The 72,089-nt window shown below is 38.3% G+C and overlaps 1 long non-coding RNA gene across 1 annotated transcript; it reads right to left on the reverse strand.

Annotated features, from left to right (window-relative positions):
• Positions 1-28,161: 28,161 nt before the first annotated feature.
• LOC134159639 (uncharacterized) lies at positions 28,162-31,219 on the reverse strand. Its single transcript, XR_009963227.1, has 2 exons — positions 30,796-31,219; positions 28,162-28,735 (listed from the first exon to the last, which is right to left on the reverse strand). It is a non-coding gene; the product is annotated as an uncharacterized LOC134159639 (long non-coding RNA).
• Positions 31,220-72,089: the final 40,870 nt, after the last annotated feature.

The raw sequence follows: 72,089 nt of genomic DNA on the forward strand, positions 1-72,089 counted from the left end.
CTTGAAGGCAACAGCTTTGGGGCTATAACAAACTTTCTCTAGGTGAAAGGGGAACACTTTCCCTGTGTTCCATAGGATTCTTTGCTTCTACAGTCTGTTAGTGCAAAACCTGAGGTTAGTATATAAGACTTGAAAACAGCAGTTAAGTCTCCAGTAAACCCACCTCACAGGAGTTGATAAACTTCCCACAGAGCAAACTGAATTGAAGTAAAAAATGGCTCTAGATTCAACCAGTGGCACATACGTAAAAGCTTCTGTAGTTCAGTAACAACACCTCAAGGTATCATCTAGCAATTGTCCAGTAAGTGCTGATTTATTAGCAGAATATATCTCTAATAAAAGTACACAACAGCATGTTGAAGAATGTCAAAATTGCAAATGAACTTTAACTCAGCAGAATCTACAGTAAGGCTGTTTTTTTTAGTTTCAGTATTCTCTTTCTCCCAAGATTTAAGAGGTGGATGTAGAAGTAAAATGTTGACAGCAGTATTTGAATCCAAGATGTTCCTTGACAATGCGGTTGTTTAAGCTAAAGAAAAATGTTGAAATGAAGATTCCCCTCATGCTGCAGTCAGCTTATGATAAGAATTGAGTGAATTTCTCAAGAGAAGGTAACATTTTTTTTTTCTCAAAATATAAGTATGAACGTTGCACATGTGCAGCCAAAACAGACAAGACTGGAATTGTCAATCTGAGAAGAATACAGTCAATGGTCAATCTTAAAAGAATACAGTCCTTCCTAAAAGTTTGTTTGGGAAGAAATTTCAAATAGAAACTGCAAACATATAATGTTGACCATCAGCTGATAAACACAGTCCATGGAACTTGCTGATACTAGTGTTTGCATGTGTCAGCATGCATGAGTAGTCACATTCCTCAAAAGAGAGCATATTTCTTAACTGAGGGAACAGTTACTGCTGGGTAGAGGGAAAATAAAAGAGCTTTTTCCAAATGAATACAGTTTGAAGCCATTTGATGTCCTCCAACCTGACTTCCTACTCTGACAGTCATCCAGATTTATGTATCACTGTTTTTGTCCTTCCCTTAATGCAAGTAAAGCAGAAAACATACCTGCTTCTCTTTCCTCCAATTCCTCCTTAACTTATCTTTGCATCAGCTGCAGCTTAAAACAAACTCTAACAAATGGGCTCTCTACCCCTCTATGGGGCATAAGCATGGATCCAAAGTGTGTGTCATCACCTACCTACATCTACATCTCCATCTACTTGATACACTTTTGTTTCAAGTGCCTCCATGCTTATGTCCTCAGTGACAAAATGTCTCTCCAAGAAAACAGTCCTTCCAGAAACTGAGTCATATAACTGGAAATATAATTTAATGTACTCTGAGGAACTTTCTCAGAATAGCACAATCTAAAACATAGTTTTACCTATGCCAAGATGGTGCAGTGGTTTATTTAGCAAGCTTTATGTATGCACCTGTAGAGGAAAATCAACAGTGCATATTTTAACATCTGTAAAGGTTTAGTCTAAACCAATTTAATTAGGAATCATTTTTCTTCATAGAATCATTTTTAACAAGAGGTTTGAGACTTTAAGAGTGTTTATTTTTGAAATGCCATGAACTGTAAAAAGGTTAAGAGAAACCATTTCCACAGTCATTTGTATTTAGGGTCAAATTTGAAGTGGCAAATGAAGTGTCGCAAAATAAACCTCCTCAAAGGCACAGAGATAAATCAGTTACCTATATAACTACTTTCCTAGTTAAAGTGCTAAAAGAGAAGATGAAAGCAGGAATAGCTTTGAGTGAGTAGGAACTAGAAGTTAATTTCTTCCCCTCTTCTCTCTTCAGGCCCTTCAGCACTGGAATTCTACCAAGTAAAAGAGGATGAGCTGGGCCATACAACTTACATGTTGACAAAAAAACCTCTGTATAAATACTGTGTTCAAAACAATCTGCAGAAATTTAACTAAGTGTAGATGATATACTGGGACAGCAGAGGAAGCTATAAGTTGCACCAATCTAGAATCCCTCTGGTCTGCCAGACTGCATTACTTATCTTTGAATATGTCTCAAAGTCTCTGCAGAGTAGCAACATGACGCAGATGACTTCCAGAAGTTCCTACAAAAGAACTAAAGTTAAGACTGCAAATCAAAGAGAGGTAGAAAGGTGAGAAGAAACAACAAACCAAACCAAGTCACACCACTGTACATGTTTGTCCTAAGGGAAATGAAAAAGAAGTGCATGACAGATTAGTCATGTTGCTTAACACAACACTAAGAGATGCTCAAGGAAAAAAAAAATATAGTCACAAGATGGTTATGAAAACCTGAAAAAAAGAGCAAGATATCAGAAGTGTACTGTAAGCTAATACTGCCATCTAACTCTCAGCAAATTAGTATTTGATTTCATCACCATAACCTTGACTTTAAATTGTTGTCCTTATCTACACAGAAAAGGAAAATACACTCTGTATGGCTTGCTTATTGTCTTCAAAATCATAATTTGTCTTGAATGCAGGTTGAAACCTCCATCTCTGCTCAGCTACTGAGATTAGTGAGGTGTAGTTAGTGACAGTAGGAAACAGCTCTGAACAGGTAAATACCTCCAAATTAATGATAAACACCAAGTTATTCTTATACAGATACTTCAGTCAGGTACTTGGATGCGTCTGCATATACACAAAATCAGTGTCACTCACATTCTCAGTTGACGCATATAGTTTGAAATATCCTAGGCTCAAAGTACCTTCAGAAATCACCTTCTCCGTCTGTGCTTTCTCAGATTTATACATACTTGTCCTGGGTTCAGCAGTAGCAGTCATGTTTCTCCTTGTTGGTAACTGGTGCAGTGCTGTGTTTTGACTTCCAGCTTGAGAACAGTGTTGGTGAAGCCGATGTTTTCGGTTGTTGCTAAGTGATGTTTACCCTGACCAAGGACTCTGTGAGGCTCATGCTCTGCCAGGGAGGAGGGGAAGCTGTGAGGAAGCAGAGACAGGGCGCCTGACCCGGGCTAGCCGGGCAGGTATTCCATACCACAGCACGTCATGCCCGGGGTGAGGGGTAACTGGGAGTTACCCGGAAGGACAGGGCCTTCCGGGTGGAACTCGCTTTCTTGGCCGGTGGTATCGTATTCTCTTCCCTTGTTATTTTCCCTTATCATTGTTTTAGCTGATAGTAGCGGTGGTGATTTGTTGCTGGACTGTTCTTGTCTCAACCCATGGGAGTTGCACTCTCTCGATCCTCCTCCCCATTCCTCCGGGAGCGGGGAAGGGGAGAGCCCCGGTGCGGGGAGGCGGGGGGGGGGGGGAGACGGACACGGACCTCGATTGTTGTCAGCTCGGCACCACTCACGGGGAGTGAGTGAACAAGTTACCTGACTGGGTTTAAACCACGACAATACTCTTCCCAAATCCCTGCACAATTGAACATGATAATCCAAGAAATGCAATGGCTGCTTCACCTCTTGGCAGCAGTCCTATCCTTTTTCCAGATGGTGTTTGTCCAGTCAGAGTCTTTATAGAATGTTATAGGAGTCATCAACAGTACTACCCTTTCCCAGGATACCAGAATTCACAGCTGAATCTTCCTACTGCACCAATTGATTGAGAAATTCAACCTTACTGGGACATTTGCTCACTTTAGTTACCTGCTACATGCTACCTGGCAGTAGAAAGTAACTGGGCATAAGGCAACATTTCCACTAGTGCTCAGAAAACTCCTACTAATATTGAATCTGGCTGAAAAATATTTGAGGCTGTATCTCTTTTCAGTTTTGTCTGGCTTGTCCACAGAGACATTAAAGTCTTTGGAGAGGGGAACAGTCTCTCACTTGTATTCCCACAACTGAATTTGTGAGCCTAGACAGACACACCAATAATAAGGGAGGTGATCCTGCCCCTCTGCTCTGCTCTCTGAGATCCCACTGCAAATACTGTGTGCAGTTCTGGTGTCCTTGACATAAGAAGCACATGGAGCTGTTGAAGCAAGTCCAGAGAAGGGCCACAAGGATGATCAGGGGACTGGAGCACCTCCTGTATGAAGATAGGCTGAGAAAGCTGGGGCTGTTCAGCCTGGAGAAGAGAAGGCTGTGTGGAGACCTCATAGCAGCCTTCCAGTATCTGAAGGGGGCCTATAGGGATGCCAGAGAAGGACCCTTCACCAGTCACTGTAGTGATAGTACAAGGGGTAACGAGTTCAGACTTAAACAGAGGAGATTTAGGTTAGATAAAGAAGAAGTTCGTTACTGTGAGGGTGGTGAGACACTGGAACATGCTGCCCAAGGAAGTTTTGAATGCTCCATCCCTGGCAGTGTTGAAGGCCAGTTTAGACAGGGCCTTTAGCAACCTGGTCTAGTGGGAAGTGACCTTGCCCATGGCATGTTTTTGAGAATCATTTTCTTTCTCAAATGTAATATACATTAGCAGTCAAATTGCATTCAGTCCTGTAACCACAAGTCAAAACACACTAACCTACATATTTGTGCATCTACACATCTGCCTTTGCAAATAAAGAAGTTAGGAGCATAAGCTTTCTGATTTGCAGAACTATTTGTTCATACAATAATGAATCAAGGTTCTGCTCAAAATACAAAACACTGTTCATGGCAATCTTAGTTGAATTTCAAAATCCATCTGTATGTAAAATATAGTCGAGTGCACAACTTTTTTCCAGATTCAAATGTCTGTATTTGAAAGCTTAGACTGAACACTTAGATAATTACAGCAGTGATTGCAGAATAGTGTAGAAGTAACACTAAAAACACAGTAGAACTTGCTGGAGATGCTTATGGTATTCCCCATGGACCTATTTTGCAGAAGTCTTCATAAGCACAGGAATACAGATAGTTGTCTAGTAATTCTCAGAAATACAAAAAATCCTTTTTAAAAAAAAGAAGTTAAGCATATAAGTTTAAAAGCTGCTTACATGTGCCTTAATACTTTTGGAAATATCACTGTATTAAAACTGAATAGACTATTTTAGTTGGAAGGGACCTACAATGATCATCTAGTCCAATGTCCCGACCAATGCAGGGATGACCAGAAGTTAAGGCATGTTGTTATGAGCATTGTCCAAATGCCTCTTCAACGCTGAGGCATGGGGCATTGACCAAGCCTTACTGAAGTCCAGAAAAGCTACATCCACCACCTTTCTTTCCTCCATTAGCCATGTGACTTTATCATAGAAGAATATCAAATTAAACAGGACTTTCCTTTTGTGAACCAAGGTTGACTGTGTCATATGACTACCTTATTCTTTAAATGCCTTTCAATAGTACCCAGTATAATCTTTTCTAAAACTTTTCCAGTAACAGAGGTTAGACTAACAGGTCTGTCATTCCCTGGATCTTCCCTCATGTTCTTTTTGCAGGTTGGAATAACGTTGGCTAGCTTCTAGTCACCAGATATCTCCCCAGACTTCTGGTAGGTGACTGAGGGATCCTGCCGTAACATCTTCTAGCACCCTCACTACTCTAGGATGAATCCCATCATACTCTGTGGACTTGTGAACATTCAGATGATACAGCTAGTCCCTTACACTTTTGGTGTTCACACATGGAAAGCTGCTTTTCCCACACTCATGGTCCTTCGACCCAGGGGACTGGACAGACCAGGGTCTGTAAGTATTAGAAGATTGAGGCATAAAAATACATTGAATGCCTGTGCTTTTTCTTCATCCTATATCTGAACCCAACACAATATTAATATTTATCTCAGAAATCTAACGTGCGACTGGTTATTTTTAACTTAATCTAAACCAGATTCAGACTGGCTTCACAGACACATTGCTGAACTTCTTGAAGTAAATAAAAACTTATACAGATGCATCATCCAAGTAAGCAAGATTTTTTTAAACAGCTATGTCTCCCTGAAGAGATAAATAAGGATGTTAATGATCTACTTTTACCAGAGACACTCTTTTCAAGCTGCACCTGTCAATATTCACCTGCCAGCTCTTCAAAGTATAACTCCCTCTCTTATTATAGAGGAAAATAACACCAGTAAGTTAAACCAACCAAATGCATATTTTTTTCCATCCTTAGGTGGAAATAAAACATGTTTGAAGTTTTCCCTTTTATTAGAAAGAACTGGAAATGCTTCAGATTTAGGGAGAGATTCCTGTTTAATATTACCTGCACTGGGACTTCTACTGTGAAAACAGAATACAGATATGCTTCTTGTCTCTCTCAGACTGCTTGCACATTTCGTGAGAGTATGAAACATTTGAGGGTAGGGAAACATTAAGGTTTTCAGTGGCTTCTGTCAGAAGAATGTGTAAGAAGACAAAGATATATTCATATCCTCCATAACTTCAGGTTTACCTCAGTAGATTAAATTGATACACAGATGTCTGTACTTAATTTAGCTTGATATTTACACCTTCTTATTAATTAATCCCTTTTTATCACTATTAGTTTGTAGATTATAAAAATCTGTTTCCTGAATTCCATCAGGACACACAATAAAGGTGTGTTATGCTGTCCATTCTCCTAGAGAGAAAATTAGACCTGCCATCATAATAGCAAAGGCTGAATGCCCATCTTCTAAACTGATGAATAGGAAACAAATGGAACATTTACTTTGGAAAGGCCAATTAATAAATACTGATAGCCTTGGTATTTACAAGGTGAAAGGTAAATCTGCTCATATGAGGTAAGCTGGTGTTGAAATAACATTTAAAGTTCACATATCTAACATCATCCCCCTCCTGGACACTACTACCACCTCACCTTTAGAAGCTGCACACTTTAGAAGACTGGCTTGGTCTTTGTATGGTTCATGACATATCCTACATATGTGGACAGCAGAAAAATCTAATTGGCTCTCAAAAGGCAAAAAACAATAAAAGTAATAAAAGTATAAAGTAATATAAAGAAGTATAAAGTTTAGTACACAGGCAACAGTTTGACAATAAGATCTGGAGTTCAGACAGAAGAGGAGCTATTATGAACATAGATTCAACGTGTCCTTGGCATTGAAAGTCTTTGTCTAAGATGATTCATTCCTGAAACTACTAGTAAGAAGAGATAATGTTAGAGAAATCTGAATGCTGCTGGCTTTTTGAACAATAATTAAGACACTGCGAGCCAAGCATTATAAATTATCATCTCTATCTAACGGCTAATTGCTAGAGTCCACTTAGACACAGACAAACTGCAAGTTAAAAGCCTTCCAGAACACTTCTACTCAAACTTTTATAACCATCTGCAAAATATCTTGTCTGTGAGTGTTCATAACATCCATCTTTTATTTATTAACCTTTTATATTAATAAAAGAAAACACACTTTGTAACTCAAAATTTCACTCCAATGGAAATACCTAATGAACTTTAAGCAGGCCCTCCCTTCAAACCTTTCCTTTGAAAGAGACCAAAAAGGGAAATGCAGTTAGGTTATTCCAGTAATGGCAATAGCAAGCATTTTCTTTATTGCTACTTGTAACAGTAATTGCAATATTCTGCAACATTCATTAGTACTTGCCATATATAAAGCACAACAAATGAAATATTCTCCTGGACAGTTAGCTTCTGTTGCTTAACTATCATCTAAAAAATGTATAGCTAGCAATTATACTAGTCATCATTTTTTTCTCTTCTATTTATTTTACCCTAATATCCTACAGTTGTATGCAGGAAAAAAATATACTTTTATCTATCCATTTTTTGGTTACCTAAACCACACATATACATATAAAATATGACACATATTGCCAACCTAGTTTACAGCATCCAAGCAGGAAAGAAACACCCAGAAGATTTCAGGAAACCCATGTCACCATGTTATATTGAAATATACAAATCAGCTCAGATGCTAGAGTATTAATCAGAAACTGCAAAGGCAGCTGGTGCACTGCTGGAAGAAAAAAAAGCAATTGATGGAAAAGTTGCCAGGTTTCATAAAAAAGGAGAGAAGACTATTGATCCTTCAAATTATTACCCAAAGAAGCTATTGTGACAGCACAGTTGACAAACAGCTCGGAAAGTGAAGCAGTCGATGGTAGAAATTATCATTCCCAACTTGTTTAGGATATGAAATAGTTTTATTTTACTACCAGAAGCCAAAATAAGAACCACGATAGCAAATTACCTTTGTATTTTGGGGCTGGGATAAAATGGTTCTGAAACTTCATGATTCTATCAAGAAAAAAAATAAGACTTCCATATTTTTTCACTATACAAATCAAGTGCCTGGTTTGTCCACTTAGGAGGTATATTTAAAAACTGTTCCCTGAAATATCCAGAATTCATCCTTTTGGCCTGAACCTTGGCAATTCTGTTGATTGATAGTTTATTAATTGATTTGCTTTATATTTTCCTGTCTAGAGTAAATTCTGAGCTAACAGTTTACCAATCCATTTATCAGTTAATCAACCAACATCTGAAAATATCAAGGCAGACCCTGCCCTCCACTGCAATGGCAGGTACTGTCATGCTCAATGCCCAGGGTAAACCATGAGCATCAAGAAGATAAGGCTTGATGAGAATCAATGGCAGTATTATTCATAATTTAAGGTTGTGGCAATGACTAATTCCAATTACCTGAACACCTACTCAAAGAAAAGTATGCCAGAAAAATAAAGAAAATGATTCACCTTACTGAATTTTAGCCACAACACAACCTAAGAAGTTATTCTTCAAAATCCATATGTACAGAGAATGCAACAACAAAGCTTCTTTCAGAGAATGTTTAATTTCTTATCTTAAGGTTAGCATCATTGTCTGCAGAGGTCTTTTAGTCTTCATTAATTACAGAAGAATCATAGGAGACTAACTTTGGCTACAGAATTAACCTGGCAGGTGAGATGTCCACTATGCTCTTGAAGTGCTGTGTAAATGTTTCTTACTCTAGAAGTCAGAAGTGGCTTTTACATATGATTCTGAACAACAAAATGCCTGACAAAAATGTCATGGTAAACAGTAATTTCGATGAAATCTACAAGTAAAGAGAAGAGTTAAACCTCAGAAAACAAAGGAGAAACAACAGCATAAACATTTCTGTTTTCAGGTAGGTATTTCAAGCAAATCATCCTTTTATGCAAGTAAGTTCAGAAACATATTAAAAAATTAATATGGCTACTAAGGAGTTCTGCATGACCCCAAATGTAAGAAGAAAACATACAGGAAACAGAAAAAGTCAGATCCATAAAGATACATACGTAAACAGAGCATAACCATGTAGACACATTTTAGGAAAAGGCAAAGCAAGGAGCTGAGCCATCAGAATAACATTAAAAGTCATTGTAAAAATGTCTTCTTGTCAGCTCATGAATTCTGAGTATCAAAGGCTGACCTTGAGGAAACAGAAACATCTAACTGGGTTTCTTGCATCAATGGAAGGACCTGTTCTGATAAATTGTCTATTCCAATTAAGAGAATAGGAATGGTGTAGGAAAAAAATATTACAACTGAATAATTTCCTCCATTAGCTTTGCTTGTGAGATCACTCAAATACATCTGAGTCATTTCACTTGCTGATGAAAATTATGGGGAAAGGAGCATAAGACCAAGAAGAGTCTCATACACAGCTGGAATCTCTGATCCAGCTTGAGGTGCTGAACTGTGATAACAATGTGCACTAACTGGAGAATTCAAAAAGAGGAGCAAATGAATAACCAGTTCTACAAAAGTTTAACTAGCTGAAAATATTGAATGAATCGTTTACCTTAAAGCAAGAAGGGACAGTGCAAACATGGTTTAAATAAATGACTTCTGCAAAGGAGGGAGTAATCTGTTTTTCTTACCTGAAATGGATAGGACAAGTAATGGGCTTACATTACCACATAAAAGATTAAAGATAAAAATAAAGAAAAACTTCTAGGTAAAGAAAGTCAAGCAGTAGAATAGACTGCCTGGAGAGGTCATGCAATCTGTCTATTTAAAGGTCTTTAATGAAAGGCTAGATAAATATTGATCAGGATGACATAGGGAAAGATTCATGCTTGGAGGCAGAGGTATAGGTTAGATAAATTTAAGTTGCTCTGGTTTAAAACTTTTCAATTCTATGTCAAACAGAACTAGTAAAATAAGCATAAGGCACTGGAAATTTTCATTACTGAGAAGGAATTCATTATAATAAGCATTCAAGTATCCTAAAACCAGAACTGACTGAGGACACCTTGCTGATGTTTTGTTTGTTTGGTTGGTTGGGGGTTTTTTTGATAAATCTAGTAACTCTGGGACATTTCTAAAGCAAAAGGTTCAGAGAGCTTAACAAGCCAAACATGTTTCCATCAAAGAATTTGGCTTAATTCATTGGAAGTATAAAAAATATGAGCCAACTTGAAAATTTACCAAGTAGAAAACTATTTTGTATTATAAGTCTTCATTAAATAAGTCTGTATTGATATGCCTTAGATAAGGCTCATACCTAGCCAACCAAATACAGCTTTCTCATCAAAACATATACATAGGCTTAATATATGATGACTTATTGCAATAAAATAATCTGAATTTTTAAAAATGCACCATACAATATCAAAGCACGCTAACTGATGAAAAGTTCAGAGGGTGGTCTCAAAACCCAGTAAAATAAAACCATAAAATCAAGAAGCCTGCTTTTATTCTTTATTTTCATTGTTCATGAATATTACTGTGTAATTATAAATTAATTATGTTATATAAGCGTGTATAAATTGAACAGAATTCAGAAAATCAGACACAAAAATCGGACAGAAGGTATACATAACAACAAAAAGATCACTCTGAGAGGGTCCTATTGAATACATTTTTTCTATAAAGCAGGCAATTTTAACTATGTACATATAGAACCAAATTAAGCAAAGCTGTGAGAAAGAGGAGTGGGTCTGTCCTTTGAAAAGCAGTCACTGAGGAAGAAACCTCTGGGTCACAGTGAAAGCAGCCTCATTTGTGCTGCATGTGAGAAAACAAAACCAGACAAAAAGCAAGGGACAAAAAGTGTTTCACAAAATAGAAATTAAGTCCAAAGAGATTAGGGCAGTAGATTCTACATGACCAATATCCTCTGTCAGTCAGCTTTTTGCTGATACAATACTGAGATTTTGTCCGTCTGTTTTTAAAACAGTATTTTAAATCTTGTTTCATAAATGAAGCCAGAGAGCTTGTAAAATGGTATGCGATACCAACCCAATAGCAGTTCAGGAGGAGTTTGTTTCTCTAGACTGAGCTGCTGTCTGGGAACAAGCAGAAGGGGAAAAAATGCTAGTTCTTATGTTCAAGGTCATATATCTTCTTTGACAGCTTTTGCAGCAGCTTTTGAAGTTCTAATGAAATGTTGCACTGGGACTCAGATGGTGGGTGTCAGATAAGAGACTTGATATCAGTGATTATGCACATTTTCAGTATGAAATATTTTGAGACTTTCACACAATGATGATTCTGTTAAGGTTCTGAGGCATAAAGAGGAACCGTCCAAAATTAAGATAACTAATACAGTAAATGAAAAATATGAAGAGAAGGAAACTGTGGTCATCCAAGACAGTGTGGAAACAAATCAATGGATACAGCATATTCGTTTCTGTAATCAGCTTGCTGTCTTGAAAACTGCATTTTCAGAATTAACTAGGTCGCAAGAAGAACCAGAATGATTACTTAATTTGAGATAGCATTTGCACAGATGAATAAGCATACGCTGAATAGAGAACTTTCACGGGCAGTGACATTTTCTGTTGTGGGCATCAAGACTAAACATAAGCCAAAAGTAAAGCTGTCATAACACTTATCACCAAGAATGACCTCAGATAAATACCTTCATAACACGTAATAATTCTAATATTTCACAATGAAGCACTTAATCTTATTCATGTGAATGCCTGAAGGCTCTCTTAAGATTTTCATAATATGTACCTTCTTCAGTTTCTTCCCTTCAGACATTTAAAAAATACCTGTATGTTAACCATGAGAATAGCAGCAACATACACTCTTTCTTTGGCATCCAAACACTTATATATAGGAATATGTAAGCAAGCACTAGTCAATTCTAAAAAGGAGCACCCCTGTCACTTCTAAAACAATTTATATGTCTTGACCCATTCTTCTATTTAAAATGCTAGTTTCAGGCTCTAGACATGTACCCACCAAATACATTCTGGTACAAGCTTCTGTTTTTGTCTATGCCTTGTTTCCGTTGTTCAGTGGTTTTATCTGTGCAAGAGCACTCAAACTGCGACACTCTGCTCATAATTGCTTTTGCACTTTACTTAATCCAGTCATCTTGCTTCCAAGCTACATCATGAACGAAATAGTAAGTGCTGACAAGGAATAGAGTGTGCTGCAGCAGAACTGAAGAACATTAGAAATTACAATAAATTAAGTTTTCATTAGTAATATATTTTAAAAAAACATTGTATTCAATGTACACTGAAAGACCATGAAACTAGTGCTAAGAAAATACTATAAAACCTGTTTTTTTTGTCTTTTTTGTTTGTTTGCTTGGTTGGTTTGTTTTCTTTAGGCAGCTGTTAGAAACTTTTTAGACACTTCCTGTTTTTAATGCAGTGTTGGACTACTACTACAGGGATTTTTATTTATAAATATTTGACACTTTGCATACCCTAGCAATGATCTCACCATTTTGCCTCCAGAACCAAGGATAGTTCCCATTCTTTTAATGGCTGCAAACCAGAGACTGTCTCCAGCTTTCAGAGGTTGACCTTACTTGGTCTCAGTGACCTCTCACTGTGCTGCATCTTCATTTTAATGGATCAGCAGCCAGGGTAGGGCATCCAAGGTGCATGCTACAAAGCCAAAAAAGACAGAAGGATTTTTCTTTAAGACAAGAGGAAAGCAAGAAAAGTTAGATTATTAAAGACAAATCCATCCTGGAAGGAGAAGTATGAGTTGAGAAGTAGGAGAAACGGGAAAAGAGGAATACTGCCTTTAATTGGAAGCAGAAAGAAAGAGGAACAGGACTCAGAACTCCTTTATCTATGGGTTTGAAAGATGGAGGGTTTTGTTTCAAATGCATTACTCAGACTTTAAATGGAATATGGTTTCAGAAAGAAAATGCCATTAAGACAATGGAAAACATTAGGCAAATGAAGCTACATGTTGCCAGGAAAAACTGGACTATGTAAAGTTAAAAGAGAAGACTAAAACAATTATTCATTTAATTTCATGCACCAAGAATAGCATTATGGAAATATGTAACATTTAAGACAATATTAGATTTTTTCTTTTTTTCTTTTTTAATATTTCAACTTCTAAATCTTAAACAATTACTTTCAAAGTTGCTCCTTCAGACCACATACAGACCTTGATTGAAGTATTTCTGATGTTAGTGTTATATCCTGCCTGTGTTTTCCTTGGTTGTTGCTTTTGCAATGTCTATGTGGAATCCTTTCTACACTGCTCTTTGCACCACCTAAAGTATTCCTACTCCACAGATTTTAACGTGTTCTCCTTTGAAATACTAGAGAAAACATACTTAAACCTCACAACTTGCACAAGAATATACTTTTTTTATTTTTAAGACAACCTGTGGACACTACAATATCCATCCTGCTGCTAAAGGGCCATTTTTTAAGGTCATTTTTCATATGAAAAAGTTTATCTGCTGGAAAGTGCTCTCATTTCTGCCTCATTGACTTGTCTTGACCCTTATACATGCTGTACATATAACAAAAGCTGTGCCCTTTGAGTTTTACAGGTCATTACCACTGCAAGTTTTCTAATTGCAACTATTGCTTGAACTAAGAAACATCATTAGCCTAGACATCTGAGGCTTTAAATCTTCATTTTTATGGCTGAAATATATATATATAATGAAAATAAATTTATAAATACATATATAAATAAATTAAAATAAAACCATTAATTCAACTTCCTTTAATTTCCGTACCCAAAGAATTGTACTCCTTTTCCCCCTCTGCTTTGCTTTATAACAGTCAGAATCTGAGATTCTTTCAACCTGACACTTTTGATGATATAACTGGACAATTCATTAGTCTGTTTTCATCAAACTTTGCTCTTATTTTACATGTAATTTTTAAATTTACCTTTCTCTTCAGCATGTTGTATTAGTGTACCTGAGAGCATGCCACTAGTGATGATGGGGTTTATTTTAACATACATAAACTAAATAGTTCTTGACTGCAGGAGCCTCCCTTGAATTCTGAACTAAGGATTGTCTTGATTCACTTCCCTATATTTGGATTGTCTTTACATGACTCCTTACAGAAATCCCAGATATAAACCTGTATTGAGTAAGTTCTTACAGAGTGAGTTCTTCTGTAAAGAAGCCTTCAGAAAGTTTTTTCTTAGCATAATACTGGGAAAGTTAAACAGTCATTTACAGGTGTAACTTGATTTTACTTTGTTTTTCAGTTGCTAACTGGCAGTGAGGTGGTTGCTTCGGTATCCTTTATGGAATATTTAATGCTAGTGCCTCTGCGGTTGCTCCTTTCCAGCAGGTGCAGCCCAGCCCAGTGCCCCTGACCCAAGGATCTTTTTTTTGCCCCAAGCCAATGGGTACAGCTGCTGCTTCCCCATTTGCAAGTTCAGCCAGCACTGATGTTCAGGATACAACCAACTGCAGACTGGGCACTGTAACACTACCAGGACTCACATAAACACAGCACAGATAGATAGCCAAATTCCCTTCCTCCTTTCCAGCTGGTCAGCATTGAAGTTCAACTAGTGAAAGTACACACCCCCACACTCTCTAAATCCACAAGCACATTCTTAGATCCCCGAACATCAGCAGGAGCACTCTTCCCATTCAATACCCCTGCCTACATACTGACTTCCATGGGTCTCCACTCACTAGCTCAGCTTGATGCTTGCTACAGACACAAGACACTTCACAGGCACAGGTCACTCAAGTTACAATACAGATCCTCTGCCCACTTGATAGGCCTACTACAACCTAGGGCCTCCTACTCATCAGCTAGTCCGACCTGGTTTTTACTACCAAATGACAAACACAAATGCACACAGCTGGTTATCACTCTTCAGCTTCTTCCTTCCTCCATCAGAAGTCAGTTGTCCACTTTACGCTAAAGACGACGGCATTCCCTAAATGACACAAGCCCCAGAACTTACTTAGCTGCATCAGACATGCGGTACCTACAGACAACTGAAACTCAAGAATTCTGAGGATTTCCATAAACACTTAGTCCAGAAAGTGGTTTTGGTTTATTTTTAAAGAAGACTGTTAATAGAATCTGATTTCTCAGGCTTTCATTGGGTTAGTATTCATAACCAAGTACAATAAACATTATTTTGTGGAAGAACTCATGGTGTTACAGGCAGTGACATAAAAAGTTGATTCTATGGAAAGTCTAGTTATGAAACGGCATCTGTATTCTAACATTTACACTTCAGGAAAGTAAGGTAAGTGGAACAAATGGCAGAATACAGTTGACTGGATTTATGGGGGTTCCCCGCCCTCCCCCTCAGTTAAGGAATTTAGTTTTCTTATATAGCACTTTTTTGGGTTAAAATTCACAGATATTATACACTTTAGCTTATTTATTATTAAAAAAACCTACGCATTCAAAACTAAGTCTGCATTACTCACCAATGCTGGTTTATTAAGAGTTCACTATCCTAATTTCACAGTGAAAAATCACCTTTCCTAAAAAAATAACTGTTATGACATTTCAGACTTTCTTGAAAGTCGCAGGTGAAGATGGGCAAATAAATCTAAGCCTTTGTAAATGTTAGTCAGTAGCCCAAATGTTATGCTTCTGTTCTACCTATTTTAGAAAAAGATTTTTCAGAGAACGTTGAGCCTTGTCAAGTATCAGAGATGATCACAGTGATGATCACTTAACAATACAATTTTACTGCACTCTAACTTTATTAATTTTAGTGAAATTTAATTTTGCAAAGATGTAAAAACAGTATCACATCTGTGGTATTCCAGCAGAAGGGAACCTACCATGATCTTTTCATACTGGCTACACATGAATCATGAGAAGCCACAACTATGAGGAAAACAAGTACTCATCTTCCATCAGGGAAAAAGAACCAAAGTAAGTTCTTTCAGCTTTGATACAGTTTTTCATGCATCAGCACATGGTATGGTTAGTGTTAGAAGGTCCACAGTGCAAACACTCGTGTTCCATAAGGGAAGAAAGTATTGAAGTACACTGGCTGAAAACAAACAAACAAAAAAACAATCATGGTAATTGGACTTTTAATAGAATCATAGAATCATAGAATAGTTAGGATTAGAAAGGACCTTAAGATCATAAAGTTCCAACCCCTCTGCCATGGGCAGGGACACCTCACACTAAACCATATCACCCAAAGCTTCATCCAACCTTGCCTTGAACACCGCCAGGGATGGAGCATTCACAGCCTCCCTGGGCAACCCATTCTAGTGCCTCACCACCCTAACAGGAAAGAATTTCTTCCTTATATCCAATATAAACTTCCCCTGTTTAAGTCTGAACCCGTTACCCCTTGTCCTGTTGCTCCGGTCCCTAAAGAAGAGTCCCTTCCCAGCATCCCCATAGGCCCCCTTCAGACATTGGAAGGCTGCTATGAGGTCTCCATGCAGCCTTCTCTTCTCCAGGCTGAACAGCCTCAAATTCCTCAGCCTGTCTTCGTACGGGAGGTGCTCCAGTCCCCTGATCATCCCTGTGGCCCTCCTCTGGACTTGTTCCAGCAGTTCCATGTTCTTTTTACGTTGAGGACACCAGAACTGCACACAATGCTCCAAGTGAGGTCTTATGAGAACAGAGTAGAGGGGCAGGATCACTGCCTTCGACCTGCTGGTCACGCTCCTTTGGATGCATCCCAGGATGCGGTTGGCTTTCTGGGATGTGAGTGCACACTGAAGCCGGCTCATGTTCGTTTTCTCATCGACCAGCACCCTCCAGTCATTCTCCTCAGGGTAACTCTGAATCTCTTCTCTGCCCAACCTGTAGCTGTGTCTGGGATTGCTCCCACCCAGGTGTAGGACCTTGCACTTGGCATGGTTAAACTTCATGAGGTTGGCATCAGCCCACTCACAAGCGTGTCGAGGTCCCTCTGGATGGCATTCCTCCCCTCCAGCGTATCAACCAAACCACACAGCTTGGTGTCATATGCAAACTTGCTGAGGGTGCACTCAATCCCACTGTCCCTGTCAGCAACAAAGATGTTGAACAAGACTGGTCCCAACACCGATCCCTGAGGGACACACTTGTTGCTGGTCTCCAGCTGAACATTGAGCCATTGACCACAACTCTTTGTGTGTGGCCATCCAGACAGTTCTTTATCCACCGAGTGCTCCATCCATCAAATTGATGTCTCTCCAATTTAGAGACAAGGATGTTGTGTGGGACAGTGTCGAATGCTTTGCACAAGTCCAGGTAGATGACATCAACTGCTCTACCCCTGTCCATCAGTTCTGTATCCTCATCATAGAAGGCCACCAAATTGGTCAGGCAGGATTTGCCCTTAGTGAAGCCATGCTGGCTGTCACCAAGCACTTTGTTGTTTTTCATGTGCCTTAGCATGCCTTCCAGGAGAATCTGCTCCAAGATTCTGCCAGGCACAGAGTTGAGGCTGACTGGTCTGTAATTCCCTGGGTCATCCATTTTCCCCTTCTTGAAAATGGGGGTTATATTTCCCTTTTTCCAGTCATTGGGAACTTCACCTGACTGCCATGATTTTTCAAATATGATGGCCAGTGACTTCACAACTTCATTCGCTAGCTCCTTCAGGACCCGTGGATGGATTTCATTAGGACCCATGGAAGTGTACATGTTCAGGTTTTTAAGATGGCCTTGAACCAAATCCTCTCCTACAGTGGGCGCAAGTTCTTCATTCTCACAGTCCCTGTGTCTGCCTTCCAAGACTTGGGTGGTTTGGTCAGAGCCTTTGCCAGTGAAGACCGAGGCAAAGAAGTCATTCAGAGTCTCAGCCTTCTCCAGATCCTGTGTAGCCAGTTCTCCCGAGAGCTTCCAGAGGGGGCCTACGTTGTCCCTAGTCTGTTTTTTATTTGCTATGTACCTGTAGAATCCCTTTGTGTTATCCTTAACATCCTTAGCCACATTTAATTCTAACTGGGCCTCAGCTTTCCTAAAAATTTGATTGATGCTGATTTGAGGAGTAGGTGCCATATTTAAATTATATTCAATTTGTCATCAAGAGAGTTTAAAGAGTATCAATTTTCACATAATTCAAGAAGTTAAAAAGGAAAGATGCACAGGGTTTTTTTGGTGGTTTTTTTGTTTGTTTGTTTATTTTTCCTTAATTTCAAGAGTGGCATGAAATATTTAGATGGACAGGATGGATGTTAACAGTTAAAAGCTGTAATCAGCCAAGGTTTTTCCCCAGATGACAACATAAAGTTTTCATTGAGTACAATGCGAGTTGTTTCCTTTGAAACAATTTTCAAAAAGGGGATAAGAGGAGACAATATGAGGAGTTTAAGATGTGAAATACTAAACTTGATACTTTGTTGTTTCCTTTTCTACTTATTCTCATTATGTGCCTATGTTTTGGTTCATCTCCCTATGGGCATACGCCCATAGTTCATACAGGGTTCCTTACAAGATCAAGACGGTGTGTTGCAAGAAAGACTCCCTTAGTACTAAATATTTTTTTTACGTAAGAAAAACACATTCAAACCTTCAATAGACAGTTTCAGGATCTTTATATTGAAAATTAAATTTCCAGACTTAGTAATAAAAAAGCTATATTGTAGTAAAAAATTATTAAAACTTGGCCATGTTAGAGGTAAAGCAGAGCATAAGACCAGTATCTAAGCATTCACAGTAAAGGAGTAGAAGCATCAGAGCTTGGATTTTAGACTAAAATAAATTTTAGATTACATAAATCACATTCAAACAATGCCTTATTACTGAACACTATACATAGCTAGGTAATTATATTGCTAGTCTCATCTTTTTGTCATTTTTCCTTACATTTTCTTACCTATTCTACTAGAGAACAGAATAAAGTAGTTTTATATTCCTTAGGTTTCTGGTATTCAGCTTTTTGTCACTCCCCTTAGTATCAACTGTTGAAAATAAAAGAATTAAATTTAGCAAATTCAAAATGAATGGTTTCTATTACAGGCAACAATCTGAGTAATAGAATACAGGAAATCACTAGAAATTTATTACTTGTCTTTTACCATCTAGAAGAATCAGAACAAGAAACTGATCTTGTCTCCAGCACAGCTTGCGTTCAACCACGGAATGCTTAGAAAGAATGTCCACAAATGGAGCAAAGAACAAGGATGTTAGCTTTTGATATCACATAGGCAGGACCATTCTGACCTCCTTGTTTGAGGCTGATAAACTTCTACAAGACTGTGAAACACGCTTACTGGACTTGTTATATAACTTGAGCCAACTGAGTATGCGTAAAATATAGGGTCAAATAGTGGACACCACAAAATGAGGGACAACAACCACCCAGAGAACCCTTGTGGGACCCCAACTTTGGGACTGTGCCTGTGTTCACTAAACAATGCGTACATTATCATAGTAATTCCTCTTTATGTTCTGTATGCAAATTATGGATAACATCCCAAAGGACATGAACAAAAAGAACAGGGCAGCCAGGTCAGAGCTAAGCTCCTACAACTGGCAATACCCGTGGTGAAAAGGACCAACGAGATATCACTGGATTCATAGGTGGTGACTACCTGCTTACAATTCCTCTTCTCTCTCTTACCTCTGCTTTTTGACACTGGACAAGTTGCACTTAGATCAATTAAATATTTCCTAGTAGTTTAGTCTGAAGATATCCATGCAATAAAACTGCAACTGTAGAGCACTTTTTCCTCAAAGATATAAGCGCAGCTAGATGGATTTGCCCTGATATCTCTATCTGGAAGACAGCAGCACAATAGTGGATCAACACATCATAGCTGCTCCTCCACCAATGATTCTGACTTCTGGTAACATGTGCATGTGGTCAGAATTTCTTTCCGAGCCTAGAAGCATCACATCCCCATTTCAGTCCTTTTAAGATCTACATCTGTGAACACAGTTGACCAAGGGATCTGTGCCACTTGTATGACTTGGAAAGAACAGAACCCACGTGAGTGGGGAAGGAGAAATTAGATAAGTAAGCATCACCTCAAGACCTTATTAGTGAATTAGTATGGAATTTACCTCAAGACAAGAAAAGTAGAAGATATTGAGTGAGGTATTGAGTACTGTAATCCTGTTTATGCAGAACATAAACCCAGCCCTGTTTCCCTGAACAAAAGGGGCAGTTCATGTTTGTTCAGTTTCCAAAATTACCTTTTCAGCTAATATCTAACTCCAATGGAACTTCTTCCTTTACTTTCTCCTAGTAATTGCATGCCTTTAGCGATTGATTCTGCCACATTTGCAGCAGTCAAGAGCACAGCCCTTGCATTTGCAGTATGTCTTAAAGGAAATTTCTCCTCTAATGAGCAAAACTCTAGCAGTGTAACTTATCTGTGCTTTAAGCAATAACTTTTATTCTTTTAACAATTACTAAGAAGCAAGGCCTTTAATTGCTGCCTCATTTAAATATTAATGGAGACAATTAGTATTATTCAGTAAGACCTGTAATAGCCCATGGATTTAAAAAGCACTCACTAGCAGACCCCAATGCTTAGCAACACACAAAAAAAGTAAAAAACACACAAGCTAACTCTCATTTCAACTACAATTTTTTTTGTAATTGTAATTGTATTAAGAGAAAGGAGATCGGTAACAAAAGATTTATAAACATCTATTGTTGAATTAAAAGATTCTTTTACATGAGTTTGAGAGTTTTCATGAACAAAGATTTCTTAGATAAATCAACATTGCAGGTCTAAGCTGTATTCAGCTGTAGAATATCAATAAAATAATAGAAGCTGAAATGGCAACACATCACCACCACACAACAGAAGACATCTAGCTAGCAACGCCCTATATAAACCCCTCTTTCATGTAGTTTTAATTCAATTTCTTAGAGGAGAGATTACATTTCTTCTGAAGTTATCCCCAGACCTTCTCACTGAATATTATGCATTGTATTTGTTCATTCACTGCTCTGATACCACGCTTCAAAAGTAAAATAGCACCCATATAAAACAACAGTTCTTCTAATCCATTATTTTGCCTGCTTTAAAGAAAATGTCAGGGGAAAAAAAAAACTTAAAAAAAATAAAAAATCAAGTACCTCATAAGGGAAAATTACAAGCATAGCACCAAAATTTTGAAAACTTGCACTAGTACCCAATTATTTCAAAGTCAAAGAAGTTTCTGCAGACAACAATCCTGACATATGGTTCATAAAAGTCTTTAAGATTGCAAACAAGAGTGTCGGGTCTGTTTCCAACTTAACTATAAGTTGCAAAGTGTCTAAGGCTACTGAATTTCTACAGACCTTGGATAAACCAAGAGTACTCATCATATCAATTCTGAAACAGGCAGTTCTAAGACCTAAGATCAGCTGGTTTACTTTCCCCCTGTATTGGGTTTGTGTGGCAAGGTTTTGGTACTAGCAGGGCTACAGGAGTGGCTTCTGTGAAAAGATACTAGAAGCTTCTCTTGTTTCTGATAGAGCCAATGCCACCTGGCTCCAAGATGGACCCATCACTGGTCAAGACTGAGCCCATCAGCGATGATGGTAGCACCTATGGGATAACATAGTCAAGAAAGGGAAAAAGTTACTGTGCAACAGCAATTTCTGACAGAGAGAAATGAGAATATGTGAAAGAAACGCTCTGCAGACACCAAGGTTAGTGCAGAAGGAGGGGAGAAGGTGCTCCAGGTGCCAAAGCAGAGATTCCCCAGCAGCCCATGGTGAGGCAGGCTGTGCTCCTGCAGCCCATGGTAGTCCATGGTGGAGCAGATATCCACCTGCAGCCCATGGAGGACCCCATGTTGGAGCAGGGGGATGCCTGAAGGAGGCTGTGACCCCATGGGAAGCCCTCACTGGAGCAGGATCCTGGCAGGACCTGTGGCTCCATAAAGAGAGGAGCCCACACTGGAATAGTCTTTTCCAGAAGGGCTGCACCCCATGGAAGGGACCCACGCTGGAACAGTCTGTTCCTGAAGAGCTGCACCCATAGAAGGGACCCACGCTGGAGCATTCTGTTCTTGAAGGACTGCACCCATGGAAGGGACCCACGCTAGAGCAGTCTGTTCTCAAAGGACTGCACCCATGGAAGAGACCCACGCTAGAGCAGTTTGTGAAGAGCTGCAGCCCATGGGAAGGACTCAGAACAGAAAAGCTGTTGGAAGACTGTATCCTGTGGGAGGGAGCCCTGGCTAGAGCAGAGGAAGAGTGTGAGGAGTCCGCAGACTGAGGAGAAAGGAGCAGCAGAGACAATGCAGAATGAACTGACCACAACATCCATTTCCTGACCCTCAGTGCCACTGAGCAGGGTGAGAAAAGGGAGACAGGTAGAGAATCTGAGAGTCAGTTAAGCCTAGGAAGAAGAAAGGGGTTAAGTAAAGGGTTTTAAAGGTTTAGTTTTATTTCTCATTACCCTACTCTGATTTGAGTGGTAATAAATTAATTTCCCAAAATCGAGTCTGTTTTGCCTGTGATGGTAATTGGTGAGTGATGTCTCCTTGTCCTTCTTTCGACCCATAAGCCTTTTGTTATATTTTCTCTTCCCTCTTCAGCTGAGGAGGGGAGTACTAGAATGGCTTTGGTGGGCACCTGACATCCAGCCACAGTCAACCCACTATAGTCCTTTTTGGTGTCCAACATGGGGCTCGAGGAATTTGAGATAAGGATAGTAAGTGCGATCCCTTGAAAGGCTAAAATTCAACTACCACAGTTAGTAACCTCTTCCTTCTTCCCTCATACAACTGTTTTCACAGAATTTTAATGTACTCATCCAGTCTTACATGCATATAAGCACATATTTCTGTATTGAACTTGCAGTTCTAAAAACATGTTTTCATATTCTCATACATGTTCTATATGTATTCCTATAGAAATTACCTTAAAGACCTACCATTTTCATCTGTAGTCAAATCAATACAGCTTGGCTATAAAACCTGGTTTTCTTCTTTTCCATTTTGGATATCACCTTAAAAATAAAAAAATATCTAGTATTCACATACAAGAAGTCTAAAAAATGACTGAAAGATATCTGATTTCTGCTGCATCTTACTGAAAATCAAATTTTTCAGCCTAGAAAGAAGAATGACAAGTATTTTGCAGTATGTAATGCTTATCAAAATTGCATAATACCCAGGGTTTTAAAGAGGGCAAGATTATCTTATTACATGACCAGCTTTCAGCAGGAATTTCATTTTAGTTAAATATTACCATCTAGCTCATTCTCATCTCAGTATGAGCAGAACCGCTGTAAATTAATTATTTTACCATCAATAATAAGAAACCATATACAGTGCACAAAAAAGGACCCTTTACAGGTGTCATGGTTTAAACCCTAGCCAGATAGCTTGTTCACTCACTCCCAGTGAGTGGTGCCGGGCTGACAACAATAGAGCCCCCCCCCCCCCCCCCCGTGCTCTCCCCTTCCCTGCTCCCAGAGGAAAGGGGAGGAGGATCGAAAGAGTGCAACTCCCATGGGTTGAGACAAGAACAGTCCAGCAACCAATGTACAACACAAATCACCACCGCTACCACCAATGACAATAATGATAAGAGAAAATAACAAGGGAAGAGAATACGATACCACTGGCCAAGAAATGAGTCCCATCCGAAAGCCCCTGTCCTTCTGGGTAACTCCCAGCTACCCCCACCCCGGCCATGACATGCTGTGGTATGGAATACCTCCTTGGCTAGCCTGGGTCAGGCGCCCCATCTCTGCCTCCTCACGGCATCCCCTCCTCCCTGGCAGACCATGAGCCTCACAAAGTCCTTGGTCAGGGTAAACATCACTTAGCAACAACCGAAAACATCGGCTTCACCAGCACTGTTCCCAGGCTGGAAGTTAAAACACAGCACTGCACCAGCTACCACGAAGGAGAAAAATGACTGCTACTGCTGAACCCAGGACAACAGGTAAAGAAAGGAACACTTCCAGCCAAATCTTCCTTGTGCTAAATTCACAAAACATATTTAAAAGGCGCTTACCCTGTGTTGAGTAAACTTCATCCTCCAAAGCATAACAATTTCAACCCTAGCAGCGCAAGCTGCTATTGAAAACCACAGCACAGCCATAGCTTTCAATGCCCTATTCCAAAGCTCCAGAAAAACACACTCAACTGTACAGCTGAGCTGATAATGGAGGAGACTAGCAAAGTGAACACATGTTCAAACTTGAAGGCAATCTGCATCCAACACATTCTTACTGCATTCATTAGAATATGAGGAACCATCAGAATCTGGTCCTTCAGTCTAATAGCTTAAAGGAGAGACAAGTGCTGAGTTCATTAAAAACACAACCATGAAGAAGAAAGCGTAGCCACCTGCACTGCAATATATATGATCCTATACTAACTAGCTACATGACTATTGAAATCCATATTCTTTTCTTGTTTCTTTGTAATCTTTTGTTTGGTGGACTTTCATTTTTTTTAATTACAATTTTTTCATTACAAGCCACCAGTAAAACTAAGTAAAAACATACATACTAAAAATGGCTCTCAAAAATTAGCAGCTATACTCCAAGGTTTGGGGAAGAACGGGTTGAATCAGAGACCTGTCTGCTGAAGTCCATCCCATATCTATGAAGCCTAAATAGACTAGTGCTATTTCCTTAAATGCAAATGAAAGAACTATGGCAGCATTGTTTTTCTGTAAAAAAAAAAAAAAAATTGTAATGTTTCATAACCTAATAGAAAGATGCACCTCCAAATTTTAACTACAAATCAGTGTATTTTCTTTAAGTTCCTGACATTTATTTTTATTTATTTTTAACATCATAGGATCAAGCAGCAAGCTTGATTAAGCATCACTGATGTCTATAGGTTTTCAACTAAACTGCAATTATGCAGGATCCAAAAATGCTAGGAAATTACTTATGCTAGAATAATCCATTATAAAAATACCTCAAAAATAAGCATAGGTGATCTAATAAAGAGCAGAACAAAAGGTCAGAAGTCTTTCACATTGGGACTGGTATAGAAATTCAAATATTCTTCTACCTGACTGGTCTGCAGCTGCTTTTAGTCTACAAACAAGAACACTTACCAAAAACATTGCCCTGAGACAAATCAGAAGGTACCACAGATATCAGCATGACTGTCAAGGATCACTAGAATATTCTATTTAATACTGTTCACAGTGTTAAATAAACCTTCTATTTGTCTTGTGCTAAATTAATGTATTTATAAGTGCACTAAAAAATTAACTAAATAAAACCATAAGTGAAAAAAGTCAGCTCCCATTTACAGAAACATATTTATTCATATAGGCACTTAACTTATTAAGTTAACCAAATTTATGAGATTTCTTTATGAGGACCTTTAATGCCTTAGAATCCTATGTATATCCAGAAAACACTACCCAGATCAGAAGCAGCTCTAATGTAGCACTATTAAAAGGGAACGCTACCTGTGGTAGGTTTTTCATTATTTCCACTATTCATTGAGGATGATTGAGCTCTGACCCTCATTTATATTTAAATTAAAGAGCGCCAAAAAAAAACAAAAAAAAAACCTTAACATCTTGCAAATGTTAGCTTTTTTCTGAGAGGGAAAAAACAGAGAGAAATGAAAGAACTACAACAGTTCTAGTCACTTGTTATTATTAGGAAAATTCTCTCAGAGCCAAAAATCAGATTACAGTTCCCCTTGAAAAAATTCACCGCTTCCTGACATGGTATTTCAGGATTAACCTTTGATAAACAGCAAATTATGGCAACAAAGTTCCTAACAGTAATGGTCCTGTGAAGCAGCTCCACCCCATTTATTCCTCAGAAATCTTAGAAGTCAACATCATGGTGCAGTGAAATGAATGGGTGAAGTTAGTGAAAACTAATACTCAAAGCTGAGCATGTAAGCAACTACTGTTTTACTGCTTTCACAACGGAGAATAATGCAGCTGTAAGCAACCATACCCTTGAAGAAACAAGGTCCTGAGTTAGTCACACTTGAGCTGCACATCTAACACAATAAATAGCAACTGCTGCATAATTTGTATTAGATAAAGGTCTTAACATTATTCCAGTGAAGTGAAAATTCATTAAGCAAGTGATGATCATAAACTCTCTTCCAGAGAGATGTTGCTTTCCTTTTTTTTTTTTTTTCTCCTTTCTTTAGGTAAAAGCACAAAGTGAGCAGGAGTTGAAGGGAGGGGTAAGCAGAAGTTTACCTTGTCCCATATATGCTCTTCACATAATAAGAGGTTGAAGAGTCAGTCAACAAGCCAAGATAAATCCTCTCCTTCTGATCATTTTGTATCGTACAGGAAAATCCCAGCTACTACATAGTATTCCCAAGTAGTTCTTTCCTTTACAACAAACCTCAGAACCCTCTTGCAGCAAGAACCAGAGCTCAGCACTGCCTTTTGAAGGTGCAACCTGATGGTGTAAAACATTTTCTGTCTTTCTTAGCAGTGATACATTCAGAGTTATTTTCTGAAGAGTAGAACATAAGGGATGAGAAAAGCAAAGACCTTCCTGTTTCAGGTGACAGCACAGTAGCAGGACATGCTTTGGAAAAAGAGTTTTGCATTTCAGCCTCTTCAGTAAGAGGAAGGAAATTAACTCAATTTCTCAGCTGTCATGTAAAAAAGACAGCATCAGCTCCTCCTCCCTTTCTTTTAAAGTGAAATAATAATGCTTGATGCATATTGTACAAAGCTTGATCCATTCAGCATGTGGTAGGTATGCTCAGAAAAGGATTATAATCAAATTTCTAGGTTATGGTTAGATCTGGATGCAAGACACATAGCAAGCAACAACATTTGCCTAAGACTAGAAGTGCCACGGGCATACACAGAAACATAATATGACAGTATTTAGAATCTCTAAGGCAAGTTGCTTTTGTAAATGAACATAAGATATTTAGAGTTAGGCAGATCCTACAGAGACTTTTTGGAAGTGCAAATTTGGAGGCAAAATCCACTTATTTCCTGCTTCTACGTTTATACTCTTTCTCAGATCAGGTCTTTTTCTAATCATTAATGATCTCTGAATACAGAAAATACTATTTTCAGATACAGTCTCTCGGTTTCACTGGAGAGGTTCTGTGGAGGCTTTGTAAGCTACTTACCATGGAGCTTCTTGTGCCAATATGAAGAAACACATAAAATCCTTGTCTCTTGAGGCATCGCACATTCTTTTCTTTTCAGAACAAGCAATATTCAGCAAGAATTAATTCTTAATGTAACATTAAATTGGCCAAATGACTCATCTTCCAGGATAGCTTCATTCAATCTGTTTTGTTAGGTCAACAAATTAGTTAACTACTGTTCAGTAGCTTGAGGCATACTTTTCAATACATACCATTCTCTTCATCAGACCATGGCCAGAGTATGACTGCTAAAACATTTGTCTGATAATTGTGCTGTGAGTGGAATTTACCCAAAGATCCTTTTTTCCTGGAATTGATATTTCCATATATGACAGATATTCCTATATGTAACAACTACAGCAATAGATACAGTCAAACTCCAGTTTCTCTGAACATTGGGTGCATTTCCACTGCTAAAGCAAAATTTTTGGTCCCTCTGATTTGAAGCATCTTAGATTCAAAACCTTCAAACAATTCTTGAAGAATAAGATATGCATGTGGAGCTACAATGTCCTAACTAATAGAGGCACAAGCAGCTATTTGAAATTGCTAATAGGGGCTCTCCTTGGACAAGTTTCTCTGTCATGTACTTGTTATTTGTGTTAAACTTCCCTATGTGGATTGAGGGATATTGCAGTAACACTGTTCTGCCCCTGAAAACTTCTAACCTGGAAAACCTTTGGCCACTGTTATGAAAGCAAGAAATAAGAGATAGCATTGTAAGTTTAAACTGTTCTTCAAACTAAGTTTATGTTTGCATAATAATTTGTGAACACACAAATGGTCTTAAACCTATTTAAACTGTTAGAATATCTAAATATGTTTCAGATCACACTTTATTACGCAATAGAGATTTCAAGCTTTATGGCTAAACCTGGTTCTACTGAGAAGTGAAAAATTAAAATGAAGAGACTTGTAGGTAACATGACACTATTACATCGGGGGGGGGCTCACATGCCCCTTCGTGCTTGTTATCTTTAGAAATGCTGAAGGTTCTATCCTATTAAGTAGTTCAAAAGAACTAATGATACACATGAAAGGACTGTGATACAAACCCAGCCATATAAAAAACACAGTATGGTCAAGTTCTGCCTTAAAATAAATAAATAATTCACCAGTTACCTTCACAGACAAAACAGACCCAACTTGAGGAAAATATAATTTATTGACAATTAAAATAGAGTTGGCAGCAACTCCAGAGGCCTTCTAGCCTCAGACAACATGGAGACAGACTTCTAGCATCCTTTGGGACTGTCAAACATTCAAGGTCCTTAAAGCCATTGTCCTACCAGTCAGTGTCTGCTAGAAGGTGTGCATACCACTGTGCTCTGACCAAGTGAGGAACAGTATTTCCTATGTCTTGCCAACCAATTTTCAAACCAGATATAAAAACACTAAAATTGAAAACATAAGCCTTAATGACTCTTAATTCCATACACAAATATATTATTGAGGATATCAAGTGTAACTATTACAAATATACAAACAAGCATGTCTGCATACACAGTGGAACCACTAAAATCAGTCATTCATTATGCATGTCCCAAAGAAAACACAAGAAGTGTGTGTTCAGACATGGTTATCCATAGACTATTAATGAAAGACTAAGCTAGACTAGTACTTGAGAGGTGTTTCTTCTTTGCAGGCAGTCTTTCTAATGCAACTGTCCATTCCTGAACAGTGTCCATTCTTGAACAGGCTTCAAATGCTCTCTCAACACCTATAGGTTGAGGGAAAAGAAGGGACAGAGAGAACAAGGCTTCATCCGAAATTATACCATCCCTTATCAGACAGACCACGCAAAAACAGATAATGCAAAATAAATACAAAGTGAAAGAGAAGATGCAGGGATATACCTTTAAGTAGAAAAGACAACTTTAAGAAAAAAAAAAAAAGATTAAATACATGAATTTTAAATACAGTGACATTTAAGCAGATACAAAGAAAGAAATCCACTGCTTGAACACCTGGGCTAAATCCAAGTGAATTACACCCACTTAACACAAGAAGTGATTTGACCCATGATCTTTAATTAGCCTGGCAGATATTATTTGCCTTATGCAACTGCCATATGCTTTTATTCAGCCCAACCTTTAAAGTCACAGACTAAACATAACTGCTATTTAACATCCAAAGCTGCTTGGAAGAAGTGGCATATAGCCAAACACAAAGGAACAAGTGGAAGTGACAGGCAGAAGAAAAAAGTCACCAGAATTTCCCATCAAAGGTTTATATGTGTCATTTAATGCTGGCTGAAGGAACAAATCTTACTAAGAAAGGCAGGAGGAAAGAAATGGAGAATATGCAGCATCCACATGTACAACATGCCCTGGAGACAGAGGTACTCTTGAGTCAAGGACAGGTCATGGCCATGACTTTACAACAGTGTAGAAGATGCTGTCAAATTATATCTGCTACAACATGAATACTCTGCAGCCTACTCAAAAAATGTTTTTTCCTGTGAGGCCCTTTGTGATTTTCTTTGCCTTTCACAAGGTCAAACAAACTGCCAGCTTCCCTTCTGGGCACAAATCTGACACTACTTTCATACACAGTATCTCATATCACATTGTACATCACTCACCAAGATGTAAGCAAGTTGTTCAAAAACAGAAGGACATTATTCTAACCACTCTAACCAAATGCTTTATTGTTATCATTTCAAAACTGTTGGCTAGCATATTGCTGACAACAAAAATCAGTAATAATGGTATTAAGGAAAGTACTGAATATCTTCATAATACCTAAGGGTTATATAGTGGTATTCCATCAATTAATAGGAATACTGTATTGATTCCTAGGTGAAAATAAAATACAATAAAAAAATCAATAAGAATTAAGAAATGCTGCTCAGACAATCTTACTTACTCCAAGGAGAATACATACTGTTTTTTTATTGGAAAAAGGTCTGAAAACAAAACATGGTATCCTTTAAAAGCAGAAGTTAGTACAAACAAGAAAATAGCAATGATATTTTTTAGACCAATCTTCAAAAACTATTTTTAAAGGCATATTTGCTGGATTTTCATTAGATATTATAAGAAGTGGTATTAAACTTCTTAGAAGCAGAGGACTTGGACAGCTTAAATTACTTTTCATTTCCTATTCACAAACCTTGTTTTGTGAGCATTTTAGGACTTTGAGAAACAAACTGTATGGCATGAAACCCCTTTTCAAACAACAGAGGAAAAAAAATCTTATCTCATTAAAGAGCATTTAGAAGGACCAGTCCTTGGAATTCACTGAACACTCACAAGGTTACAATCCACTTGAGAGAACCTGGAAATGTCATAAGCTAGCAGAGAGCAGCTCAAGCAGCTTATGAATGACAAAAAAGCCAAGAGAGATGATTATAATCTTGCACTCATTCAGCAATCAAGCATCATCATTATCAAATACAGAGAAGCCTAAAATGCTTAGGCATTTTAAGGTTGCTCAGGTCTGTTAACTCACTCAGCAAAATGCTATATAGAAGTAAAGCAGGAAAGTGGGATTGGCCTGGGGACTCTGGGTTTTTTGTATTGCCCCAGTTAATCACATCACAGTTAATAGCATTAAAGAGAATATTTTTATGAAGATGGAGTCTTATGTGAAAAACAATTTAACTTCTAACCACTTCAAAACATTGTTTTGAAAATGAAACATACCTGTAAGTTCTGGGGACTTCTTTTAATAGTTATCAATGTACTTAGTTTAGCCAGCTGAACAGGTCAAACTAACTTTTATCTACTGAGTATTGCCCTTGTGCATACCATGTGTACACATACCTAACTGAATTACCTCTGCATGATGAGCATATGCATCAGCATTAAAATAAAATCATCATGTCAATAGAAACTTCATAAATTTCTTCTTCATGTCTATATCTCTACAAGAGAAAAGTAACCAAAAGGAAAATAAAAAAGAAAGCCACCTTTAAGAACACTGAGCTGATAATTTAAATAACTGCTTTCATATTATGTGTTCTGTAAAGTCATTTTAGTCAGAGATGATCACTGAAACTTTGAAATCAACTGCACACTTTCTTTCCCGTAAACAAATACGTTTAGAATTTCAACAACCTTGTAGCAGGTTATAATTACACTATTAAATTTTCATTGTTCTGTGTTGTCCTTCTCAGGGATGCCCCAGTCCTCTAATAACAGAATTACCTGAACTGTAAGTGATTTTGCACCCCAAACATGATAGTTTTCAATTTGGTGAAACTTAGATCATCTAAGTTTCATCTAACATCTTCTTAAAAGCCCTCATTTCACTATTTCCTTCTTAAGGATGACGGAAGAGGGATCAAACTACTTACTTACAAAGCATACAGTAAATAAAAAAAAAAAATAAAAGAAATCTTAGTTACACCTTTAGAAGAATATTTTCACCTTGCACTGTTAGCAAGACTTCCATAACCTTAAAACATACTGATTTCATAAATTGCTTCTTGCTGTTAAACAGTATTTCCAAATCTTAATGTTGAAAACCTATGTCTCAAGCTACAAAAACTATCATTTTTGAGACACACTATGGTGAACTTTGAGGCCTGAATTTTATATGCAAGGGTTAGCTAAACTGAGAAGCTTTAGGGAAAATACTTAAAGAATGGTATTTATGCCTTCGTATAAAGGCTGAGTACTTCCTACAATCTGAAAAATATTGATGTATTGTCTTTTAGCATTGAAAAGAGAAGAGATCCAAGTACAGATTCTATATGAAATACAAGCAAAGTGAAACATATAGAAAGCTCATTTATAAAATTTATTTCCATTTTAGATAGATTTTCCTGGGATAAACACACTCCCATTAAACTGTATAAACCAAGTACAGCTTCATATTTTCTCTGCAATCAGATATATAACTATAGCTACAACACAGGTGTAAAGCTAAAATAATGGAAGGCTGGTTTTATAAGAGGAATAACTGATTCATTTTCTTTAAGATGGTTATCTATGCTCAGACTGAAAGACTAGTTGCTGCTGCATTAGTGTAGAACCATGGGTTAAAAATGAATCAGTAAGTAAAATGCAGCAGTAGAGAATGGAAACAGCTCTCTACAGCTTTCCAGGCAGGTAATGTCTAACTGTAATTACCCCAAGTTTGCATCTTTCCCTCCTCAGGCCCCAAGCTTATACACCAACCCAGTGTCAGACTTGTGGAAAAGGCCTGCTCAGGATGAGGGCCAGCACCAGATTCACAGCACTCTCTAACCAAGACCTAGGAAATCCTGTGAGATGGATGGATCCTTCCAGTAGTTTATCCTAACATCTTATCCAAACTTTGAGCCTGTCTGAACCTGGAACACACTCATGGCTTTCACCTTCTAAATTCTTTTGTTTGGTTGGTTGGTTGGTTTTGGTTGTTTTTTTTGGTTGGTTGTTTTGTTTTAACTGCAAAGACCAATAGCAGCTTGGTTTCTCTATATCTCTAGATGAGATAAATGCTTGTGGGGAAAACTCTCAGATCATATAAGTAAAACAGACTGCCCAATAATCATCACCTGTACACTCTGTTCTTGCAGGATGAGGCCTCTCCTGCAGTCTCCTGCATAAGGTGATTATATTAGCAAGACTTTGATGCAATGGCAGCAGATGCAGATTGAAATGGTTGCTGCTGAAGAGCCAGGAGCTGCACTGCATGCATTTCAGGAGGTTTTCACTTCTTACTGGTTCAAACGTGGTAGCATGAATTGAATATCCACTAGAAAGGGAAGAATATCAAGTTGCTCTTGGAGTAAATCTTCCATGTTCAAGTTCTCCAGGGAATTTGGTTCATAAACTCTGTAACCTGGGTCAAATTTCAGTAAGTGGGGACTATCAGGAGGTTAACTTCAAAAACACACTTCTGATCTGAAATAAAACACACCAGCCGCACATTCTCCCATTCAAATCCAGTCACACACAGTAGCTCTTAGTTTGAATATATTCTCTGCTTTCTCCTCTGGGACCCCAGAAATGACTGCTTGCTATTACATCCACAGCGGCAGTGTCATAAAGGACTTCAATTAATACCAACTACCAAAAAAACCAATCCTGACCTCTATGTCCTGTCCACTCACTCTAATGAGTAAGAAAATTGGCATGTTTTAACCCATCACCTGAGGTACACTTAGCACATACTAAATACTTGTGCTGTGATGATGGAAGGCACAGATGTCCTGACATCTTGGAGAATTTCTATCGCCCAGTTGAAAACTGTAGCATGATTAATTAACTGTTCAGTACCAGGCTGGTTATGTAGGAGCCTAAACCCAAGAGAAGTTTAATGTTATGTTCCTACCTGAAGCTGTAAAAGCTAGACAGTAAAACCTAGCTGGGCTGAATCTCAGTCCTCTAAGCGGACAGATCCAGGAGGCATCCTCGGATTGTGACTGACACTGGAAAGCAATTAACTCACTGCAGAGAATAATAGCTGTGCTCCCAGAGACATTCTTCACAGAAATGAGTCACAGTTTCAACGATTTCAGGAATCACCCAAGCTCGTTGTTTTCAGGGTGAAACAATTAACTAGTAGTCTGGAAAGTGCATTACCAACAACACTGCAGAAAGGCAAACATTGCTGTTTCAGAGGGGTTGCTCACACTAGATAGGATTGGTGAGTTTTCAGAAAACATGTCAGCCTTGCCATTTCAAGCACAGTAGAAGCACCATGAGAGTTTGACTTTCAGAGAACAACAGCCTCCTCACAGCATAAGAACCGAGATTAATTCTCTGTAATGTCAGGGAAGTATGTGTAGGGAGTAGAGATGCTACAGGTCCTTTTATACTGTTCTCAAAAGGCAAGACACAACTATCAGACTGCTTATACACATATATGCTCTGACAACGCATTTCTGGGTACACAAGTAAAAACAGATGCAATAATTAGAAAGGGTAAAGCCCATTAAAAAAAGTACAAATATAAGTACAGAGCAAGCACTTAAAATGTATTCATACACAGGTTTTCTTTTCATGTCTTCATCTTGGTTTGGTTTAGCTTAAGATAAGCTTTTCTGGCTTTTATTTATTCCCCAAGTTCTTTTTAACTGAAAGAAAGACAAGCATCATTTGTCAAGGGCTTTTTCCTCATCATGTATCTATTCTGACAGTGCTATTAACACATTACATGTTCTCAAAAATAAAGCTTTAGGACATTCTTTCGCAACCATTCCATGAAAGATCACCTTGCTAATTGCTAGTTAAAACAGAAAAACAGATCCCCTCAATAATTTTCTTCAATTTTCAGAACAATAATCTTCCTTCTACCCATACAAATAATACAATACAGGGAGAGCAAAAAGTAATGGCCTCATTTAAATCCAAACCAGTGAAAATCCAAAATCCATGTAATTCATTGACTCTGCTGACATCTGTGAACAGATTTTGACCGCTAACTGGTGCAGCAGATCAAAGTTAAAGACAAATTTCTTTTGTTTTTCTTCAGACATATGAACTGTTTACATGGCTAAAACTAATCAAACCTGTGAACATCTGGAAGATTAAAGACTTTTCTGGTTTATTTTGCTAGTTTCATAAACCTTTTTTATTTTCCTAAGCAAGCATCTACCACTTTCTGTGAATTTGTCAGCTGTGGTTACAATTAGAGATGGCATATAAATCTCCAGTATGTTTAGAAAACTGGAAGCAAGCGTTATCACTGTGCCCTAATGTTTAAGTGTAAAGACTAAGATTACTAAACTAGGCAATAGCAAGCTTTCAGATTTTCTCCTTATATCCCGGTTTTAAAGGTTATGTGATTCCAAAAATTGCCCTAGAACATGAAGGTCAAATAAGAGGAAGGCATCTCAGGATTGAAGCCTTAGGTCCACATCCACATACTTGTATAGGTGCCATTTAAATCATCCTCAATCACTTTGAGGATTCCAGATGAGTCCTGAGGACAACTTAAAACAAATATCTGGAAAACTGCAGAAGCTCTAGGTTTACTACAAAGTTTTGTGGAAAGGGTAAATTACACTGATGACGTTCTTCCTGCAAATAACTCATTTCTCTAATTATGTTCCTTCACGCTCAGAAGAGTTAAAAACTGGAATCCTTCATGATATAATCATGATTGTCGTGTAGAAAACTACTTATACTGCTTGCTGCTAAACGTCATGGAAAAGACTTGAATTTTATATACTGTTCTCCAGCCTCCCTGTAATTGCAATTTCATTACTAGTTTAGTAGCACACTAGTAGCACACTTTCCTGTAACATATATTTTTAACAAGTAAATGCATCTGAGCATTGAAAGAAAAGGATACAGCCTAGAATGATCTTGTTCATATGAGGCTGTTAAGGAACTAAAGCCATAACATATGCAAGCAGGATTTAACTTTTATAAGCATGCTCGTCACAGCTGATCCATAAGGGCAGTTAAAGCTAGCCTTACATACACTGAAGTACTGATGGCAGCGGGGACAAAAGTATTTCATTAATTAAGTCATTCTTCTAAAAAAAAAAAAAATGTATAACATGCTTTAAAAAGGACCACCCTTTGTTTTATACTTAATTAATGCAGGAAACTTCCTATAATAATGCAACATCATACAGCAAAGGGAGGAATAACCTCTCAGTCTTTACATGCTAAAATCTTTATCAGTAATCTACCAGGTCAGGAACTCTGTGGCAGTTTTGAAGTCTTCTCAGACTTCCAATTCTCTTTTATTTTCTAATATTTTCTTAAATTAGTCCTACAACACATAAGAGGTTAAGCCTTAGGTCAAAGCTGTTAAAATATACAATCTCTCTTTATAAATAAAACTATCTCCAGCCTACCACAATGATCCCACTGGACATTTGCACAGCTAACCTACTCATAAGTGACCTGAAGATTAATATAGCCCATCTACAGTTCTCATTTCTGCTTTTCAAATGCAAAAATCTGACCCACACTGAAGTCTGTCTACATCAGTGTGGCACTGAGTGAATTCCCATGAAGTGAATATAGGTTTAAAGAGATTATTGCACACATTATGGTTCCTTCTGTATTTTCACAAAGGTTTTCATTTTCTGTTTGCCAAACTATCCTAATTTTTCCAGTTCCACTGAACTAAAGATGATTATTTATTTCATACCCCATGGTCTGCAATTTATCACATGACTTTGTCTTTCTAAATCATAAAAAAAAAAGAGGTGTAAAAAGAAATTAAGTATTCCATCAAATTATTTTTGGTGGTAAGGAAGAATGACAGAAATCTGAAAGGCAGCTGTGGATTCCATTCTTGTTTTTCTCCACACATTTAACAAAATAAAGCAACACAGAAGCAGCTGATAACCTCTAATAGTTTTGTCACAGACAAGTCCAAAACCAAACTTATTAATTTGGTCCTTGTACCTTCCACAGTGTCCAAGAAGCAAATCTGACCTCGGCTGTTACACAGTCTTCTCTCAGTCCAGGACCGTAAGCTGTTTTATTCAAAGCCCATCATCTTTGTCCTCTTCAATACAAACCAACCCATACCTACAACTCCCTTCGTCTGAAAGAAGGACCATATTCAGAATTGTTCATGTGAAAAATAAAGTGGCTTATGAAAAGGCTGCCAAACCACAGAGAACTACTGAAAAGAGCTTGCTCAGAAGCTTAAAGGATGAAAAATATTTTTTCCAATCTGTATTCTCATCCATCATGCTTGATGAGCATATATAGATTCCAGTGTTTGATTACTTAAACTTCAAAAATTAAAATGAAATTGACCTTTTCAATAAGCTTCCTTTAGATAATTTCTTGCTATCATGCCTTGGTACTACCCTAGCAATTATGTCTGTAAATACTAAAACCCACCTCTAGATTATTTCTTTTGGCTGTATTACATTTTAAAAATTTTCATATGTTCTGTGTGTTCTACAGAAGCATCAAAAAAACCTGCTGTAGAATCACAGAATAGATTGGGTTGTAAGGGACATTATCTAAAGGACTGGATTTCTTTTCATTTTTTAATTACTTTGTTGTGCTGAGAAAAAGCTATTTAATGGTCACTTTTATATCTGTATCTCATGCAAAAAAAATGAAGCATGCCAAATTAAAAATCTAAGATCTATTCTCCTCAAAAAACATTAGTAAAAATTATTAAGTATTTTGATAGTGGCAACGCTATCAAAGAAAAGCAAATAGCTCTGAACGGAAACACTTGAATCTTCTCAATTTTTCTTTATAGACTCAGTGGCTTTCTATTCTATTTCTATTCAGTGGAAATGAAATAATGAAAATATTTTATTACAAAGTGCATGGTGGAATGAGCAAATTTTATCTGTTACATCATATTTACAGAAAAATAAAGCTGAGCTTGCAATTAATAGCATTAGGAACTCCACTACAAGTTTGTGCAAGCTGTTCACACCTTTTTTAAGGATTCACCTTACCTGAAGACTCACATCAAGACAAGTTGCTAACAGAAGATTAAATGAATTTTTACCAAAGAAGTTTCAATGTAGTTGATCTTGCTTGAAATAGCATTGACCCAATTACAGACATAAAAGCATAAACTACTGTGACTTTGAATATTTTATGTTTGTGCTGTATCTACACAAATACATCACTCTTCCAAATTGTACACAGAATAAGCGAAAACACAAGCATGAGTTAATATACGGTCCTAATACCGTTTAGTTTCCCTGAAAGCAGGGGAGGAGGTGGGTATCAGTAGCCCAAGGTGATGAGCTACTAATGAGTCAAAAGAAAAATAAAAGGCGATTCATTAAATAATTGACAGAAACCAAAAGTTTGCCTTAAATGAACAAATCAATGAACTATTGGGCAAATTTGCTACCTATTTGAATGAACACAGAGAAAGGACCATGTTAAATTAATAATAAAGACATTAGCACATCCACAAATGCAGCCTGTAGATGGCAAGAGAATAAATTCCCTGACAACTTTTCACTCAAATAAAGAAACTTTTTATTTAGCTCAAAATCGACCCACTGGATCAGTTTCTTAAGGTCTATCTTCCTCTCTCAGTAAAGGTTATATATAAGTACAAATGAACCTTCAGAGTTTCACTACGCTACAGCAGGCTGAGTTTAAATATCACATTTCTGATTTGGGACTTGAAGGGGAAAACATAAGTAAACACCTCCTTAAATTCCACCTCTCAAACTTCGTAGTTCTTCCAAATCTCAGATTCAAGCAATAAGCAGAAATTATCTGCAACACGTGGTCACCACTGCTTATTTAATTTGCCTACTATTATTCACCAATTAGCTATAACATTATTATTAAGCATTATTACTAATACTACTATTTGTCAATAAGTAATAATGCTATGTATTGCAGTACGATCTTGGGAAAGCAATCCTATGGATATTACTTAACCCAACTTCAAATTCAATATATTATTTTAAATAACTTTCAAAATCGAAGACAGAGTTCAATCAAGGAAAGCAAAACAGAAATGCATTGCCCAAGCTAAACATCAACGCAGGTCAAGTTCTGCCACATATATTAATGCTGAACCTCATCACATAAGCTCTCCTTCTCACATAAGTTTGCATTAGTGAAATAACTTTTTTGAAAGAATCATATTCCAATAAAAGCCCACATAAAGGGGTTCTGTGTTGCTCAGTACAATACATAAGTAAGGGATCAAAAAGCTTGCTGCTGCTGATAAATCACACCGCACATACCCAAAGGATCTGGGGTAAATGCTTAAATCTTACCCAACAAAAAGCTACACAGCCCTGCTACTATTGCACAAGTGAGAGTTCATGAATTAGCCACACCCTGGTCAGCATCTCACCCCATCCACAATAGTCTGCATATGTTTACTTAACCTCATATGCAACTGCAAGAAACAAGCTTCCTTCTTGTTCTGGGTGATGTGCCATTAAATTGTGTCTCACCTGTGAGATGATTCTCTAAGCACTTCACATCAAGTTCTGGTGCTGCAAACAAGATTAAATAGCCCTCTTGTCAGAAGTATTATATGTCTGATTCTGTTTCCATACTGTTAGCAATTTGCAGTGGCAAATGTAGTGCAAGGTCACAGTCATACTATCAAGAAAGCTACATAGGGAGATAGAAGCAGTTAGGTTATATTGTTTGAAAATATTAATTCTATCTTTCTGCTTAAAAACAAGTAATCTCAATATAGTAATCTAAACTGTGGGGCACTGTATGTAAGGCATGAAAAATTAAAAAAATGCCAATTGAAATGATATCACATGATAAATAATTTAATGGATGAGCTTTATAGAATGTAAACATTCCCAAATTACTTCACCATGAATTAGTAATCAAAAGATAAATTATTTAAATTTCTGCTGCAAAGGGGAAAACTAATGTGATCATAAAAATTCCTTGTAAGAGAATTCCAGACTAAAAGTATGTTTTGAAGGAAGGTAATTTATGCTCCAATAATTTATAGATATAAAATTGTGTTTCTGCAGTCAAGATGATTTAATTTCTGCACTTACCGCAACAAATGTTTGAAGCACAGTGATAACCTTCTTTTGCAACTGTGCAATACCATAAACACCAGGAAGGTCTTTTCATAAACTAGAATTACTCTGATTTTCCAGGAGCTGCCTTCAGGAAGTCAATATGTGAGAATACAGTCATTACTGTGTTTTAAAATACTTACATTGTAATTAATCTTCAAGAGTGATGCGCCTAAAAGCGTCAGCACTGTAAGAGGCAAGAGATTTTTATCTATTAAGATGCAAATATCCAACAGCTTAATCTCTATTTTCCTTAGTGAAGAGACAATTGCAGACTTCTCTTAGCTTACTCTCAAATCCTGAACTATTGATCACTGTAATTTGCTTAGTTTCTTATGATAAGTATGTGCTTTTTCTTTCTCTCTTTTTAAGTTTAATTTATATTGTCAGCATTAAGGACAACCCAGTAAAACAGTTCAAATACAAAAAAAGTGATTGACAAATTCTGGTCAAAGCTCCCAGTGACAAAGATATCTGTGGCACACTTACTGTAGCTTAAGAAATATAGTAAAAAGAGACGGAAATCCATTCCCAATCAGGCACACAAGCAGGCATCTGGAGAGAAAGCTGCTGCACTGGGGTGCTCACTAACAGGAGGGAAGAACCATGCTTTCATTAACAGCAAGTGTGTGTACTTGTGGAATCTCAAGTTTGCAACATGAGGGAGGCTCAATAAGATCTCTAACCATTGGGCTCAAGCTCCTTGAAAACATAGATAGTAACTAGAATTAATGTAAACACCAGTTTCTGTTTTATCAACAAAGAATGAGAGTAAGCAAGGCAGAATATAGCTTTCAAGCACTCTCTTAGAATTATATACTTAATTTCTGTAAAATAATTTGAGGATTTTTCTACCTTAAGTAGACCTGGATATTTATTTTCTTAATTTATTTTCATAATGGCTTATGACAATAATAAAGAGATTATAAACTACAGAAAACAAGCTCATCTTTACTATTCTATTTCTTTTTATAAATATTATCATATTTACTATTCTGATGCTGTATCAGGATCCAGGACAAGAAAATTTAGAGGAGGGCTATAGGTGATGAAGTAATAAATATTTTCCTATGAAAGAATATCCATGTAAAAAAAACAGTGGAGGCAGACAATATAGTGCCATGCAATTAGGACAGGCACAATGTCATTCTCTGAAAATCAGAGCCTAAAACATTGGTAAAGAAGACAGTAAAAAGTATGATGGGTTTGGAAATTCATATTTTGAAAAATATGCAAGAGCAACAATTGCTCAATTATTCTGTAAAATTACTTAGGTATCAGGACAGGGTTTGTATCAGGAGTAAGAGCACCACTAGCTCAAAGTAATTCTTCATGGGCACAACAGACAACACTGCAGATGGAGATAAATGGGCTATTAGTTTGGAAATACACTCAGTATTTATTTTGAGTTTACAGGCTTATCAGCTCCTGTCAATTACATTACCACAGAAAAGAAATCAACAAAACAATCAAACTTGCAGTGCTGATCTAATCTCTTAAACAAGTTAATGAACTAAATATAATTCTAAAGTTAGTAAAAATACAATTTGTAGTAGTACCAGGGAAAAAGTACTTTAAAAAGTTATTGGGTTAAAATTAAGCCCATGTTCTCTTTCTTTCAAGAGGATGCAATTTTTTGAAAATGGCAACAGGACAAAAACATCTGAAGGATAATTTGAGGAATGGCATTGTAAGAAGTGGAATTTCTCAACACAGTCAGAATAAAGCACAGATTAGCCAGCTTGTTGCTCTGGGAAACAAAACAACCTAATACAAAAATAATCAGTTACTTCATTCTTCAAGCATTAGCTCTAACAGATGGAAGTAAAAAAAAAAAATCTGCGTTTGTGTACGAATACCTATGATAGCCATCTTTTCTCTAAAGTGCCATTTAGGTTGCACATTCACACAAAACACGGTGGAAAAAGCTGAAACAAAATACTAAGGTCTATATTGACTACAGTCCAGTGGTATTAAAGAATAAGAAAGATTTGCAGGGCTCAAACTGAACAAAGAACAAATTCTGTTCAGAATAATTTGTAAAGTACAACAAGGGAGAACACTAGTAACTTGTGTTGTATAGGTATAAAACAAAAAAACAAATTAGAATCAGCTTAGTGTACTCCCAGAAGTAGAGAATAAAGGACCACAAAGATCAGAGACCTGTACAAGGAAGTCTATGTCCCATGCTGCATTCCAAATCAACCACCTTAGAACACAACTATTTATCTCATAAGAGAGTAATACACAGCAGTAGAGGTAGCTACAGCCTTCTGGGTCTTGCAACTCAAATTCTTACATTGATAACAGCCACATAACACTTACTATAAAATGGAGAGCAAACTAGAGGAAAGGTGAGGAGGATAAAGTCCATATTTTGAATTCTTTCATGACAAATTTAACAAAGGTCTGACAAAAATGTTGGCTTTGCATAATGGGCTGACAGCACTGCTGGATAACGGAACAACTGACATCATCCACCTGGTCTTGTGCAAAGCTTTTGACACTGCCCCACACAATATCCTTGTCTCTAAACTGGAGAAACATTAATTTCATGCATAGAAATGCAATTTGTAGGATATCAATGTTTCTGACTCTTCTGGCTGATGGAAATCCCATGAATTCGATGTGAAGAAATAGGATCTTTGAAATGAGACAGTCAAAATCGGGATAATAGTCACCTCAAAGCAAGCTAAATATAATACACCAGTAATCTTTCCATGGTCATGATATGCAGTAAGCTCCCTTTATTTATTTATTTATTTATAAATAAATATTTTTTTCAAACTCAACTAACAGAAGTTGTGTGCCTTTTTTATTAGCTCAGTCTTGAAACTTCTGTACCAGTCATTATCAACTCCACAATTTCAAATAGAGCTTGCTTCACTTAGAACAGACAGCTTGGGGTACATATCACAGACTCTCCAAATTTCTATGCTTCTATGTCCACAGATGAAAGATCCAAAGAAGGAGAGAAAAAACACAGTTCTGACAGGGTAATCTGGAAACACTGATTTTTGAAGAATTTGATGTGAATGTTTAGAAATAATAATTCTTCAACAGACAAAACCAGAAAGATGTCTTATTGGACATTAAAAAGAGCAGGGAACAAAGCACCAGCATTTCTCTGATGAGGCTCAACAATTTATGTGAATCAAATAATAATACACACTAACACAAGGACAGAGTAGTGATATAGAGGTTCACATGAAAAAGCTATATCAACTTGAGAATTAAGAGAATTAGTCGTAACAACTATCAAGACAAAATTTATTGTAGAATTTACCATTTAGCCATTAACCACTTTGTTAGAGGTGTAATTCTAGCACCAGTGTAATTGCCTTGGAAATAACCTTGATAATAGGTTTTGTGACTTTTTAAAATTTAAATGTGTGAATCAGTCTGAAAGGTAAATCCTGAAGAGGAAAAAAGAAACTGCTGAGTTTAACACACTGAGGCTTTCTATGAAGATGAGGAGCCCACAGAAGAGTCAGGTACAGAGAAAACATACACTATAAATATTCTTTATGTAAAAAAATACAGGACAGGGAGGTATGAGTGTAAATGGGAATGAGGTCTCAATTTTTCTAAGCATTGAATGTGAAATTTAAAAATTGTTATCTTAGTAATATGCTGGCAAAGTTGATAGATTACTTAATAGAGATTGGGAAGCTGTAATTAACACTGAAGCACAAAATTATACTGCAGTTTTAACAGATCTTGTAGGTTACAAAACTTAATATAAAGAATAGTCTGTATATGAACTTTGTAAGGGTGGTGGTGTTGGGTGAGGATGTTGTTAGTAGATGGTGGGATATGGAGATCCGTCTGAATTGTTTTATTTTTCCACCTTTTTTTTCCCCATAAAAATCAATTAGTCTGTGAGTTTTGATTGTGAAAGGGGAGCTAACACTTTATATGACCATACTTCACTCTGTAGTCTGTCAAATTATTAATAGGGTATACTTTAAGCAGAAGATATAAGCATACAATTTCTTTTTCATCATAATATATTTTTTATTCTTCTGTGTGCAATTTTTAACATTTGCCTATGATTTTTTTCTGAGTGATTAAGAGTGATGGGTATAAAAAAAAAACCATATCCATGTGCCTGCCCAGGAAATCTCAATGTCCTGTTTATTTGTTTTGGGTCTTTTTGGTTTTGGTTGTTTTTTTGGGGGGGGTCTTTTATATGAGAAAAAAAAACAGATTCACAAAGCTATTTGAATGGCTCACCCCAAAAAAATGGAAACCAGAGGAAGATGTATAAACTTTTTGTCTGAAGAAGTCATTATCTACTAATTTTCACTATACATCTCTTGTGGATTCATTGGGTTTGATACCCCATGAGTGTCACTTCAGTCTGGTATCATAGTCTAAATAACAATGCTTTAAGTTATACTGAGAACAGCTGACTCTCATATATTCCTTGTATCCTTACAGCCCTATAGTGATAAAAGCTTTTAAGGGTCACAAGTGATACCTCTTTCCTACTTGAACCTGAATTAATTTTCCTACTGACTACTTGGCCTGTGAGTGCCCCTTGATGCAATTTGGTGACAGACCTTGAGGTAAGCTCATTGCAGGTGGCAAATCCAATGGAAAAGGCTTTGGTTTGGAACTCTTCAAGCTAGAATGCACTAAGAGGGAAAGAATGCTTTAAATCAGCATCAAATTAGCACAAGAGTTTTTTTCCTCAGTCCTTACGATATCTCTTTTTTAGGTTCTGAGGCTGGAAGAATATGTCATAATCTCAATTGCTACAGAAGATTCACAGTGAGAATCTCCTCATGGTCTATGTATCAACCTCAGTCTTTTCAAGAAAGCCAAAGAAGACTTTGAAAGCCAGCGACGTGGCAATTTAGAATTTAATCTACTGATTTTGATTTATCTTTACAGTTATATCTTGACCTTCAAAGTTTCTGGTTAAAATCCTGGTGGCTGTCTAGAACCTCAAAATTGTTCTTATTTCTTTGGCTGTGTTTAGCTCACTACCATCCAGTGAGCTACCATTTTCATCTTTGTAATTTGACCTTGGGTGGCATCCATATAAAGGATTTATGTAAAATATTCAAGATCTTTTCAAAATCTTTTGCCTATCTTTTCTTTCTTCTTTCTGACTGTGCCATGTACCTCAATTTCTATGGCTTATACCAAAGCTAAGCTGTTTCGATGCCCTAGATTAAGTTACTAATTTAATTTTTAGCATTGACATATATTCCCTTGCTTCTGATAATTACCAGCTCTGCACAAGTAAATAGAAAGCCACATATACACTCTGTTCCTAGATACCTAAAATTTTACGTTGTATATTACATGTTTTGAATTTAAGTCATGTAACTGATACTCATTACTGCTATTTATTCATTTTTTCCATTCTCTGACTTTTGCACCCTTACTAGTATGATATTATCCATTTAGCATTTATGTCACTTATGTTTATGTTTGTGACTATCCAGATGTTGCTGCTTCTTCTCACAGGCATTTTTCACTATTTTCATGAGCTCCTAAGGAGCCTCATACATTATTCTATTTTCCTTTTCTAGGGTCAAGCCATCCACAGTTAGTAGGCTTTCATCTGTCTCTAAGGTATGATTCCATTGAAATTCTGTTTTAAATTGTCATCTTCATCTACAAATGCACAGTCTTATGAGCAGCAGCTGAGCTTCCTATTCATCTTTGCTGTCTAGTGAGCCTTGGGTCCTTTCATGAAAGCTTTAGTTTGAATAGAAGCGCTTTCAGATGGATCACACACTTCAGATAGGTTGGAGACTTATGATCATCAAGGGTTATTTGTCTATTGGATTCTCATTCTCTTTCTTTTTGTCCCATGTATATATGAAAGTGTTGAACCTTTTAAGTTGCTGGCCATCTGCCTCCTTCATTTCATGCAGACATCAGCATCATGCAGCTCTTTCCATCTGGCTAAGCTTTCAGAAATGTTTTCATTTCAAAATCTACTGGAAATATTTTTCTAACAACAACTTTATTAGCCATCTGAGTTTTCCTTTGACACTTTGCCTTGTAATCAGATCAATTCTTTAAGGTAACTTCCAAAAATCAAAACACTTGGCTCCCCAATGTATTTCCTGTCGTTTAGATTGTATACACATGCTGAAAGGATAGGTCTCTCTTTTAAATAATGTTTATGGTAGTTGTAACAACAACTCTGGTTAAAATAACTGCCTCATTATGTTAGGCATAATGCAAACTCAGTGAAATGACAGCCCTTTGGGACAAATTGTTTCCATCCAAATTCTTCTTCCAAGATCACTGGCATGTCACCTACCAATAGAAGTCAATGCAGAAACATCAAAGAGAGGACTGATACGGGAACCTTTTACATCACAAAGAAGGTGACTAAATGCATATTTGCATAGTTAATTGCTTATTTGATGGTCACATAATTAGATGCCATTTCTAGCTGCAGTTTAATCTCTTCATTTAGGCATAAAATAGCACCATTAAACATTTATTTTTTTCTGCATTCTTCCTGTTATTTCCAAGTCTAAGATACCAGATAAACACCTTGGTTGATTTAATTACTGTGAATGGATAATGTCCAGCTTCTAATGACATCCACTGTCTGTTTCTCTCGTCAACAGATCAGAAAGGGAAAAAGTAATTACTTTACTTTGTCTTTTGTTTTGTCCCTCAAAATTTATTACCTGCCAACTTGAACTATGTAGCAATGCCTTTGTGCTTCATCAGAGTTGAACATATTCAATAAAACACTGTGATGGCATTCAATTTTCCATTTTCTCAACTTTTCTTTCATTTCTATTGTAAAACAGTTTATCTTTAGAACTTCTCTCCTACTTTAAAACCACTGGAAATTAATCTTTTTTACTACTTGCAGAATTGTTTCAATAAATTAAGGGGGAACAAGTGGGAGGTTGAAATGAAAAACTGATTTTTATTTTATGATCTCAATAAAATAACCTACTGAGAAAGAAAAATCACACATCAACAAATCACACTGTAATACAGTAAATCTTCTTCACCTTATGAGCTTCAAAGTTATATCAACAGGTTGAAAGGCAAAAATTGCCGTAAAGCTCAGGTTAGAAGTTTAGGAGGGCAGGGGAGGGGAGAGAAGGCAGCAGAGTAATCTCTCAAGTGTCCAAGTTTCTTTCACACATAAAAGCAGAAACACCTGACACAGCACACAGGCCAGGAAACCAACTGCTTTCTACTCAGGGAAAATCAGCTAAGATGTTACTTAAATGCAAAATCTAAAAATACATGAACCACACTATTTCTCTGCCTTCTGTTGTACATAACTGCTTTATTCCTGGACACTTCATGAAACACAAACACTTCAAACACTCTAATGATACCATGTATTCATATATTGTGTTATGTGAACACATTTGCTTGCTTTCCATACAACTTTTCCATACAACACTTTTTTCTCAAAAAGGCCATTACCACACTATCGCCCTAAAGGCTTAGGTTTTAATTGTTTGGAGGAGAATAGGGAGAAGCCAGGAGAAAAGGGAAGAGAGAGAAAGGCATCGCACGCATAGTGTACTAGGTGACTCACAGGGAAAAACAGTGTTTGAGAATAACTGCAGCAGGCATTATTCCAGAAATAGATTACTCTGGAAGTCCATTAATTTTACTGTGAGGTATGAAGTGGGTAAAGACAAGGGCCACTGTCAATGTGAAAGGCAAAGCTGCAATGGAATCCTTATCACATTAGCTAAGTAAGCATGGCAGGTGTTGGTGTTTAAGCCCAGTCAGTTAACTCAGAACCACACAGCTGCTCGCTCATTTCCCTCCTTCTTCCCCTCCACTCCCAGTGGTGTTTGGAGGAGAATCAAAAGAATGTAAACCCCATGGGTTGAGATAAGAATAGCCCAGTAACTAAGGTATAACACAAAACCACTACTGCTGCCACCAATAATAATAATAAGGCAAATAACAAGGGGAGAGAATATAAAACTAAAACTGGAAGGAAAGAAAATAAAACCAATACACACAAGTGATGCACAATACAGTTGCTTACCATCCATCAACTGATACACAGCCCGACCCAAACAGCGATCTGGGCCTCCCCCCCAGTTCATATACTGGGCATGATGCCCTGTGGTATGAAATACCCCTTTGGCTAGTTTGGGTCAGGTGTCCTGTCTCTGATTCCTTCCCAGCTTCTCTTCTCACTGGCAGAGCACGAGAGACTGAAAAGTACTTGGTTGGAGTAAACATTACTTAGCAACAACTAAAACATCAGTGTGTTATCCGCTTTGTTCTCAGACTGAAGGAAAAAACACAGCACTGCACCATCTACCAAGAAGGAGGAAAACAACTTACAGCTGTAACCAAGACACAAGTCTTTCAGCAGGCTCCTAAAGATCTGAAAGAGAGTCTCCAGCCTTGAAACAGGTTGAGGATATTTCCTTGGAGGACAGCTCTACACCTCAACCATCTGACACCTACTGGACACCTACTTATGCTAGCAATGCACACCAAATGCTGGCATTGAGTATCATCTCCTCTATGAAACGGTGAAATACATCTCTGTTGCCACATCCTTATGCCACAGTTTTTGCAGTAAATGCAGTTTATAGTGGGAAGAGTAAAAGAATTTAAGTCAACAGGCAGAGAAATTGAGTATCTACTGTCAAACTGCTGCATGTCAATAAGGTTGTACAACAAATACTTGGGGACTTCTGTATTGACTAGTGACAGGCAACATGTAGTGAACTAAGTATCAGACAGAACATTCTCAAACATGCTTGTGATATTCATCATTGTCTCGGTATCTTATACATCAGTCTAAATATACAAACCTTACAGCTATTAATCACAAAGTGATTTCTGAACCAAGATTGTGATCCCTCTGCACAAAGTATATATGCAGACTTTTAACATGTACTACATTATTTTCTACATCATCAGCTGACTGCACATGACTTAGAAAAGTTATAGATTTACTGAAAGTCTAAATATGTCCACTGATATGAACAACACTGAAAAAATGTCCCCTTGCATATGTCTAAGCACACCACATAAAAGGAAAGAAATATTGCTATACACAGACATTTACAGCTGGGCAAAAACTATCAGTTGCTGGTATGAAAATAACTTGTGGCTCCTACGTGTCATTTCCCTTAATCTTTATTATTTCACGCATGTGTAACACTCTCCAGTTCTCCAAATTTACTCCTGTTTCACAATCCTCTGAGCAAGAGCAGATGAGGCCCATCAGGTTAATACATTTTTATTACATACTCATGGATTTTAGTGTTCTTCTTTGCAGATATAAGGCTTTATTTATTTAAATGTGGCATTCACCCTTTAGTGCATTTATTACAAGGCTGACATTTTACTTTTTTTTTTCCCCATCAGAACCAAACACCAGGAGCATTAACTTTTACTGTAGCCTTTATAAGCATTTTTCCAAGTTAGAAGTTTTCAAGGCAACTGATCACTTAGATGTGGTATTGGCCTGTATAATTTTACTTCAGTTTGCTGTTAGAAGTCACACATGTTATTCAAAGTACAAGACAAGATTCTCCCAAACAATGGTACTGCTTTGTGACTCAAGGAAGAGGAAGTACAAGATCGCTTTGGGCAAATGTGAAGTGTTGTTGGTTTTTTTTTAAGTTTTCTGAGCCAGGAAAGAAAATCCTGATTTCACTCAGAGTGAAAAGAAACAAGAGATCCTTCTTATTGCATTTTGATCTGTTCAAGAAGACCTTTCTGTTCTGCTTGTCCATGTAATAAGAGTAAAAGGAAAGTTGGAAAGAAGGATTTGGGAGCAGAAGTGAGACAAGGAATCAAAAAGGGTTAAACTGGCTTTGCTGCTTTTTTAAATAGTCCAGCTGCATCTTTCTTGAGATATTATCTCACAGAAAGGTTATAATCCATTTGTTCCTTGTATTGTTGACACCGCTAGCTTTCCTGATACTAATGCACCAGCATATTATCCTAAGAGCATTTACCAGAACGAGTTTTCCTGGTCAGAACTGTCACCACTAATGAAACCAGTTATTCTGTTCCAAACTGTTCAGCCTATAATAGAGAGCAGGAAAACACCTGCTTTTTAGTCTTCCAGAGGAAAAAATAGTCAGGCAGTTAGTTTTGCTTGGGCAATAATTTTATTCCTTTGGATTTTTTTGCATGTAATAGCCACTTCAGCAGAGAAATGCATAAGATGCCATTTGGCTGTCATTGGGATTTCGTGATTATGAACTCCTAAGCACTAGAGCAATTATTCATATTTAACAGGAAAGAGTTTAAATAAAGTTACTTATTTTGTCACAGAATCTAAAGTAACTCTAATTGTGTGATGAAAGAAATTGCTGGGGTTATACTGGAATTAAGAGTGCCAAAGAATATACAATTCACTTATTTTTCCAGTTACACCAACTCTACAATTTCCTTTTCAGCAGAACCTCTAAACTTTTCTTCATAGCACTAATTGCCACAAAACCCTCAGGTGTACTTGTCATGTGCTTGGCACAGTTAGGAAAACTGCTCAGGCACAAAGTCCCTAAGAAGCAGACAATACTTAGGAGGTGCACAGCAGCTGCCCTTGCTACATGAGACAGCAGGCTGTTCTCTGCCTGTTAGGAAACACCTCTCCCCTAACTATCCTCTTTCCCACTGACTCCCCTAGAAGCGCAGCCTTTTCCAACCAGATGAATCCTGCAGCTCTCAGGGGGGTGCCTGCAAGACTCATCCTCAAGCACCGCAGTAATTCCTGCTGCGGTCAATGTGTAACACTCAAGCATTAAAACAACCAGCAATGTTTTTAAACCACCAGGGACATTCTTAAAGGTCTTTCTTATGTGTTTTCTGTTTCAAACTTGTTTTTCTTTACTGCAATTTCTATCCTAGGTTACTTTCCAGTCCCTTTGCTACTGTCATGTTTGTTAGCAGCCCCATCACAGCAAGAAATGTTTAATTTTAATAATAGCTTGTTCCTTTTATCATCTTATCACAAATCATTTTACAAAAAGGTTAGTATTATACTTCTCATTTGCTACATGAAAATGGAGGATCTGAACCTGGAATTCAAGTCCTTCAAATTACAGCTGAATGGTAATAATGTGTAATATTTAAGCATAACATTCTCTATTTTGATGTAAACAAACACAAACCAAAACATAGATAAAACCAGTATTTCTAATGGTTTAGGCTTAATAAGAGATTTCTCTTATGTATTTTAAATGTCAGGCCAAACAATGCTTGAAAATGTTGCTTTAAGTTACTTTCACTGGACAGGTATTTATAGAGATGCACTGTTAGGAAGGTAGTTGTCTTTTCTCTACCTCCAGTACATCCCTTCTGGCCCCGCAACTGTCAATCAATTTCTTGATTCAGAGTGATCTTGGATGACAACAGGAAAAGGTAAAGGTTAAAAAAATCTCGATAGTCTTTATTATTTCTGGATGTGACAGCAGTATTCGAGAGAGACAAACTAAAGGGTTTCCAAGTTGATATAACAAATGTCTGTCTATATATAGATTTATAGTTACTCTCTGAGGGAGTGCTAGCTGGTGCTAAATTTAATTACAAAAACACTTTTACAGACTTGCTATTCTGGATAATAATCCCCCAACCACTATTAATCTTTTATGTTGAATAACTCCATTCTTGGAAAGTTCAGTTTGCAGAATAAAAAAAGATTCTTCATTCTGTCATGATTATTTTTTACAATTTGAATTTACTCCATACTAAACTGTTTTCACAACTAAGAAAAAGGCTAAATGAACTTCTGATTTGGAAATAACAGAAACATGGCATTGTTTGGAAATAACAGAAACATGTGCGGCCTTCTAGATATCAAAGAAACATTGAAGCCGAGCTTTTTCTTTATTGTTTGGTCTCTACTTAGTTTTGGGGGAGCTCTTTTGTATGGATGAGGGCGAACTCACAGCCTGTCAAGAAAATCACTTCTACTTTAACCCCAAGGAAATACTGTAGGGATTCAGAAGTCTCTATTTCACAATTATCAGAAAAACTAAAGTGGAATTCCTAGATTAATGTCCTCAGATAAATAGCTTTGTAGGCCTGCATGAGCTTACCAAAGCTACTCTTTGTTTTTTAAAACCAGAAGATGCTAGCTATGGTTTAGCACCATCACAGCATCTTCATAATACACATATTTTCACAGAATCACAGAATCCCAAGGGTTGGAAGGGACCTCAAAAGATCATCTAGTCCAACCCCCCTGCAAGAGCAGGGTAACCTAGAGTACATCACACAGGAACTTGTCCAGACGGGCCTTGAATATCTCCAATGTAGGAGACTCCACAACCCCCTGGGCAACCTGTTCCAGTGCTCTGTCACTCTCACAGTAAAGAAATTTTTCCTGATGTTCACATGGAACCTCCTATGCTCCAGTTTACACCCATTGCCCCTTGTCCTGTCACTGGACATCACTGAAGAAAACCTAGCTCCATCATCCTGATACTCATCCTTTACATATTTGTAAACACTGATGAGGTCACCCCTCAGTCTCTTCTTCTCCAAGCTAAAGAGTCCCAGCTCCCTCAGCCTCTCCTCATAAGGGAGAAGTTCCACTCCCTTAATCATCTTTGTGACTCTGCTCTGGACTCTTTCAAGCAATTCCCTGCCCTTCTTGAACTGTGGGGCCCAGAACTGGACACAATAATCCAGATGTGGCCTCACCAAGGCAGAGTAGAGGGGGAGGAGAACCTCTCTTGACCTACTAACCACACCCTTTCTAATGCACCCTAGGATGCCATTGGCCTTCTTGGCCACAAGGGCACATTGCTGGCTCATGGTCACCCTCCTATCCACCAGGACCCCCAGGTCCCTTTCCCCTTCACTACTGTCCAGCAGGTCAGCCCCCAGCCTGTACTGGTACATGGGGTTGTTCTTCCCCAGATGCAAGACTACACTTGCCCATGTTGAATTTCATCAAGTTCCTCCCTGCCCAACTCTCCAGCCTGTCCAGGTCTCACTGAATGGCAACACAGCCTTCTGGTGTGTCAGCCACTCCTCCCAGTTTAGTATCATCAGCGAATTTGCTGAGGGTACATTCAGTTCCCTCAGCCAGGTCGTTGATGAAAATATTAAACAGCACTGGTCCCAGCACCGACCCCTGAGGGACTCCACTAGTCACAGACCTCCAGCTAGATTCTGCCCCATTGACCACAACTCTCTGCCTTCTTCCTTTCAACCAGTTCTTGATCCACCTCACTACCTGATCATCAAGCCCACACTTCCTTAGCTTATCTATGAGGATGCTGTGGGAGACAGTATCAAATGCCTTACTGAAATCAAGAAAAAACACATCTACCGCTCTACCATCATCCAGCCACCTAGTTACTTGCTCATAGAAGGCTATAATGTTGGTCAAACATGACTTCCCCTTGGTAAAACCATGTCGGCTGCTCTTAATGACCCCCTCATCCTTGATATGCCTAGAGATGGTGTCAAGAATAAGTTGTTCCATCACCTTTCCAGGGATGGAGGGAAGGCTGACCGGTCTATAATTACCTGGGTCCTCCTTCTTACTCTTCTTATAGACTGGTGTGACATTTCCCATCCTCCAATCCTCAGGCACCTCTCCTGCTTCCCATGACTTACCAAAGATGATGGAGAGTGGCTCAGCAATGACCTCCGCCAGATCCCTCAGCACCCGCGGGTGTATTCCATCTGGACCCATCGATTTATAGATGTCCAGATTACTTAACTGATCCCTAACCCAATCCTCATCCACCAAAGCAAACTCCTCCTTTATCCTGACTCCTTCCGGGGCTATAGGAATCTGGGTCCCCCAGGGAGAGTCTGCAGGAGTAAAGACAGAGGCAAAGAAGGCATTCAACACCTCTGCCTTCTTTATATCCTCTGTCTCCAGGGCACCCACCTCGTTCAGCAGTGAGCCTATATTGACTCTTGTGTTAGTTTTATCTGCTATGTATTTGAAGAAGCCCTATTGTCCTTAACCCGACTTGGCAGATTAAGTTCCAAGGAGGCCTTAGCTGTCCTAATTGCCTCCCTACATCCTCTAACAACTGTCCTATATTCCTCCCAAGTGGCCAGCCCCTCCTTCCATAATCCATAGATTCTCTTTTTCCACATGAGTTTGCCCAGCAGTTCCTTGTTTAACCATGCTGGTCTCCTGGCTCCCCTACTTGACTTCCTACTCATTGGGATACTCTGATCCTGAGCTTGGAAGAAGTGGTCCTTGAATGCTGACCAACTATCTTGAGCCCCTTTACCACCTAGTACCCTTTGCCATGAGACTTCCCTTAGCAATTGATTGAAGAGGCCAAAGTTGGCCCTTTGGAAATCCAGAAATGTGGCTTTGCTAGGTATTCTATTCCTCCCACACAGGATCCTAAACTCCACCATCTCATGGTCACTGCAGCCCAGGCTGCCATTGATCGTCACTACTTCAACCAGACCCTCCTTGTTGGTGAGTACTAGATCCAGCAGCACTCCTCTCCTAGTTGGTTTGTCCACCATTTGCATTAAGAACTTATCATCAGTGCACTGGAGGAACCTCCTAGACTGTGAATGATTGGCTGGGTAAGTCTTTCAGCAAATATCGGGATAGTTAAAATCCCCCATGAGGACCAAGGCACGTAGTCATGAGGCTGCTTTCAGTTGCCTGTAGAAAGCCTCATCAACTCCTTTGTCCTGATAAGGAGGTCTATAATAGACCCCCACAACTGTATCACCCATACCAGCCTGTTCCTTAATTCGTACCCACAGACTTTCCACTTGCTCCTCATGTGCCCCTGGACAGAACTCAATACATTCTAGTTGCTCTCTCACATAAAGAGCAACTCCACCACCTTGCTTTGCTGACCTATCTTTCCTAACAAGGACATAGCCATCCATGACCACATTCCAGTCATGTGAGCTGTCCCACCATGTCTCTGTAATTGCCACCAGCTCATAACCTTTAGACTGCACACAGACTTCTAACTCCTCCTGTTTATCCCCCATGCTGCATGCATTGGTGAACAGGCATTTCAGGGAGCAAGCAGAGCATGCTAGTGGCACCCTTGGAAGGCGGGAGGCCTTCTGGTCTTCATTAACACTAGAACATTGCCCCACTAGTTCAAACCCAGCTACGACCCCCTCACACTTCGAATCTAACCTAAAGCTCTGTGAGTGAGCTCTACTAACTCTTGCCCAGGTACCCTTTTTCCCCTGCAGGACAGGGTCTAAACAACTACCCTTTCCCTCAAATGAAACAATAGATTGAGAGTTCTCCCTAGTCCACCATCCTTCAAGCCCTAGCATGTTTCTCTTGGGCTTGTCCCCAACAGGCCCAGTTATCTCCCCTTCCTACCTAGTTTAAAGCCCTGTCAATGAGCCCTGCTAACTCCTGCCCCAAAAGCCTTTTCCCCCTCTGGGACTGGTGTATCCCACCTGCCACCAGCAAACCAGGTGTCTCATATAGCAGCCCATGATTAAAAAACCCAAAACCCTGCCTTTGGCGCCAGTCATGTAGCCATACATTAATCTGCAGACTCTTCCTATTTATCTCTTCACCCTTGCTTGTAACAGGTATGGAGGCAAACACCACTTGCACTCCAGACCCTCTAACCAGCCATCCCAGGGCCCTGAAGTCTCTTCATTGCCCTTGCCCTCCTTGTAATAATTTTATCACTGCCAACCTGAAAAACCAGCAGCGGATAGTAGTCAGAGGGCTGCACCAGATCAGAGAGTTTCCTTTTAACGTCTCTAATCTGAGCCCCAGGTAGGCAGCAGACTTCCCTGTGGGATGGATCTGGTCGACAAATTGGTCCTTCTGTTCCCTTTAGAAGGGAGTCACCATCACAATTACTCTTCTTTTCTTCTTGGTTGAGAAAGTTCTAAGGCATGGGGGTGAGCGACAAACCCTAGGTGACTCACTAGATAGATCTACCCCTCCATCTCCATTTACCTGGCCCTGTAGTTCCAAGACCTCATACCTGTTACTCAAGGGCAACTGGGAGGAAGGAAGGGATTGTGAGGGTTTTCACTTACCTCTTTGAGGAGGGACCTCCCTCCATACTTCCTTGTCCCTTAAGTTCAGTCCTTCTGTCTGATGGTAGGAGGGAAGGGGATCCATCACTTGTTCAACCACTTCCCTCTGCCCTTGCCTTAGGGTCTGGCTCCACCAATCTATTTCACTTTCACACTCTCTGAGAGCTCTCAACCTTTCTACCTCCTCCCTCAGTTCAGCCACCTGCCTGAACAGATCATTTATTCTCTCACACCGCACACAAGCGGTGTCACTGGCTCTCTCTGATACAAGCGCCAGGCTCAGGCATTCACTGCAGCCAGAGACCTGCACGGCCGCATGTCTGCAGGAAGGCTCAGTCTGGGTACCCACATTATTCCTCACTACAGGTTTTGATCGAGTGATGACCATGATCTATCTGGTCGATCGGTCCGTCTACGTCTCTCCGCACAAGCAAGCAGTCCTTCCTCCTGCACTCCACGCAAGTCCTCTTGACCAGGCGGACACCCCACTCACCTGCCCACGCAAACTGCCTGCTCACACTCCCTGAGCAGGTTTTTAACCGCTCACAGCTGGTGCCGCTCCTCCTGGCTCTGCCCCCTGTGAGTCAGCTGAGCTGCAGGCTCCTGCGCAAGTCCTGTCGAGGACTTGAGGCTCCTTTCTCGGTGGCTCTTGTCGCTCTGAGTTGAGGCTCCTGGACGCTGATCTCGCCCCACTCCGCTCCGGTGTTGCAGGCGTCCTCTCTCAAGCTACTCACCCCAGCAATTTTTCACAGTAAGTGCTATAATGTTTAGCTTCCTAATAGAGTGCGTATAGCATAATGGTATATTGAAATCTTCTTTTAAGGTGTGATTACTTTGGCAGGACAGAGAAATCAACCTTCAACATTGCTTTTTTATTTTGTAAACCTCAATTACCCAGTATGATTCAAGCTCCTCAAATATTTGATATTAAAAATAATAAGAAGGAGGGGAAAAAAGTACAGGGGGGGAATAACAGTTACAATGGTGAACCAAAGTCTAGACCCTCAGCAAGTGAAAGTTGTCCTTGCCCATGGCAGAAGGGTAGGAACTAGATGAACTTACAATCTCTTCCAATTCAAACCATTCTATGATTCCGTATTCTATGATTCATGAGCCGAATTTATAATTTATAATTAATTTAACAAATTTAACATTTGGAAACCTAAATAAACATTAGACACAAAGAACATAACTTAACTTAGGTGAAATAAGTAATTCTGCAAGCAGCAGAGAAATAGAAAACTCACTGTTCTTCTATAGATCTGAGTTTTATAGTTGATTATGAGCTGTGACTGAAGTTTTCTCCCTGGCATGGGAATTCTCCCAATTTTCATGACCAAAACACATTATTGAAATGAAAATGGAGAATTAATCTAAATTTACATAAAAATTAAAAAGTATCTGAAATTATGATTAGATGCCTTCACCTACTAAAGCTTATTTGCAGATTTCCAAAATACCTTAACTAAACCCTAAACCCACTAAAACTAGTACAGCCGGTGATCTTACTTCACTTAGTTCATAGATTGATAAAGGCCTTCAGATTATCTCATATAGTTTAAACTAAACACCTCAGATAAATATTAATACTTTCCATGACTACTAGACCTCCTCTACAGAAGAAGGGCATAATGACCTGATCAATGACTCAGCTACCCTGTAATTATCAATGGGTTGATAACCTTCTATCCAGCCCTAGAAATATTCAGCATGAATGATGATGCAAGCATACCTTTTAGTGACAGAGAGAGGTCATGGAACTTTGCTCATAGGACAGGGGCAGGTAGAAGGTTTTGCATCAGCATGACTTCAGCAAAGTAGGCCCATTTTTTAAAAGAAATGTATTGAAATAGTGTTAATCTGTGGAAAGTTTGACAAGGATGCTCAAGGACAGAAAATTGTGAATCAAAACCCAGTAGTGAGGACTTTTAAAAATCACTGCCAGTACTTGAAAGGATATTCAGCACATCAGTGTAGATGTGTGTCATGAGAAAGGGAGCAAGTTATACAATAAAGAGCAGCTCCCTAACAAAAATAAAATGTGAATATTGAGCAAATCACTCATATGCCAGTTTTCAAGGCAAAGACTAGAAAGGATCTGAAAACAACTATGAAAGAGAGACATACAGGTTCTTATTTCAAACAGTCTTTCAGGTGGGGCAGGCACCAGGGCTGAAGTCTTCACCTGTCTAAGCACCCTCAAGCCATTTTAGTGAGGTAAGTCTCTGGACAGCATTGTCCATAAAAAAAGAACTGATTTGTTAGTATCAAGGCACTAGGAATAGGAAATTCCCTCAAGAATATGTTGGTAATAGAAATGGTTACAGACCAAGCGTAGCTGAAGATAAATATGAGATCTGATAAGCAGTTACAATACTAGCAAGAGATGAGAAAAAGTAAAGGCAAATTACTGACTGAACATAGAAAAGTAATGTTCTCCACCTTGTAATCTCTCACCTAAATCTAGTCTAAATTATAGCTGTTAGTGCTCTCTGGGAATGTGAGAAACATAGGCTTAACTTCCTTCAGGCCAAAGTGTTATATGAACTGAGGTACCTCATTTCCTGCACAACTGCTCCAGGACTGCATGAAAACACATACTAAAAAACACCATTGCTTTGCGTTTGCTTTTCAAAGAAGAATGTCGTCTGAAAAAGACTGATTTGACACCTGGTTTGGGTTTTTTTGTATTTATTTTGTGTCTTCCTACCTGCTAGAGCTCTGCAGGAAAACTTAACTTCTGAGTCTTGATTTAGGTGGCAGATTGAACTCTGCTGCTCAGAGTAGCAGCAGATTCCACCCTGGGTACCCAGGAAAGTTTTGGAAACGCCACAGAGATGTCTGCAAGGTCAGCAAGATGTGCTAGATAGGTGCTGGAGTAGGGTTTTCTACCTAGGCTTACCAATTGTACCTAGAAATTTCTTTATGATCAAAAACCTTATTAGCTTTGTTCTTTGAATTCTGTATTTTAAGATATTTTGAGAAAGGAAGTTTTGCAATCATTTATTTTAACTGACTTTATTAAAAACATTTCAGTGTGCTACCAATGGTTGTTACCTATACTATGTTTATTACTGTGGTGGGTTGAGCCTGGCCAGCAACTAGACACCCACCCAGCTGCTTGCTCACTCTCCACAGCTGGCAGGGAGATGATTACTTGGGAAGACAAATGCCATAACCACAAATTTCCCTCCTTCCTCCTCTTTTCCTTGTGCTTTAATGGCAGAGCACAGCATCATATGGGATGGAATGTCTCTCTGGTCAGTGTGAGTCACGTGCTCTGTCTGTGTCCCCTTCCCACTTCTTGCCCATCCTCAATCACCATGGGAGAAGAATGAGGAAAAGAGAAAATGTTGTGTAAGTACTGCTCATCAGTAGTCAATACATTGTTTTATCAACAAACACCAGCACTACTGGGACTGCTATGAAGAAAGTCAACTCCATCCCAGATAGACCCAGTACAATAACTTACTCTGGACTGCTGACTGAGCTTCCATACTGTTTCAATAAGGAGTTAAAAAAAAAAACAACATTATGGATTCTTGTTTGAATGCTTTACATGGTAGGTCCCACTTTGAAAATTATAAAGGCAAACCGCTCTTACAATAGGATAAGAGAGAGGCTAAAATACAAAATATACCCAGCTCTCAAAGAAATGCTCATAACATGGAAAATAAAAATTCTGTTCAACATGGAACAAAACTACAGTAGTTCTGAAACACTTACATGAATGAAAAAGACAAGAAAGGCAACTCTCCAGTTGTTTTCCCAGGTGGCAGCAGAAGCTTTCAGTCAGCCATAAATCTCACCATCAATTTTTTTTCTGTAGTCTCCCTGGAATTTAACACTAGAATCTCACCTGTACCTTGGTACAAAGGGAGGTTGATAAGTGCTTCAGATTAAGAAAGAAAATGTATGCCTGCTTCAACCAGGCAGGGATGATGCATGACTTTGGATTTTGATCTTGCAATCACTCAGAGTTTTGTACAGATTTAAGCACCTGACAGTTCCATTTATGCCATTAGAATTATGTACTCACTAAACCACTGTAACTGATGAGTTCATTATTAATGATAAATACAGTAAAAAAAAAAAAAGAAGAAGAAAACAGACATCAAACATTGAATTAGAGCTAAGCATAAAGAAGTCCCAATTCTTGATCCTTTAGAAAGAATCCCTATATAGGTTCACAGCTCCTTGCATATTTACATCCTATTAAAAGGAGGGGTAGGGAGAGGAGACAGTGGTAGAGTGCATTATGATTTAGTAGGCTATGGGAGTACTTAATTGGCTGGGATATATTAAGAAGGATGATTTCCCATTCTGTGGTACAGCAGATTATCACTGTGATCCTGTGGTTAAGGTTTACACCATAAGAGGATACAAACAAGAGACACTATTTTCTTGGCTCTAAAAAAGCCAAGGCTGAAGTAGTAGAAGAAGCAAACAGTAAGTTTTCTGTTGCCTCTTTTGTATTGTGATCTTGGGGTCACCACAATTATTTTTCTAATAATAGAAAATTCAGCTATAAACAGATGGTGTTGTTTCATCTTTTTTGTCCTTCTGGGCATACCATAATGAAAACACAGAGAATGTTTATCTCAGCTTGTCTTTATCACATTCTTTTAGTGGTAAAGTACACTTGACTTATTGGATTCTATACTTTTCATTAAAACTTATTTTATCGTTATCTGCTTTATCTGAGTCACTAGAGGTAGAAAAGGACAGAAGCTTTTAATTAGAGAACTCTGGATAAAATAATTAACAAACAGTAAATTGCAAGCAATAACCATATTTCTCAAAGTATCTACAATAAAAGTCTTTCTGCAGCAATTTGTAATGAGCTAAATACTTTCTGGAAAAGAAATAAAAAGAGAGTTAATTTTATTAAGTGCTTCATTTTCCATCTTGGTGACATTTTCATTTCAGCAAGTTAAATGTCCCAAAAGGCAGGAGGACCAAAGCCTTGCCTCTGTAGCTGAAGAAGTAAAACCTTACAGAAATCCAGAGTGATAAGGAATAAATAAAAGATATTTGCAAATATGTGAGATCCCACATCCAAACATTTTCCATGTTGCAGAGGAAATTCATGGTCTCTCCTTCAGGGCCATCATCCCAAATAAAGTTAGAGCTTCACTGGACCAGCATAATTTAGGTCAGTGACATTAGCTCTCTAAAGCACTGAAGGGTCAAATCCACTTCTTTCCAGGTCCCCCATGTTTCAGCCTGCTTGCACTGTGTGTTTCTGGCAAGCTACCCCACAAAAAGGGGGATCTTTTTGCTTTTTCTATGCATTTGTACCATGAAGGTCACCTTTTAGCAAATGCATCCTGTACAGAACTTCTGAATCACACCCAGTTAAAGAAAGAAGGAATGCAATCCAGAGGACAGGACATGAAAAGCTCTGCAGCAGTAACAGTTTGAAACAACTTGAATTTACTCACATGAGTGTACCTGTCAGCTCCCTTACATGTGAGTAGCAGATCATAGACCAGAACAGGGTCATGATCCCTTCCTCCCACAGTCACCACAACAGAGTGGGAAAGGAAGAGGCATTTTTGCTTCTGGAAGATTTTCCATATTTTCTTCCCTTTATGAACATTTGTACACTAGCCCCAGGTAAACACCAGGGGCTGGTGCATATTTATTCTTTTACAACATTATTGTCAACAACTACTCTTCTAGCAGTTGTCAAAAGGCAAACTTCAGAAAAAACATCTCCTAGACCTTGAATAATATATATTTGACTGTTCCCTCATTCACACACATTAAAAGATGTGCTACTGCACTTTATCCTTAAACACAGTTCACAGAGTTATAACTCAGAGGGAAATATTCTGGCTGAGATCATCTAAAAGCTTATGGAGAACTACAGTAGAAGAGAACCTATGGCTTTATCTACATATATGCACTTTGTGTTTTTTTATGCTTGCATCTCAAGCATATAGATTATACATAATTTTTATTTCCCTTACCCTTTTAAAGTTCTTCTACTCCGTAAGGAATGCAATCACTCTAAATGGCATGTCATATATCAGAAAATAGTTTAGAAACTCTGCCACACATTTTCAGTAAAAGCTTTATAAATATTTCTTCTTTTCTTATATTCATATAAATGCAAGCAGGAAAAAAATACAGGACACAGCTCTATGGATGTCTAACTGTTTTTTTTTAATAACATGTTGCTATGTTTCAGATGTTTAATAGATTAACTGCTTTGGAGACAGGCCTTTCAGCTTCCCATATGTACATTATTCTTTTAGGTGAGGTCAGGGAAACTGTTGTTTTGATCCTCAAACTCCATTTCCAACCTCATTTTGTTCAGCCTAGAAATACAGTTAGTAATGATTGTACTATATACTATACTACATAGTATAGTGTATATATATATATATATGTATACTGTATATGGCTGTCCCACCATCAAGAATCTGTAATGCAGGATATGTTCTCTTTGACACTCCTTCGCTCATGATGTCACTTTTTTTCCCCACTGCCAATAAATCATATCTATCTCACTTAAGTGCAATTTCATAACATAGATTCCAGGAGTAAATAAATAAAATGTTTCAATATTTTTAACTCCTTTAATCTGATTAGCAGTTTAACAATATAATAAAAATATATTAAAAATAATAAAATTTGCATTTGATTCCTCTGCTGAGGATTTACAAAACAGATTTACAAGTCTAGCTCACTCATCTGTGTATTGCTAATATACAGTGAAGATTAACAATGCAGAAACATATTTCTACCCCTAATTTGCTAAAATCTTATGATAATTTCTGGTGTTATACAGCTACCAATGGTGATAATATTATTAGCTGAAAATACCACACTTGAAATCTTATGTTCATGTCACAGAGCAGAATGTCAGGAGCTTACATCACTGAGAGCCTCAAAGAAGATCAGAAGACTTTGAAACTTTAAACTGAGGTTTTGTGAGAATATGGGCTAGAATAGTTAACTTCTTAAGCAGAGAAAGTTCAAAGTGGCTAGGAAGGACTGAATAGATGCAAAAGGTGTCTATACTGCTCCTTTATTCACTGTCCTTCAAGGCATTGCTCCCACTGTTTCTTTTAGTAATTTCAAACCTTTTTCTGAGCCATAGCAAGCTCTGCTCCACACCCCCCAGTCCTCAGGCCACTTCTGCCATCAAGACCTCCTTGTACTCCCAAGGCTCAACACTGGACCTGCAAATCTTTCTGCTGGGACTTTTACGGTCTCTTGCTAACTCCCCCCAAGAAACAAGCAATCCTTCCTCCACTTTATTTAAATACAGTAGACGAATACCAATGAAATCAAATACAGTGGTGCCACAGGGAGGAAGTTACAGACCACCCGTATGTGACTCCAGGTAAAACCACGTTACTCAAGTATGGAGCAATGAGGCAGTAGCTGCCCCAGGTCCTCCCTGTGGCACTGGGCCTTTTCCCAGAGCTCCATGCTCTGCATCCTTTCCTCTGCACACACATACAACAGACAGCATTTTACTGGAAAGCCACATGCTGCTTTCCCTGGGCCAGCTTGTCATCACAAAAGGCATATGAGCCACTCGTTCCTCCATTACCTTATAAGTGCCTGAACAAATGCATTTCTGCTGCCTGCACGAGCTCACACTTAGGATAATTACTTAAAAGTAAATCAAAAGTAAATCATATGGTAATTTAAACTTAGCTTAGTTACCTTTTCACAGGCTCAGGTAGGTAGGTAAACATTTATTTTTCTTTCAAAAGTTGCTGAAATGCAACCTTTATAAAAATCTCCTTTAATTTGCAGCAATGAAACAGCTGCATGGGAGAGGAAGCTAATGAGCAGGTCACCTCTCCAGGTCCTGCAAAGGTGCAGGACTCCTAAGGCGTTTCCTCTGAGGGACTGCAGTGGGAAAGCAGAACCATGTGTGACAAACTGACAACCTTGGGGGACACCAGAGGAAGAGGATGAGCAGAGTGGCTGAACTGTAGGGACAGAACAAGGACATCTTCATTGAAGTTCTTGGAAAAGGAGCTTCCTTTGACCTTTACTACTTCAGAAACATTGTTTTACATCCACTATGCAAACCTTTAATATATTGTGAAAGAACCAGCTGAATCCCACAGGCATTCAAATGGCTGCATTGCTGGCAACAGCTCAGAACAAAAATCAGACCTCAGTGTTCGTGATCTGAGGCGTTCACCTTCAGGGTCTCAAGACAAATTTTATTTATTACAGTGAACTACTGTCCGGCTCTAAAAGGCTTCCACCTTAGTGAAGAACTATTTTGTCATATTTTGTTATATTATATATGGATATATTAATAAAAAGAGCTGTCCAGTCTTTTTATTAATCCAGGACAACCTGAAATATTTATTTTGGAAATAAACAAATCTGTTCCCATTTAGTTTTACCAGATAATGTAAAAAAAATAAAGATAGTAATGATCAGCCATTAGCTCATTTTACTATTAAGAATCTAATCTGTCCAACAAGAACTAAACCATCAAAATTAATTTGATAATCTATGACCCTTCTTTTCTCTCCATGGAAGTATTAGTATCATTATTATTGAGATTATTTTCACCATTTGCTGGTGTTAGCATTTAGCATACTAAAATATTAATTTCTCATGTGTGAAAGAAAGGTGATTATATCTGACAATGTAGTGAGACTCAAGGTTGAGGATTCCTATATGTCATGCTCTTGGCATATTTTGCAATTAGGATCATCTATGAAATGGTAACATACAGAATTGTAACTGACATCCAAATAAACCTCAGGCACTTATATACAACCATCAATACTATCTCTGTAACACTGTTCATGCCTGAACACCATTTTTTTTAATTAAAACAAAAACTAGACAGAGTGACAGATGCTAATAAACCAGGCCTTCAAAACACTTAGCTCCTTTAGAAGAGTGTCTGAGACCCTCTCAAGAAAGCTTTCCTACTGGGCTGACTTGTTTAAGGCTGGATTCCTATAACAACACAAAGCAAAAGACCACTCAAGCAGCTCTTGCTGACATTTGCAATGTCATTGTGCTAACACTCTTAATACTACTGTGCTAATATTCTCAGCTGGGAATAGATAGGAATGTATGAGCAGTTAGAGGTATGCCAAATATAACAAATGCTTTGTGATTTTTTGAAACCTTTCTAAAATTATTAAATAACTTGAGCATTTCTATCAGCCAGAAATACCCAGACAACATAGAGCACTACTTCATTTGTCATTTAGTCATATCCTTATAGTAGTCCCTGTGGCAAAATTAGCATATATGCATAGGGTTTTCAGCTTTGGAGGTGCATTCTGTCATTTCGCTCTACCTCTTCTGCTTGGCAAGCATTTATGTTAGTACCTAGCCAATCCAGATAGACCTTAAATAAAATACAGGCATAAAAACTCCCAAATTTTGAGGGAGATTTAAATGGGATTCTAGAAATTAATTTTTTGCAATATCTGTTGACTGAGTTTTAACCGAAAAAAGGACTAGTCAGTGTATTTGTTAAAGCACACACCTCACTGACTTTTTTCTTATCCCCAAATCATCTGTTTTCTGGAATTCTAAGAATTGTTTCTGCTTACACGAATAGGTCACAAAATTCTTCTGAGCTGTAGTATTTCTTTAAAGAAATAAAAGTCCTACTTAAACTGTTAACTTTTATGATTCATCAAGAGTTACAGCAGACATCAAAGTTAAAAGTACTTTATGTTACCCCTAGAGTTCTAATGGAACAGATTAGTTTTTGTATAATTAAATTTAATACCGCAAAATGAAGCTTGTCAATCCACACTGCCATACTGAATTTTTAATAGTCATTCTCCAAATAAAGAAACATACCACACCATTAAACCAAAAAATTAAATTTTCTTATAGCTATAATGGTGATAATAGCTTACGGTTTAGATCATATCATCAAAGAAGCTAGTAAAATTGGACAGCTCCTCCAATCTCAAATGACACAGCTTTTATGCTTCTTATTGATTTAAGGCTTAAATATAATAAAATGAAAGAAGTGTACTAAAAATTAATATAAGATAATGAAAACAGGGCAAGCACATTAGTAAATTCTAAATCTAAAAGACAGGTTGGTCTTCTTAGAAAATATGGTGTTAACAGTAATGTTATTAGCTGCTGTGTAAATTCTGAAAGAGGGGACAGATGTTCTAAGTTTTATTTCAGAGATAAAAACAATTTTTATCAATTAATTATGATCCTGCAGTTAACAATGCTCTCAGCCTCAAGAAACTCATAAGCTGAAGAGTTCTTGTCCTGTGGAAAACCTATTCCCTCATTACATTTCAAGTCTCCATTCTCCTTACTGCTGCAGTGCATTTTCACGCAAAAATCTGGTGAAATCTCACACTTTATGAGTAATCTAGGTAAAGAGATTTTTCTCTAGGCAGAGCAGGCACATACCTTCATCTCTGGGGATACAGAAAGCCTGGTTTACAGTGATCAGCATGTCTTGTAGCCACAAAACAAAATAAATTCCAAACAGTGACAAAAAGCATTCGGGACATCATAGCTGTCTCACCTGAACTAATCACCGTATTCTCCTTATTTGAAATTTTAAGATTACGTGTTTAGTCTAAGCTAATTGTCTGGGGCCTTTCTATAGACAGTGGGAGAAAGAGGCACCACCACACAGCATTCATCCTATTCTGCATAAATGTCTAATATTGGCAGTGTGGAAATAACACAGATTTCCTGTTAACCATAGGAGTAAATAAAGTAGACGATTGGACATCTAACTTATTAGGTAGATAAAGCATGATGAATCCTACTATGAAATGGTTGTAGTGATGCAGAACTTTTGACAACCTTGATTCAAAGCACTGAAAGAATACTGGCAAACTCCATGCTTTGAACAATGCAAAAATAACCCATGGTCGCTGTAGAAAGTTCTTTACACAGTGTTACTGTTTTTGGAAAGTGAGTAAACTAAAAAAAGCACTGATGAAATACTTTCTACAAAAGTGGACTGACAGTCAGTGGCAGAATCCTGAAATTCAATGTTCCTCCTCCATTGACAGCACACATATTTCTGATAATTATCACTCGTGTTTGTTCCCCTCCCTATTTTTTAATCACAAAATAGTAGGAATATCTTCATCTATAGTACATCCTAAACTATACAGGTAACTGGTAAACAGGGTAGACAGACTCCACATCCATTTTTCTGGAATAATTTCCTGTAGAGTAATTTAAAGTGAAACCTTGAAAAATCCTACTTTCTATTAGAGCAAGAGCTGGCCTTTCTACTCAAGAAGCTAAAAGATGAAAAAAAAAAAGAGGAAATGGGCAGGAGCAACCACATTCTGCTAATGAGACAATTTGGGCTTCTTCCTTATTAAACTACCAACTGCTGTTATAATATTATGCTTTGAACAACTTCAAAAAATCAATTTATTTGTCACTGGAAAGTAACGTGGCTGTCCTGTCACTGCTGCTCTTGTCCTGATAATAACCACTATTTATTTGTAAGCTCTTACACTGTTTCCAGAAGAAGTTTAATTAATTGCCTGAGTCTCTTCGGCAAAGAAGCTCTTCTTTCTTCATTTTTTCCCCCTTTTTAGAGAATGACTTTCAAATAATACTTTATTTCAATTGCAAATGAGTTCCAACTTACTGGACCTTTAAAGAATTCATAAATCTGAGCATGCATCAGTCAGGTTTAACTTGAACCTATGCACTGAAGAGAGCTTGGCTACATTATTTCAGGTTATGTCTGGATTTTTTACTATACTGATATTTGGCAATGAACTGTAATCCTACCAGATGTTTTCTGCAGCCCCATAGTTTTGTGGTGGGTTTTCTTTGTTCTAACATAGACTTAGCAACTCCACTATGCCCCACAGAGAACTGGCTGACAATTAAATCAGAAGGAACTTAATGACAACAATGCTAAACTATGCTTCCTACTTCATGCATTAAAGAAAAGTGGATGTGGTTATGCTTATGCAGTCAATTATGTATCAGACTGATTATGTACATGTACATGCAGAATGGTTTTGCATTAAAATATTCTCTTTGTTCAATGTAGACTGATAATATGCAAGTTTATAGTTCAAGTAGTCCATTTCCTATAGCTGAAGTTCCTGAAATGTTTCATAAATTCTTATTGTTAAAAGAGGGCTTTGTACTGGGGAAAAAAAATAATGAGGAATATTACATGAATGTCGATAAATGTGTTGGTGTGGTGCTAACAGAGAAAGAAAAAAACAACAACCCAATAGTTCAGAGACTATTTTTCTCTTTTGCGTAATAAACACATTTATGATGAGTTCCAGTCATATCTGACTAAAAGCAAACATTGTTCCCAGATGCTGCTAAACCAATATCATAAGCTACCATAGTAGATTCTCCTAGTGTAGAAATCAGTACATTAGGTAGTTTCCCAAAAATGCCATGGGAAAGGTGAGCCTTAATTAAGACAGGCTACAAGCAGCTTGGAAGAGAGAGATATTTTATTGTTGTATTTTTATTTTACTTCATTGCAATATTTTCATCCAGTCAAGACAATGGGAATATAAACATGGAACATAAACAGGTCTCAAGATGGAGGGCTGTTTAAATTTAATTTAAAAATCAGACAAGTTTTTGTGCTAAATGCTGCTGTGTATGCTTTTAGCAATGTAAGATGATTAAAGTTAACTTAGCCTGTGGTGAAAGTTACATCGCAGGAAATAAAGACTACTTAGTATAACGAATAGATTGGCTATGAATAATTGAAATGTAATTACATTAATTTTCATTGTTATTGATATGTTTGTTTGGGAAAAAAAGATATAAAGAATTACACTTTTAAGCAACTTTGGCATAAACTAGATTAATTATATGTCACACATATGTTAGAAAGAGGACTGTTTTACATAGGAAGCAAATGCTGCACAAACCAGGTGTCTGTCAGTGTCCTGAACAATGCAATGGGGGTTGAAACTAGATGATCTTAAGGTCCTTTCCAACCCAAACTATTCTGTGATTTTATGATGTTATGAATATTGTTTTCCAGACTTCCCCTGAAAGCATTAAGTATTCCCGAAGTTTCTCTGTTATTTCACATACGTTTTTTTTTCAGAGAAATATGTGACTTAGAAAATATTCAAGTTGGCAACTTAACCATTCAGGAATCATATGAAATTTGGACAGCATGCCATGTTTTTAAATTGTACCAAGTACTATCAGCCTCTTCTGCAGAGTTTTTGGTGGTCTCCTCTCCCTTCAGTGCTGACAGACACTGAGCTGTTATTGGAATATTATGGAGGTTAAATATAACAGGAAGGGATTTTATAGGTATGTAACGAATAAAAAACAGACTAGGGACAACGTAGGCCCCCTCTGGAAGCTCTCGGGAGAACTGACTACACAGGATTTGGAGAAGGCTGAGGTTCTGAATGACTTCTTTGCCTCAGTCTTCACTGGCAAAGGCTCTGACCACACCACCCAAGTATTGGAAGGCAGATGCAGGGACTGTGAGAATGAAGACCCTAGGAAAACTGTAGGAGAGGATCTGGCTCAAGACTGTCTTAAAAACCTGAACGTGCACAACTCCTTGGGACCTGATGAAATCCATCTGTGGGTCCTGAAGGAGCTGGCGAATGCTAAGCCGCTGGCCATCATATCTGAGAAATCGTGGCAGTCAGGTGAAGTTCCCAATGACTGGAAAAAGGGAAATATAACCCCCATTTTCAAGAAGGGCAAAATGGATGACCTGGGAAACTACAGACCAACCAGTCTCACCTCTGTGCCTGGCAAAATCTTGGAGCATTCTCCTGGAAGGCGTGCTAAGGCACATGAAAAACAACAAGGTGCTTGGTGACAGCCAGCATGGCTTCACTAAGGGGAAATCCTGCCTGACCAATTTGGTGGCCTTCTATGATGGGGCTACAGAACTGATGGACAGGGGTAGAGCAGTTGATGTCATCTACCTGGACTTGCGTAAAGCGTTCAACACTGTCCCACGCAACATCCGTGTCTCTAAATTGGAGAGACGACAATTTGATGGATGGACCACTCGGTGGATAAAGAACTGGCTGGATGGCCGCACACAAAGAGTTGTGGTCAATGGCTCCATGTCCAGCTGGAGACCAGTAACAAGTGGTGTCCCTCAGGGATCGGTGTTGGGATCAGTCTTGTTCAATATCTTTGTCGCTGACATGGGATTGAGTTCACCCTCAGCAAGTCTGAGGATGACACCAAGCTGTGTGGTTCGGTTGATATGCTGGAGGGAAGGAATGCCATCCAGAGGGACCTTGACACGCTTGTGAGGTGGGCTGATGCCAACCTCATGAAGTTTAACCATGCCAAGTGCAAGGTCCTACACCTGGGTCAGAGCAATCCCAGGCACAGCTACAGGTTGGGCAGAGAAGAGATTGAGAGCAGCCCTGCGGAGAAGGACTTGGGGGTGTTGGTTGATGAGAAAATGAACCTGAGCTGGCTTGAGTGTGTGCTCGCAGCCCAGAAAGCCAACCGTATCCTGGGCTGCATCAAAAGGAGCGTGACCAGCAGGTCGAAAGAAGTGATCCTGCCCCTCTGCTCTTGTGAGACCTCACCTGGAGTATTGTGTGCAGTTCTGGTGTCCTCAACATAAAAAGGACATGGAACTGTTGGAACAAGTCCAGAGAAGGGCCACGAGGATGCTCAGGGGACTGGAGCACCTCCTGTATGAAGATAGGCTGAGGAAGTTGGGGCTGTTCAGCCTGGAGAAGAGAAGGCTGCGGGGAGACCTCAGAGCAGCTTCCAGTATCTGAAGGGGGCCTATAGGGGTGCTGGGAAGGGACTATTCATTAGGGACTGTAGTGACAAGACAGGGGGTAAAGGGTTAAAACCGTTAAAAGATTAGATTGTATATAAGGAAGAAATTTTTTCCTGTTAGGCTGGTGAGGCACTGGAATGGGCTGCCCAGGGAGGTTGTGAATGCTCCATCCCTGGCAGTGTTCAAGGTCAGGTTGGACGAAGCCTTGGGTGACATGGTTTAGCATGAGGCGTCCCTGCCTATAGCATGGGGGCTGGAACTAGATGATCTTAAGGTCCTTTCCAACCTTAACTATTCTTTGATTCTATGAAAGTCACTCAGTAGGCTACAGTGTTGTACCAAAGCACATGCATAGAGCTGTTAATTTCCGTTTTCTTCCTGTTGTTTGTAGATATAAATTGGGGCATTTAATTCATGTTGAAAGTTATAGACAAGTACAAAGTTGTTGTGGTTTAAACTCTGTCAGCCACGCAGTCTCTCTCTCACTCCCCCCCTTCTTTCCCTCCCCCTACTCCCAGAGGAATGGAAAGGAGAATTGAAAATAATGCAACTCCCACTGGTTGAGGTAAGAACAGTTTAGTAGCTAAGGTATAACAGAAATCAGTACTGCTACCACCAATAATAATAATGATAAGATAAATAACAAAGAGAATACAATACCACCTGCCGAAACGAGCCCGACCAAGCAGTGAGTGCCCTTCCAGTAACTCCCAGTTACATCCCAGGCATGACATGCTGTGGTATGAAATAGCTCTTTGGCTAGTTTAGGTCAGGTGTCCTGTCTCTGCTTCCTCCCGGCTTCCCCTCCTCCTTGGCAGAGCATGAGACTCAGAAAGTCCTTGGTCAGAGTAAATGTTTGAGCAGTAACTAAAAACATTGGTGTTAACAGCGCTGTTCCCCGGCCGAAAGTCAACAACACAGCGCTGCACCAGCTACTAAGAAAGAGAAAAAATGACTGCTACTGCTAAACCCAGGACAAAAGTATACAAAATCAACTGAAATGTGTAATTTAATAAAGTGGGGACTGAGGATTTATTTATGACAACTAATTTTGCCATGATATCATCACCAAAAAGTCATCGTAGTCTGACATCCTACAGTTCAACACCAGAACACATTTTTTCAGAAGAATTACTTTTCATTATAATACAAATCAAACTGACAAACACGCTACCTATCTGTCAGGCTCACTGCTCTACCAGTTAAAGTGAAGTAAGTGGGCTGGAACTTCTTGCCAGGTTTCTTTTTTTGTTTGTTTTTAATGCGGCCAAAGAATTTAGTCTTGAATAATGAATCATGGATCACGCTGAAATCACATTTCTACACCAAATATCACACCGAAATCTCTCCTTAACCAGTGGAGTACAGAGTATAGCTGAAAACTTTTCAACTAAAAGTATAAGGAGCTCATGCTGAGGCCCTGAGGTTGTTATCTTTGGTATCATAAACGCATTATGATTTTTTTAATGGACTGACTAGTTGAAAACCTACTGATTGTTCTCAATATTTTACTCTCCATCATATGTTATTTAATAGAAACTTTTGTGTATGTCTGTCTTTGTAATTCTTGTCTTTTGAACTGTCATGAAGAGTTATAAATCCCTTTAAGAAGACTTCTAAGCTCTTCTAAAGTATCAGCAGGCCAAGTGTTATTTATCATTATGTACTTTGTGAATGGAGGGGAGGGAATGTCAGCATCTCTGGGATGTGGTTGAAGCCCAAAGAACTGCAGATTTGTAAAGCTCAGGTAAGTCTCAGCATGTGGTGCATAGCCACATGTATAGATCTTGGACAAAGTCAATTTTCATTTTCATTTTGTTTTCAGATCATTTGCACTGGGGATATAGATCTATAGTGCCATAAATCTATAATTTTCCTCTTCAATTCTTCTCTCATTCTTGATTCATTTTCCTGGCAATTTCTTTTCAGAGGTGACAGTGCAGATCTGTAGCTGCTGCAAATATTTGG

This window comes from Pezoporus occidentalis, unplaced genomic scaffold, assembly GCF_034315485.1.
Source record: "Pezoporus occidentalis ecotype Australia unplaced genomic scaffold, CSIRO_AGI_Poc_V1 ctg15, whole genome shotgun sequence".
Classification (NCBI taxonomy): Eukaryota; Metazoa; Chordata; class Aves; order Psittaciformes; family Psittacidae; genus Pezoporus; species Pezoporus occidentalis.